This window comes from Oryx dammah, unplaced genomic scaffold (genome assembly GCF_014754425.2).
Source record: "Oryx dammah isolate SB20612 unplaced genomic scaffold, SCBI_Odam_1.1 HiC_scaffold_27, whole genome shotgun sequence".
NCBI lineage: Eukaryota > Metazoa > Chordata > Mammalia > Artiodactyla > Bovidae > Oryx > Oryx dammah.
In genome coordinates, this window is record NW_024070211.1 from 30866663 (window position 1) to 30938751 (window position 72089).

At 45.4% G+C, this 72089-nt stretch overlaps 2 long non-coding RNA genes and 1 other non-coding gene across 3 annotated transcripts; 1 reads left to right on the forward strand and 2 right to left on the reverse strand.

Moving 5' to 3' along the window:
• Positions 1–16539: 16539 nt before the first annotated feature.
• Positions 16540–29437, reverse strand: LOC120853948. The gene is made up of 2 exons (XR_005718888.1): positions 29243–29437; positions 16540–16691 (listed from the first exon to the last, which is right to left on the reverse strand). It is a non-coding gene; the product is annotated as an uncharacterized LOC120853948 (long non-coding RNA).
• Positions 29438–34176: 4739 nt separating this feature from the next.
• On the reverse strand, positions 34177–50136 carry LOC120854939. Its single transcript, XR_005719107.1, has 2 exons — positions 49704–50136; positions 34177–34474 (listed from the first exon to the last, which is right to left on the reverse strand). It is a non-coding gene; the product is annotated as an uncharacterized LOC120854939 (long non-coding RNA).
• Positions 50137–50924: 788 nt separating this feature from the next.
• On the forward strand, positions 50925–50996 carry TRNAC-ACA. The gene has a single exon. It is a non-coding gene; the product is annotated as a tRNA-Cys (tRNA).
• Positions 50997–72089: the final 21093 nt, after the last annotated feature.

A 72089-nucleotide genomic window follows, 5' to 3' on the forward strand; every position in this document is an offset into this window, starting at 1 on the left:
AACTACTTCTCCAGGATCCCTGTAATGGGCAAGTCCTCCACAGGTGAGAACATGCATTTAGAACTTCAGCCAGGAGTTCAGATCAGCTTGATGCCAACACCTACCCAAGGTCCTGCCGTGGCTAATGTGGCTTTTTCTCCTAGATAGGGCTGCTCATTCTTCGGCTTGTAGAAGCAGAAGCCATAGTCTGTGTTTCCCCTCTAACCTTCTGATGAGCTGGAAATGTCCTCCATTCCATCTGAGCCCTCCTTCTTCACACTGGACAGGAGGAGGAAGCAACAGTCATCTCTAAACCCAACTTCAAGCCAAAGGAAAGTAACTTTCCAATCTCTTCTTAAAAAAGAAAAGACACTCATCTCTTTCAATAGGTATTTCCAGCTGCTGACAAGGGTGTTTCAGAAAATTTGAATACAGTGCCATGTATCCTGGCATCTACAGCTACTTTAGCAACTTATAACTTTTATAGATTGCCTGGGATACCAAGGGAATTGGTGGCAGACATCTTAGGCAACCAAACTCCCCAGAACTGATTCCTCCAGTGACCTAAACCTCTTGGAGAACAGAAGCTTCCTAAACTTCAATTGAAAGGGAAAACTTGAAATCTCTATCTACAAAAAGGACAGAAACCCTACGAAGTGTTGTCTTACGGACCTGCCATGGTATAGACATGGATGATTTAGAATTGAAATTCTATTGTGAAAAAAATCATGCCTCAATTGAGAGTCGAGAATGAGAGATGCAAATCAAGTGGACCAGCAAATGGAAAGAGCTCATTTGGAAAGTGTTAGTTGCTCACTCATGTCCGACTCTTTGCAACTCCATGGACTGTAGCCTGCCAGGCTCCTCTGACTGTGGAATTTCCCAGGCAAGAATATTTCAGTGGCTTGCCTTCTCCAGGGGATCTTCTGCATTGCAGGTAGACTCTTTACCATCTGAGCCACCAGGGAAGCCCATATTTGGAATGGTGGTTCACAAACCTGGACCACTCACCTGGGGAAACATGTTCAAATACAGAGTCCCATGCCCTGTCCCCAGAGAGTCTGATATCTGTAGATCTGGGATGAAACTTGGGTCATTTTTTTGAAGCTCTCTCAGTGATTCTGATAAGCATTCAAGTTTGGAAACCAGCCATGTGAAGAATATTTCTTTCCTTCTCCCCATCATCATGTTCCAGGGTCTCCTGGATCTTAGTTCCCTCAGTTTCTGCCAGCCTCAAATTCTAAATCTCAAGTGACAAAAACTCATTTTCTTTAAAATAAAAGGAGGAAGCCGCAGCCACTAAGTGCTGTGCTCGGCGCTATGCCCAAAAAACCTGGGAATTTGACGCTGCATCTGGCCCCGGGCTGCTGGAAGGCTGTGTGGTTTCTTTTGAGCTTGCTGCCTGGTTTATTTTAGGTGTTCGGTCTGCAGGCTAGTAGGCTGACCTCCCTTGGCTATTCCCCAGGGAGCAGGCTACCAGTCTCCTGCTGTCTCTGCAAGCTACAAGGTACAATTTCCAAGCATGGAGGTAATAGGAGCTGACAGTCAGCAATGGCTGAGATCAGAATTAAACCTGGGGAGACAGCGTTCTGGGGAGAAAGAATTCCTGGCACTGAGGCTTTACAAGTGGTCCTAACATTGCTATTCACAAGCTATGTGATTTGGTCACTTTCCGTCTCTGGGTCTCAGTTTCCCTAGCTATGAAACAAGGAGTTGAACTAGGTAAAGGCAGCATGGAATGGTGGAAGGAGTGAATCCTGTGCCCAGGCTTCATCACTAACTTGCTTTGTGACTTTGAGCAAGTGAGTGAACCACTGCACATCAGTCTTCTCATCTACAAACTGAGTCTAACAGTATTTCCTTCATAAGGTTTATGTGCCAGTTTAAAGAGACAATATATGCCAAGTGCTTGACTTAAATTCCATTTGAGGTCCTAGGCACACACATACACATTCACACTTTCTCACCCTTAAACCATCAATCTGATCAAGAGGGTGCCAGATTCAGGTAGAGATGGTGAGTTTGAAGGGAGTTTAGGAAAGGGAAAGCTCACTACTCGAAGGACAGATAAGAAGGAAGGGACATACAACCTACTTTTGAGCTTGAGTTGGGATTTTAACCAATGCCCAGAATTTTAATAAGCAACTGAAGGAAGAAACCCAGGAGTATAGAGAGAGAATTAGTAAGTCTGGGTAGGGAAATTGGGGTTTTAATGTCTGTCCTCTCACTGCCTGGCTCTGTGATCCTGCAGATTCTCTGCTTTTTTCTCTGTAAAATGGAGTTGTGGTGAGATTGGATATGATGATGTAGGAGAAAACACTTTGTATGGTGCCTGGAACATGGTGGGTATTCTGTGAATAGAAGGATGGATTTCAGATTAGAAAAGTGGCAATGGAAAGAATGCCCAAGCACCTTTATAGGTCACTGAGTGTATTAGTAGAGCTCAGCAATTTCCAGAGTATTCCTAGAACTCTAGAACTCTAAGATGCCCCAGGGAGAAAAAACTACTTCTTGGTCAATTAACTTTAGGAAAGGCACATGATACATGTCTCTCTTGAAGATTTGCAATCAATTTCAACACATTAGTGATTCTTCAAAGTTCTAACTTTACTTTCAGCCAGTAGTTCCCAAACTTAATTCACTTCTCAACCAATTTTCCACATTAAACCTATTAACCTCTCACTGAACTTGGCAGGGGTCTTTCTGGTGTGAAGTAAGGGGAGGGTAGTGAGAAATTTGGAAAAAATTACTTGGGTTTTGCCTTGTGTTTCCACTGCATTCAGCTGAGGAACAATCTGTGCAGTGGTGGAAGGAGTGGAGCCAGAGGAGTGAGCCCGCGTTCTTGGAAACAGAGAGAGACCTGTGTTTAAATGCAGTCCCTCCGCTATGAGTCACACGGCCATGGGCAAATCCCTTCACCTTTCTTTACCTCCAGCTCCTGATCTATGAATTTGCAGCACTCACCTCAGCCACCCACTGCAGTATCCTTGCCTAGAGAATTTCATGACAGAGGAACCTAGTGGGCTACAGTCCATGAAGTCGAAAAGAGTCGGACACAACTGAGCAACTAACACTTTACTTACCTCCAAAGATCATTGTGACAATCAAATGAGTTGATGTACCTGAAGAGGTTAGCATTATGCCTAATACAGAAAAGCGCTCAGTAAGCAGAGAACTGGAGAAGGGAATGGCTGGTATCATTTTCGTTATGCCACCATTCAAATATCCTCTATCCATCATTTTGCAATGTCCAGTATGACTCAAACAGTCATCTCTGCCTTCCCCTCTCACATGGGGATCAGCCGAGGGCCCCATCAAGAGGTGAGTAAGCCCATTTCAAAGAAGGCAGTGGTGGGGGCATCTGATGTGTGCTTTTTCTGAATACAGAGCAAAGGAAGAGGGCTCTTTTGGAAGGAGGACTTGTCCTCCCAAACCTGTCTGGGCTGATAGTGTCAACTCTTGCAGTCTGGCAGCTGGCCACTAGGAGATGGAGAATCTGCTTAGTCATTTCTCAACAGCAAGAGCAAGTAGCTTGAAAAAGAAGCCAAATATACCCACTGAGAGGTCCCCCAAGCACCTCTTAAAAAAGAGAAAAGAGGAGCAGTACAGAACTCTGAGCACCAGGATCTGATCAGGGTCACAGGGCAAAGACACCTGGCCGCCAGGGTCAGAGACTCACACCTTGTTCAAGTGCCACCACCCTGGGCTGGGGGAGATTGACCAAGTTCATCCCTGACCATCAAACTCAAGTCCCCAGCTCTCTTCCCTTTGTTGAAGCATGTTGGCCACTGGCAGCTACAGTCTCTGCAGGGATCTTATGATCAGTTTCTCTCCACTAATTTATTAATTACATTCAACATTCATTGAATACTTATTATATATGCTATGGGAAACACAGTTATATAAAAAAACAAAAAATGTCCCTGCACTTACGGAGTTAACATTCTAGTGGAGAGAGACAGAAAGCACACAAGTAAGCAAGTAAGAAAATAATTCCAGGGAGTGTAAAGTGCTTTAGGGAAAAACTAGAAGGCTGAGAGATCAAAGAATTAGAAGCTAGAAAAGAATGAAGGTGGGTACTCGGCCCCTCAAAGAAGAGACATTTGAGCCAAGACCTGAGTGGAGCAAGGGACGGAGCCAGAGAAGATATGGAAAGAGAGTGCCTGGGGCAGAAGGGCTGGAGAGCACCACAGGGCTGCAACAGAAATGAGCCCAGTGTGCAGGAGAGCAGCCAGAATGGCTATAGAAGAGTTGGGAAGAGGACAGGAGGGCAGGAGCGGGTTAGAAATGAGTCAGAAATCCCCCCAGGCCAAGGCAAGGAGTTTAATTCCAAGAAGTTGTTGGAAGATTTTTAATGGTGGAAAGGATAAAGAGCTCAACCTGACTGTAATGTGAAAACCAGATGATAAGAGGGCAAGAGTGGGATCTGGGAGAACAGTTGGCACATCCAGAGCAGAAGTGATGGTGGCTCGAGCTAAGAGGTTGGCAGGGAGGGGTGAGATTTGGGGTGTATTGTGATGATAGAGCAACTGGGCTTGCTCGTCAGTGGGCTACAGGCAATGCATAGAAGTGAGGTTGATGGAAGGAGACCCTCAGAAGAGTGGCCTTCTTCCTGAGATGTAGAAGGCTGCAGGAGAAAAGGTTTGGGGAAAGCAGATACCATGATGTTTTGACAATGGCGTGAGAGGTTCAAGATGTTTATTGGACTCCCAAGTTGAAGGGCTCACCTGGAACTTTGGTGTGTTTGGAGCCCAACTGTCAGCACTGTGGTCATCAGCAAAGGTGCTTAAAGCCCTTCAAATCCCCACACTTTGACAAGACTGAACGTAGTCAGAAGAATGCCATTCGGGAATGAGACTTTAGCAAAACATATAATCCAGTCCCTTTGTTTTACAGGATGAATATGGAGGCCCAGAGAAGGGAAGCGACTCACTCACTCAAGATCACACACCAATTTGCTTACCAGGATCCACACCCATGTCCTCCCTACCCTCCAGGAAACACCCTCCAAGTTTGAGTTCTCTCTCCACTACTCACAAAATTGTGATTTCTTAAAGTTATTTCCACACTCCCTAAAAACTTCCCTTGTTCTTCTATGGGGGAAGTTTTCTTCTTTTGTCTAACTTTCTTATCTAACTGAATTTTCTCTACCTCCAGTTTAAGTTCATTTTCTGTTGTAATCACTCTTGTATTATTTTTTCAAACTGTACATGATGTTGTTATACCTGACTTCTCAGAAAATCGTGTCAAGTAATTAGGGTAAAGTGAAAAGTGAAAGTGAAGTTGCTCAGTCGTGTCCGACCCTCAGCGACCTCATGGACTGCAGCCTTCCAGGCTCCTCCACCCATAGGATTTTCCAGGCAAGAGTACTGGAGTGGGTTGCCATTGCCTTATATTTTGGTTGCATTTACGGGTGGGGAAACTGAAGCACATAATCAAGTCAATTATATTCAGTCCCTTAACTAGGTGAAGACACAATAAAAACTAAAACCTTGAGTGTCTTAAGTCTCAGCTCAGGGCTCTTCCCTGTGGCCCAGGAGATCTTTTAAACCCATATCCTGACTCTTCTTCGGTTGATGACTCTTCCAAGCTCTTTATAAACAGAAAGATAATTAACATCACTGTCATCTTTTTTCCCACTCCATACAATCCTTTGTCTTTTTAGCTCTCCTCTCTGTGGACTAGATGGGTCTTCATTGCCCAAATCCTTCTCCTCTTTGTCCTAGGCACACAGCTAAACTACATTTCCCAGTCTCCCTGTTGTTAAGCATTTCTTTGTGACTGATTTCTAGTCAACAGAATTTGAGCAAAATTAATGCACACCCTTCACCGTCTGGCCAGTAAAAATATGCTAGCTTAACTGTCCATGCTTAGTCCCACATCAGCTTGATATGCATGAGTCTGGCCACCTTGGAGCCATGTGTTAAAGATGGTAGAACCTCAAGATGGAAAGATCCTAGATCCTTCTATCAATACTTGGAGAAAAAGAGACTACCAATCAAGAAAACACATTGACACCTTTTGTAAATAACAAATAAGCTTCTACCTTGTAAGAACCATTATACATTTGTGGTCTGTTTGCTACAGTAGCTTATACTGGCCTGGGTTAGAGACAACCTCTTCTGGCCCAAGAAAACACTCCGCAACACCTAGTGACCACTTTCCAACACTCAAACTCTTAGCTAAAAGTCAAAATAGAAGAAAGAAGCTCAGAGACCGTAGACTACGTCCTTCTTTATCCAAGAGAGGTTCAGAGAAAGAGAGATCTGGCATTGTCTAAGGTCAAGGACACCCAAAGGTCTTTGCAAGACTAGAGCACTCATTTTCTGGCTTCTCCTCCAGTGCTCTTTTTTTGAACAAAACATTGCCAGTCTATAGACCAACAGTGAATACAGTGTCCAAGACAGGCTTTAGAACAGGACTTAGACAAAGCTCACTGTCAGAAGTGTCTCCTGTAAAACAAACTTGTGGTTACCAAAGAGGATACCAGGGTCGGGTGAAGAAGGATAAATTAGGAATTGGGTATTAATATAAATACAATACTATATATAAAATAGGTAAGCAACAAGGATCTACTGGACAGCACAGGAAACTATATTCAGTATCCTGCAATAATGGAAAAGAATCTGTAAGAGAATATATATATGCTTTATATATATATATAATAAAATGGGGGTGGGAGGCTTCCCAGGTGGCACTAGTGGTAAAGAACCTCCTGCCAGTGCAGGAGACATAAGACTTGGGAGTTCAGTCCCTGGGTCAGGAAGATCCCCTGGAGGAGGGCATGGCACCCCACTCCAGTATTCTGGCCTGGAGAATCCCGTGGACAGAGGAGCCTGGTGGGCTACAGCCCATGGGGTCACAAAGAGTCAGATACAACTGAAACAACTTAGCATGTGTGCACATGTGTGTGTGTATGTGTGTAACACTCAACCAATTTGCTGTACACCTGAAACTAACACTCATAAATTAACTTGAATTCAATGTTTTTAACATGGTTTAAAAAAGAAAGAAAGAAAGGAATGTCTTCTGTAGTTGTAACCCAACTCTCCCCATCAGTAGTTTACATTCACCTATCTGTACTATGTCCTCAAAGAAGCTGACAAGTGTCTCGTCATCTGCCTTCCCATAATAACCTTCCCGACATTAAAGGGTGAGTACCACATGGGCCTCCCTGTGGCTCAGATGGCAAAGCATCTGCCTGCAATGCAGGAGACCCAGGTTCAATCCCCGGGTTGGGAAGGTCCCCTGAAGAAGGAAATGGCAATCCACTTCAGAATTCTTGCCTGGGAAATTCCACAGACAGAGGAGCCTGGTGGGCTACAGTCCATGGGGTTGCAAAGAGTCAGACACGACTGAGGAACACACACACACATCGTACGGCCCCTCCATTCTCATTTCTCCAGCACAGCGATAGTCTCACAGCATGTCTCACTTTCTAAGAAGTAAAACCAGTCATGACCATAAGAGCCCCAAAACCGTGGTGGCAGCGGGTGAAATGCTGGTCCACCCTGAACTGGCCACATCATCTGATTGTTTCCTCCACCACCCAGCAGGGCCTGCAGTCTTCACACACAGGACAGCCACTCAGGCAGGAAGAGAAGGATGGCTTTTGTTGAGGGATGGTTGTGCTGATGGTTTGTGTTGGTTTGTGATGGTTTGCAATCAATCTTGCTATAAATATTCTTCCCACTCCCACATTCCCTGAAGCCTTCTGGACACTAAAATGTAGTCTACAGTGCTAGCACTATTTCAGGCAGACAGTAAACAAATATGCTTTGCCAAGACTGTCCCCAGGGGTCTTGAACCTTTCTTGATCCACATCCCTATCAATAAAGTACTTTAATCATGTGCCTATAATATATCTAGTGAAATATTATAATGTATATAATATACATTGGGCTTCCCTGGTGACTCAGATGGTAAAGAATCTGCCTGCAATGCAGGAGACTCAGGTTCAATCCCCAGGTTGGGAAGATCCCCCAGAGAATGGAATGGATACCCACTCCAGTATTCTTGCCTGGAGAATTCCATGGATAGAGGAGCCTGGCAAGCTGTAGTCCGTGGGATCGCAAAGAGTCAGACACAACTGAGGGACTAACACTATCCACTACATTATATTATATATTGAAATGTTTAATAGATGCATATTTAGGTATAGTTGAGTACCTATTTCATATTTCAATAGATATTTAAGTAATATCTATTGCTGTTTAAATAGAAATTATATCTATTGGGGCTTCCCTGGTGACAATGGTAAAGAATCCACCCGCCAGGATAGGAGACATGGGTTCAATCTCTGGTCTGGGAAGATCCCACATGCCATGGAGCCACTAAGCCAGTGCACCACAGCTACTGAGCCTGTGCTCTAGAGCCCAGGAACCACAACCGATGAGCCCATGAGCTGTAGCTGCTGAAGCTTGAACTCTCTAGAGCCTGGACCTAGAGAGAGAAGAACAAGAGAAGCCTCTGAAATGAGAGGCCTGTGAACCACAGCTAGAGAGTAGCTTCCACGCTCCCAGCTAGAGAAAGACCCAAGCAGCAATGGAGACCCAGCACAGCCAAATAAATACATTAAATTATTTCTTTTTGAAAAAGAAATAAAATCTATTGAAATATTTATAAGGACACATGTGCTATACACAAATTAGTTATGTAAATGATACAGTTTTCACAAAAATGAGAATGGTTAAAGGACAAAATAAAAAGACCAGCCTGAATAAAAGTGCTATTTCCTCCCTGGCCACAGTGGGCCTTTCTGCACAGCCCGCTCTTTGGAGAACACTTGGTTCATCAAAGTTTTTGAACTGAAGTCACAAACTGGCAACCAAGAGGCCAAATGTAGCCCACAAATGTGTTTGCTTTGGCCTGAATAATGTTTTCTAAATTTTCTATTAGTCCCCAACATGTAAAAAATTGGACCAATTCGTGTACAAATCTTAGAGATTTTTGAAATTCATTTTATTCACTGCTTTATCCCTGGTGCCTGGAGCATAATAGGCACTCAATAAACACTTGTTTCATTGAATTTCCAGCTTCTCAAAAAAATCATGCTGGTACATATTCCTGGCAATAACCACCTGGAGCTGAGTAGTGAATGGCCCCTGTACCAGGATGTGGGCTCACCAGTCCTAAGCCATAGACCCCACCACCCACTAACGAAGCCCTGTAACCAACCAGCTTCACTCACACCACCTATTATATACCTGGTAACTGAACAATTGCTTCTGTCTTAGGACTTCTTGGTTACCTGATGGCCTTGGTCACCCTCCATGAGATCAGACCAAACCAATATTCCATCTGGAGTCCAAGATACAGGTTGGAGTATGATTCTGTCAATTACCATTCTTGGGGGATTTGCTTTCTGAGCCAAATCTCCTACCCGGAAAATGGGAATTGCAATACCTTTTTTCAAAGGTTGTTTGAAAATCAAAATAAATGAAATCATATTTGTGGGCTGTTTCGTAAATTGTAAAGTATTACAGAAATTAGAATACAGGCTCAGACAGTAAAGAATCTGCTTGCAATGCAGGAGACCCAGGTTCGATTCCTGAGTTGGGAAGATCTCTGGAGAAGGGAATGGCTACCCACTCCAGTATTCTTGCCTGGAGAATTCCATGGAGAGAGGAGTCTGGCAGGCTACAGTCCATGGGGTTGCAAAAGTCGGACATGCCTTAGCAACTAACACTTTCACTTTCATCACTGTAACAGCTGTGTTCATCTACCAGGAGGACTAGCTGAGATTTAGGGATGAAACAGACCACATTTCCCTATATTAACTATATATCTTTCTATGCCTCTACCCTCCATCCCACCACTCTGATTTTCAGATGTACTGGGAAGACAAATGATGGGATAGGCCAAAAGTAAGGAATAAGCCACCACCCAAAAAGTTGGGTTCAATTTCTCCTAACGAGAGTGACTCTTTTGTTTTCTCTCTTTCTCATATATAAGTCACTAACAGCTTGTGACTTGTCAGACCCAGGTCTCCGTGCCTTGCTCCCAAAGACCAAAGGTATTCCCAGTGTCTTTCTGCACCTAATCCTAAGAGCTAATACCTACAACCTCCACCTTTATCTCCTTGAGTCTAAACCTGTTATGAGCTCCTAATCTTGTTGTTCACCCATTGGAAATAAGCCCGAGAGCTTTTCTCTTCCACCTTTTTATCAGCAGAGAAACTATTTCTATTACATATAAGACTAGCTTCTCAGCAATGTTCCCGTGACACACACACAGACATACACACACAAACCACACACTCTCTTCTCCCTCTGGCTCTCCCATAAATATTTGCCAGCTATCAGCTGATCCATATAAAATAACCAATATTCAACCGTTTCTGACCTAGAAAAGGGGGCAATTTTATCAGTGCCGTATCAATGTATTTAACCCAGAGACTCAGGCTTGGGGGTTTCTGTAACCTCTGAATCTTCCTGTTTTTAAGCCAAAGCCATTTGTTCTTATCCATTTCCCACGGTGATTGCACTGAGTCTCTGAGAAAAATGCTTCAGCATCTCAAGTATGCTGGGGAGTTTCCTTCCTCATGGACCTATAGTTGCCAGACAATTCCGTGAACTAAAAATTCTGGTCAAAATATAGATTCTAGATGCAACAGATTCTTGCCTGTTCAGCCTCTTCCTGTTCCCTGGGGAGAAAGGGTGTGGATAATTTATAAAGTGTGCACTGCTGTCTTGGGACTAAGAAGTGAAAGCCTCTTTAAGGAAGGAGAGCATCAACTCAGGATCCCCCAGGTCCCACCATTTTGGAAGCCCCCTCCCATTTCTCCTCCTTCTGTTCTTTTAGCCCTTTGTGAAGAGGTCCCCAAATTCCCTATCTCAGGCTTCTTTGGTTCTGTCCATCAGCAGGAGCTCTCTTTGCTAACTGCTCCATCGCCTAAAGCCCTCCCTAGATTTTGCCCACTCTTCAACCCAATGGAGAAAATGGGGAGTCTCAGGAAAGCTGGTGGAATCCCCCCAACTTCCCACGGGTATTGGGAAATGCTATGTATAATATTAGCAGAAATCTCATGGTGTTAAACATAGTTCTCTCTGTTGTGGGGTCCCTATTTAACAGGCAAATTCCCCACATATTAAGCATTTCTGAAACTGTTCCTTAGAATGCTAGTGTTCTAAGAGATATTCTTGAGTGTTCCTAAAACAGGAGGGCCTTGATCAAAAAAGTTTGGCAATCCCTATATGCCATTACTGGCCCCTTGTAGGAATTTCATAACACACAGCTTCACATTCAAGATTTTGAGAGATCTTGCAGAGGAAACCCTATGTAACTTCATTTGATCTAGTGTTTCCTAAACTTATTCAGCAAAGGAACCCTCTTCTTCCATGAAAATTATTTTTATCATTTCCTGGGCCTTTATGTTTCATAAAATACACTTTGTGAAATCCTGCTCTATCTTGTGAGAGAAGATACATACTTCACCTTCCCTTTAGAAAATAGAGCCGGTGAGGATGCAGGGCCCCTTATCCAAGCCCACCACCCCTAGAGTGAGCACCACTCATGAGTCTTGCAAATGGCTTTCCTCCCCCATCCTGCACACATGCAGTGTCTTCAAAGAGCAAAGGTTTTCCAAATGCCTGTTCTAGCCCATGACCCCTCCTTCATCTGGGCCTTGAGAAACCCAACATGAGCCTTCGACAGACATGGTTAAGACAACGAGATCCAAGAGGCGTCCACCCAAAAGAGAAGAATCTGAACGTCCAAGTGTGAGACATTCTCTTTAGTCCCATTGCCCAATTTTGATTAGACACACCCTGCTCTCCAAATTCATGCATAAGGGCTTTAACTCGTCCCACCCAGGTGGGAAGCCCTTAAGGACCATGCCGAAACCACAGACTTGGATGTGGTGTGCCTTAGTCAAATTCCTTGTGATTCATCTGGATCCCACACTTTAGCATTTCAATCCACTTTCCTGTTTATTATTCTGTTCCGTCTATGGAATTTATCTCCCCACCTAGAACGTAAATTCCAGGACGCTTGAATCCATATCTTATCCTTCCTCTCTTTGTCCCTAAAGTATCTATCTCTCAATAGTAGGTACAGTGCTGCTGCTGCTGCTGCTGCTAAGTTGCTTCAGTCGTGTCTGACTCTGTGCGACCCCATAGATGGCAGCCCACCAGGCTCCCCATTCCTGGGATTCCCCAGGCAAGAACACTGGAGTGGGTTGCCATTTCCTTCTCCAATGCATGAAAGTGAAAAGTGAAAGTCGCTCAGCCGTACCCGACTCTTAGCGACCCTATGGACTGCAGCCTACCTGGCTCCTCCATCCATGGGATTTTCCAGGCAAGAGTACTGGAGTGGGGTGCCAGTAGGTACAGTGGAAATACTTAATAAACAATATTAAATTGAACTTAACAGAATCCCCTCTGCTTTTTATCTACTCCAAGAAAGAAGGGTGGTAAAATAGGAAATTTCTCTTAACCTATCTCCTCTAATAGACTCTTATGTGTGTTAGTTGCTCAGTCATATCTGACTCTTTGCAACCCCATGGACTATAGCCTGCCAGTCTCCTCTGTCCGTGGAATTTCCCAGGCTAAAATACTGGAGTGAATTGCCTTTTCTTTCTCCAGGGGATCTTCCCCTGGCAAGAATATTGGAGTGGATTGCCATTTCGTTCTCCCGGGTATCTTTGTGACCCAGGGCTCAAACCTGGGTCTCCTGCATTGCAGGTAGACGCTTGACAGTCTGAGCCACCGGGGAAGCCCAACAAACTCATAGACTCAACCAATACCCTCTATTCCCACTGAGACGTAAACTAGACAAACCCACAGTATACTGACTGCTCACAGCCACAAGGCCAAGCTCTCATGCCCTAATGCACTTCTGTTCTCACTGATTGCTTGCTTATTGACAGTCAGGTGTGTTCCCAAACTTGTCCATGCCGGTTGTATGTGTTACTATAGTTGTAAGTTTTAAATAAAGTTACTGGGATGGACGTTTGTTTTCCACTGGATGGTCTCTATTTGCCTCTCCAGCTGCATTCCCTACTCTGCTTGGTGCCCAGGGAGGCTGACCTTTACAGACTGGACCAATCAAGCCTCCTTGGCCTCTGGCCTCTAGTTGGTTCCTACCAATGGAAGTTATCTGTAGGAAGTGGAAGGTGGAAGGAAAGGAAGTTTGGGCTATTTACCCCCCCACCCCCAACTCTCTCCTTGCAGGTCTGGAGATTGATAGTGACTGAATTCTTCTCGCAGAAACTATTGCACCTGCCAGGCAGCTATCTCTTGTAGCTACGCGACATCATTACACGCAGGGGTGGGAGCAGCCTCCCAAGTGCCAGTCACTGTGTGCCTCACACCACTGCTTGCTCTCCCTCAACACTGTCCACACTGTGCACTCCCTTTGCTAAACTCTTTTTAACCATCCCTTTTGGTACCAGCTTTTTTCTGCCTCCCCCTGCAAACCCTGGCTAGTCCACCTACCAACAACCATTCCTTTCCCTCTTCTTTTCTGACAGAGCCCGTTTGCTCTAATTCCAGGATTCCAAGTGGTTCAGGGAGCATCTCCTTCATGCCAGAGGAGAACTTTAAATATATATAATACATAGTCATTTATTTCTTCATTTCTTCCTGGTGCAGGTACTTATTCAGGTTACGGGGTATCTATCTCAAGAGTTTGGTTTGATAAATTTGGCCCAGACCTCCTTTCTCAGGGGCTTCCCTGGTGGCTCAGCTGGTAAAGAATCTATTTACAATGCAGGAAACCCAGGTTCAATCCCTGGGTCAGGAAGATCCCCTGGAGAAGGAAATGGCTACCCATTTCAGTATTCTTGCCTGGAGAATTCTATTGACAGAGGAGACTGGCGGCCTAGAGTCCATGGAGTTTTAAAGAGTCAGACTCGACTGAGTGACTTTTTTTTTTTTTTTTTTTTTCCTTTCTCAGGAGGCCTGCTTTTATGGTCCATGGGACCATGAGTCCCCTGGAGCAGAGATGGGTCATATTAGTCACTCTTCAGACTTAGGCTTTCTGTCATTAAAATTAAAAGATGCTTGCTCCTTGGAACAAAAGCTGTGACAAACCTAGACAGTGTATTAAAAAGCAGAGACATTACTTTGCCAACAAAGGTCTGTATATTCAAAGCTATGGTTTTTCCAGTAGTCATGTATGGATATGAGAGTTGGACCATAAAGAAGGCTGAGTGCTGAAGAACTGATGCTTTCAAACTGTGGTGTTGGAGAATATTCTTGAGAGTCCCTTGGAGTATAAAGAGATCAAACCAGTCAATCCTAAAGGAAATCAACTCTGAATATTTATTGGAAGGACTGATGCTGAAGCTGAAGCTTCAATACTTTGGCCACCTGATGCAAAGAGATGACTCAATGGAAAAGATCCTGATGCTGAGAAAGATTGAGGGCAGGAAAAGGGACAACAGAGGATGAGATGGTTGCATGGCATCACCAGCTCAATGGACATGAGTTTGAGCAAGCTCCAGGAGTTGGTGATGGACAGGAAGCCTGGCATGCTGCAGTCCATGGGGTAGAAAAGAGTCAGACATGACTGGGCAACTGAACAACTACAGACCTAGGCAGTCCCTGGCAAAAAATTAGTGGAATTGAGCTAAAATATTAAAGTTGGGTTGATTCATAAAGGCTCTCACCGATTCCTAGAGAGCACTGGTTGCCCAAATTCTCAGCCTCTGGTACAGAAATGCAGGAGCTAAGGTTTCCACTAAGATTTGTCACTGAGTCCCTCTTCCTACAGGCTGCCTTGCTTGGGATGTCTTTAACCATATAGAGTTCCCTTCACATCATCTGTGCAAATCAGAGCCCAGAGGAGCAGCAACAGGTGGAAGGATCCTATAAACAGAAGCTTGCCACCAAAACATATGGAAACATTTTGTCCCTTCTTACAGCAGACCTTTAGCCACTTGCCTCCCCATAGCATTCCATTTTCACATTTTCCACACACCTGCTATGTGCTAAGCACTGTGCTTTTATGTAGATTCATTCACTTCACGAAGAACAGAAATTCCAGATTATCTCTGGGCTGGTGAGGATGGGGAATGATCTTGGGTAAGTCCCTGGCCTGTTTCCAGATCTCTAAAATGAGTGGGTGTGCTATATGATCTCTCAGGATTCTTCCAGTCCAAATTTGCTAAAATGCTATACAGTTCTGAGATCGAGTTTCTCCTTCCAGAATAAGCACCAGTAAACCTTTCTTAACCTGAGCTTCCCCATCTGAGAGGGGAGCCTGAGCCCAGGGCTTGAGTGCAAGAGACTTAGTTTTTTGTTTTGTTTTGTTTCGTTTCTGAATCAGCTAACGTTGCTAGATTCTTTTTTGTTTGTTTCTATGGGAGTATAGCTGCTTCACAATGTTGTGCTAGTTTCTGCTGTGCAGCAAAGTGAATCAGCTAAACGTATACACATGTCCCCTCTTTGTCACCACAGAGCATTGAGGAGAGTTCCCTGTGCTATACAGGAGGTTATCATTAGTTGTCTATCACATAGTAGTGTAGAAGTGAAGTGAAGTGAAGTCGCTCAGTTGTGTCCGACTCTTTGTGACCCCGTGGACTGTAGCCTACCAGGCTCCTCAATCCATGGAATTCTCCAAGCAAGAATACCGGGAGTGGGTTGCCATTTCCTTCTCCAGGGGATCTTCCCAGTGTCAAATCCCTATCTCCTAATTCACGCCCTCTTCCCCTACCCTTGCCTTGGGGTCCATACATTTGTTCGCTACGTCTGTCTCTATTTCTGCTTTGCAAATAGGTTCATTGGTACCATTTTTCTAGATTCCACATATATGCATTAATATATAATATTTGTCTTCAGGAAGCTTAGTTTTTGAAGTGATCCCAAGAAATAGGAGTGGGGCAGTGGGAGGAAGGGAGGGAGGGAGTCTAACACAAGGGTGCGTTATTGAGCTAGTCACCACTCTAGGAAACTGAGGCTCAGTCTCACTGGTATCCTCTGAAGAGCCAGAAAGAACGCATTCACAATTCCATGCCCCTGGAGGGATGGAAAGAGAGGAATATTTTACATCAGCTCCCATCCCACTGGTCATGGGTTGTCCCATGGGATTTAACTTCCTCCCTCTTCCCAGGGTGCTTTGACAGTGACCAGCAGTTCTGTACAGTAACAACAGAAAAGTCCCAGCAAGAAGCAAGCTTGCAGCTTAGCGGAAGACTGCCAGAGGCTAAATGATAGGCCAAGAGGATGTACAATTAGGGTTTGCCAGATTCAACAAAAATAGAGTATGCTCACTTAAATTTGAATTTTCAAATCAACAATGAATGCAATATTTGGGACATGCTTATGCTAAATAAATTACTTACTATTGATCTGAAATTCAAATTTGACTGAATGTCCCACATTTTTTATGGCAACCTTGTGTGCAATGCACAGTTGGGAACAGAAGGCAGACCATGCTAAGCCCAAGCCCTACCTCTCCAGTCTCCTTTAAGGAATTTACCTATCTGCCTTGAAGATCTTTAAATTTCCCATTTCTCCAAACTTCTGATATAGAAGTAGCTGAATTATGAGTGATGACCTGCTCTGTACAAGGCCAGAGAGGTAACAGGGGAAAACGCAACCAGGTAAGATGAAATGGGACAAAAATTTCTAATTCTTCGGGGACTCAAAGCCCAGAAAAGGGATCCTGTGCTTGTACTGATAAGACTTCAGGTTGAGCAAATCCAGGCTGGTGCTGGGCTCCCCACCACACCCCTCCATGGCTGTGAATATCTTCAAGAATGCCAAGACCTACAGGGAATGAAAAAACAGAAACACGAATTTTCATTAATAATGAAGATGAGAATGACAAAAGCCAATATTTTTTCCTGCAAATCCTTTTGTTGTTTTCAAGCAGACCTCTCCAAAGTACCAAATGTGATCATCTTAAAAGCACTAGAGTTAGATGTTTCTTATTTTGAGTCCAGGAATTTAAATGCTTAAAAAACAATGCTTTAGTGATGTCCTAGAAGGATGGGATGCGGGGGCAGGGGTAGGAAGGAAGCTCAAGAGGGAAGGGATACATGTCTAAATATAGTTGATTCACTATGTTGCACAGCAGAAACAAACACATTGTAGAGCAATTATACTCCAGTAAAAAGTTTTTGATAACAAATTTTTTAAAATCATAAACAGAAAAAATAATGCTATCTATATCTTTTTTCTTGTAGCTTCAATATTTCCAGAACTTTCACATTGTTCTTTAGTGAGGCCTCATCAGCCCTATGCTTTCAGAAGCCTGCTGCCCTGCTGCCCAGGTTCTTAATCCAACCAGAGTGACAGTTCCACTTGAGTCCCAGGACTTTGCCCTCACCCCTGGTGAGAATGAAGCTGAATTGTATGGGAGTTGGAACCTTGAATCTATCTCACACCCAGGACCTCTGGTCAAGAGGCTGCAGCTATACACTCACCTCATACAGGATCAACCCCATCAGCAAATGTCTGGGCTGTGAGAATTTCAGAGCATGGCTCCTGTTGAGTCTGAGTTTCCAAAAGTGGGGTGGAAAGGGCCATGGGATATCTTGGCAAGCCTCCCTATTCCATCAATAAAGATGCTCCATTCCACAGGTGGAAGGCAACTGGTCTAAGATTCACAACTGCATTTCACCGTTTGACAGAATCAAAAGAAGAACTCAATGCTCCTTCCATTAACCCAACAATAGCCTCATCCCACAGCCCCATCCTTCCCTCTGATTGTATTGTCTCCTTGATAATTGTGTTACTCCATTGTGGCAGGAGCTTGGGTGTTATAACAAACACAGCTCCCCTACATAATCCACAGGGACCAGTTTTCAAAAACTACTGTGGTGAGCATTCATTCTTAACCACACATCAGAGCCTCATGCTGCCCAGGGCAATACCATGAACATCTCACTATAGAGGAAATCTGCATTCATTTCATTCCCTGTCCATTACCGACTTCTAGAGTTTACTCAAACTCATGTCCATTGAGTCGGTAATGCCATGCAACCATCTCATCCTCCGTTGTCCCCTTCTCCTCCCACCTTGAATCTTTCCCAGCATCAGGGTCTAGAACCTTAGCTTGTCTAAAAATGGACGAGTGATCTCTGCTCAACCTATTGTGAGGAGCAAATGACTTCTCTTGTTTCATGCAGTAGCCACTAGGCACATGTGGTTCTTTAAGCTGAAACATAAATATGATAAAGTAAAAATGCAATTCCTTATCCTCACAAGCCACATTGCACGTGCTCAGTGGCCACATGTGACTGCTGCTGCTAAGTCACTTCAGTCGTGTCCGACTCTGTGCAACCCCAGAGACGGCAGCCCACCAGGCTCCCCCATCCCTGAGATTCTCCAGGCAAGAACACTGGAGTGGGTTGCCATTTCCTTCTCTAGTAGCTACCATATTTGACAGGACAGATACAGAACATTGATCCCTCACAGAAAATGCTATTCCTCAAGGCTGTCAGAGGATACTCAAAACACATCAGCCATAGGGTCCTTCATAATTTAGTCCCAACCTTCCTGTCCAGCTTCTTCTCCTGTCGCACCCAACCATCTGCTCCTTTATATTCTCCACCAAATCATGTGTTCTTCCTGGCTGTTACTTCCACCGTGACTTGCTTCCTGTGGTTTTCTTGTTGAGAATGCCCTCCCTACCCTGGATCCCATGCTTTTCAAAAACCAGTTTTCAAAAACTACTCTGGTGAACATTTATTCTTAACCACACTTCAGAGCCTCATGCTGCCCAGGGCAATAACCATGAACATCTCACTATAGAGGAAATCTGCATTCAAATCCTGGTTCTGATATTTAATAGTCATGTAACTTTGGGCTGCTCCTGTCTGCCTAGAAAACCCTGCTCACTCCCAGGCCCAGTGCAAAAAATTCCTCCTTGGGGGCAGTGTCCGCCATGCTCCCGGAAGGAATCAATCAATCCTCTTTCTCCAGATCCTCTATTGATGACTCCACTACAACATCTCCACCCTGAGACCAACATGAGCTGATCTCTGAAGGCCTTGAGGGCAAAGAATGGGTCTCATTCATCTTTGTGCCCCAGAGCGGGGAAGAGTAGAGATCTTGGTCAATATCGGCACCACAGATCTCACTACCACCACGCTCCCTCAGCTCATCAGTTCCCAGTGCTGGCTCAGTCTTAGCTATACATTTTTCAGGGAAAGGTTTCCCCACAGGCTGCTGGTTCCCTCCAAGCCAGCAAAGCTGTGGAGGGAAGCTGGAGGTAGAAGCCGGGGCTCAGGCCGGGCCAGTGGCCACGGGGAAGAGGTCAGTTGAAGAAAGGCGGCCTCAAGGGGAAGCACTGGAGGGAATGGTAAGTGCAGTCCCAGAACACATACACTGACCTTTCTCTCCCGGTGGAATACGCTCTGCCTGACCTCTCTGACGACCAGCACCTCTGGCTCTCCCCTCCTCCCGCTTGGGCATTCTCCTAAGGCACTGCCCCCACGTGCCTCCCCACAGGCCCTGTGGCCAGCAGGGCCTCCTGCAGCCCAGTGTCCCCTGTGCCTGCTTCAGGATCCCTTTCAAACAAGTACATCTCTACACCACCTCCCCCACCCATGTCTTCTCCCATGTTCTTTTGTTTTCTTTCCTACAAATGTCACATTAGGATGCTTTAATCTTTTTAGGTCTTTACTGAATTTGTTTCAATAGTGCTTCTGTTTTATGTTTTGGTTTTTTGGCCACAAGGCATGTGGGCTCTTGGCTCCCTGACCAGAGATCAAACCCGTACCTCTTGCAGTGGAAGGTGAAGTCCTAACCACTGGACCACCCGGGAAGTCCCCTCTTGTGATCTATTTTTTTTTTTAATAGGCTATGCAAATCAGCTAAATAAGAGAAACATATATACGTTAAGTAGTGTACCTTGTCTAAGTTCTTAGTCTTCTTTTTTTCTCGTACAATTATTTTATTACAATTCTATAAGATACTATAAACCAAATGCTTTCCAACATTTTGATTTGGGGAAGAATTTTAAAGATACACATTTTTCTTTAAGAAAGAAAGTTGAAATCACAATACATTTTAGACCTCCTACTTCATTAGCTCTTTTTCCATTCATTTCTTGGGAAGAAAGTCTTTTCTTTTTTGTTGTTGTTCAGTCGCTAAAGAGCCTCTTGATGAAAGTGAAAGAAGAGAGTGAAAAAGTTGGCTTAAAACTCAGCATTTAGAAAACTAAGATCATGGCATCCAGTCCAATCACTTCGTGGCAAATAGATGGGGAAATAATGGAAACAGTGACAGACTTTATTTTCTTGGGCTCCAAAATCACTGCAGATGGTGACTGCAGCCATGGAATTAAAAGACGCTTGCTCCTTGGAAGAAAAGCTGTGAACAACCTAGACAGCATATTAAAAAGCAGAGACAAAGGTTCGTCTAGTCAAAGCTATGATTTTTCCAGTAGTCATGTATGGATGTGAAAGTTGGACTATAAAGAAAGCTGAGTACCGAAGAATTGATAGCTTTTGAACTGTGGTGTTGGAGAAGACTCTTGAGAGTCCCTTGGACTGCAAGGAGATCCAACCAGTCAATCCTAAAGGAAATCAACCCTGAATATTCGTTGGACAAACTGAAGCTGAAACTCCAATACTTTGGCCACCTGATGCAAAGAACTGACTCATTTGAAAAGACCCTGATGCTAGGAAAGACTGAAGGCAGGAGGAGAAGTGGACGACAGAGGATGAGATGGTTGGCATCACGGATGTGATGGACATGAGTTTGAGTAGGCTCCGGGAGTTGGTGATGAACAGGGAAGCCTAGCATGCTGCAATCCATGGGTTCACAAAGAGTTGGACAGGACTGAGTGACTGAACTGAACTGAGTCATAAAGTTATGTGGGACTCTTTGCGACCCCATGGACTGCAGCATGCCAGGCTTTCCTGACCTTTACCATCTCCCAGACCTTGCTCAGATTCATGTCCATTGAGTCAGTGATGCCATCCAACCATCTCATCCTCTGTTGCCCCTTTCTCCGCCTGCCCTCAATCTTTCCCAGCATCAGGATCTTTTCTAATGAGTCGGCTCTTCACATCAGGTGGCCAAAGTCTTGGAATTTCAGCAACAGTCCTTCCAATGAATATTCAAGCTTTATTTTCTTTAGAATTAGCTGGCTTGATCTCCTTGCTGCCCAAGGGACTCTCAAGAGTCTTCTCCAATACCACAATTCAAAAGCATCTTTCTTTTTTTAAGTTACTAACTTTTTAAATCAATTAGTATATACTTTAAAATTTCTCACCTAGGTAACATTAATTTATTGTTTCACATGTACAACATTCTATTTCTAGTCCTGTATTACTCTACAATGTCCTCACCACCAAAAAATCCTTCATTTTTCACCGAGCAGCTGATTTCCTCTACTCCTTTGCTGTTAGTTCAGTGACCACCCCACCATCCTTCCAGCTTCCTGGCTAGAAACCTCCCATCAAACTTTTCTTCTTCCTTCCTTCTCCTCCAAGATCACTTCCTGCCATCAGTCAGAAAGTCCTGCCCATCCAACCCCTGCAGTGGCCTGAACTCTGCCTCTGGACTTAGTGGGCCCCCATGTCTTCTCGGGTGGACCATATCACTGTAACAGCATCCTAACCAGGCTTTCCTTCTCTAACCTGTGGTCCTTTCCATCCACTTTGTCAGAACCATCCTCCTAAAATACAAATTGTTCTCCTGGCCTCTGCCCTCCACCATTGCCCACAAGGCCAAACACAAGCCAATCTCCTTAAACAAATATTCAGGTTCCTCCCAGATCTGACTCTCACTTACCTTGGCTGCCTTCCCTTCTCTGGAACAAGCCATCTACTTCCCCACCTGCGTGCCTTTTCACTGCCTCCCTCATCCCCAACACCCAGCCTACACTTGCACAAGGGCTTCCAAATTCAGCTCAGACATCAGCCCCTGCGTGTAATCCTGGAGGCTGCCAGTGGGTTCCCACCCGACTTGCACACATACAAGCTGAGGGACCTCAGGAAAGTTACCAAATCCCACCATGGCTCATTTTCCTCATTTGTAAAATGGGACCATAGCATTGCCTACCAGTTGTTAGAAGACTGAATGACCTACTTCATTAAAAGTGTGTAGCATCACACCTGGCACACCTGGGTTGTTTTTCTTTCTACCTTTGGTGATGGTGCCTCCCAGGAAGATGTCTCAGACTCTTCAACCACAGATTGCTTGAATCTCAGGGCTTGATTATTTGGCTCTGTAATGAAATTGTTTTTGCCTGAAGACTTTTTCCAGAAGACTCAGGAATCCAGCCTGGTTGGCCGGTCAAGCCCGGCCGGCACACAGTAGACCCCATAAAGCCTTCTGCTCAGATCCTGCCACCTCCCCCAACCCCCACTGACTTCCAATAAAATTCTTTTTATTTATTTCTTCCCCTCTCTGAATTGTTTACTTTTTTTTTAATGGGAGTATAGTTGTTTTACCATGTTGTATTAGTTTCTGCTGTACAACAACGTGAATCAGCTATATGTATACATATATCCCCTCCCTTCTAAGCCTCCCTCCCACGCCCCCATCCCACCCCTCTAAGTCACCACAGAGTACCGAGCTGAGCTCTTGTGCTCTGCAGCAGTTTCCCACTAGTTACCTAGTCCGTCTAGCCAAGGCTATGGTTTTTCCATTGGTCATGTATGGATGTGAGAGTTGGACTGTGAAGAAGGCTGAGCACCGAAGAATTGATGCTTTTGAACTATGGTGTTGGAGAAGCCTCTTGAGAGTCCCTTGGACTGCAAGGAGATCCAACCAGTCCATTCTGAAGGAGATCAACCCTGGGATTTCTTTGGAAGGAATGATGCTAAAGCTGAAACTCCAGTACTTTGGCCTCCTCATGCAAAGAGTTGACTCATTGGAAAAGACTCTGATGCTGGGAGGGATTGGGGGCAGGAAGAGAAGGGGACGACCGAGGATGAGATGGCTGGATGGCATCACGGACTTGATGGACATGAGTCTGAGTGAACTCCAGAAGATGGTGATGGACAGGGAGGCCTGGCGTGCTGCGATTCATGGGGTCGCAAAGAGTCGGACACGACTGAGTGACTGAACTGAACTGAACTGTATGCACACAGGCTATTCTAATTTGTCCCACCCTCCCTTTCCGCTGCTGTGTCCCGGTCCATTCTCTTCGTCTGCATCTCCATTCTGGCCCTGTAAGTATGTTCATCAATACCATTTTTCTAGATTCCATGTATATGTGCTAATATACAATATTCAAAGGTCTTTTTAATTATGACTCCACAGGGATCACTCGTGAGACTGTGGGGAATGGAGAAAGTGTTTCTGAGACAATGTGTGAGAGTGGGTGACCAAGCCTGTGTGAGTCTGCTTGAAATCATGTGTGAGTGAGAGTATGTATGGAAGGCAGTGTACGTGAGTCTGTGTTTGAATGAGTGAATGAGAATGTATGTGTGAGTGTGCGTCAGACCAGGCTGCTTTCCAGTACAAATCCTGTCATTTTCCTGTCCCTTCTGCTATCCCTAGGGTCAAAATTTCCATATGTCTGTCAGCAGTCAAAGCATAACCATGCAGAGCTACAGAAGACTCAGCAACTTATTTCTACTGCTCATATCCTACACAGCAGAGAATGTACAGGAACCAGGGCTCCTGAGGGATGTACCCCCATGCATGGAGGGTGCAAATAACATCCCTTCATCTCCAGGCGGCTTGTCTGGCTGGCAGTCAGAGAAGTTTGTTCTGCTTGTACAACAAGTTTAGCAAATATCTATTGAGCATGCTTTATGTATTGGGCATCTTACCGATCAGCAACAGATCAACTCTCAGAAGTAGTTATTCTCATGATTTCCAGTTTAAAAAACAAAAAACTAAGACACACAGAGTTTAAATGTCAATAGCCTGCCCAGAGCCACACAGCTAGTAAATGAGGGAGCCTTGATTCAACCCAAGAAGTGCAACAATCATGCTCGCGTGTGTAACTACCACACTTACTGCCAGAAGTGGCAGTTTCAGGGCTCTGTCCCACGCCCCATGCTGCTGAGATCTGAGATAAAGAATGTGTGCAGCAGGGGAGAAGGGGGCCTCGGTAACCAGAACATGAAAACTGGGCAACTTGGGCAGATGCTGGAAAGAACAGAGGAATGGGAGCCAAGGAGAAGTCTCGTGATTCCCAAGCATTCAAACATGGAGGTCTCTGAAAAGCGCCCTGGCTGAATCAGAGCCGTGTGTAGGTGACCCTGTCTGAAGGATCAGCCTGACACCAGGGGATTGCCAGTTGGACCGTAGGCAGCAGCAATTTGTTCCTGGTGGAAGGCAAGCCACTTGGAGTTGTGGGATCAGCAGATGTCAAGATAGGGTGGGGCTGAAGAAGCCCAAGCTAGCAACCAACATGTTGCGGGTGTAACTGGCGCTGTCCTGGGGCCACAGCCGTGGCTCTCAAAACGAGGCTCCAGGGCCACGATGCAGGAACGCCCCAGAGAGTTCACCAAATTGCAGATTTGAGCACCTCCCCCGCCCCCTCCCCCGACCCGGTTCAACTACATTCTCTGGGACCTGACCTTGAAATCTGCATTTTTCACAAGCTCCTCTAGTAATTCCAATTTTCTTTCAACTCCAAGAACCACCAACATGCAGAAATGCACAGCCAGCTGTCTTAGGTTCAGTTCCCCAGAAGCAGATCTGAGAGGAGGGATCTTACACACTTTATTATGAAAGTGCTCCCCAAAAGGGCTGATAAGAAAATGTGGAAGCAGAACAAGAAGGGAGGAACCCAGGAAGGATGTGAAGTCCAGCAAAGGATAGCTTCCAACCAATCTCCCAGGGCCTCAGGTAGGTAAGTGCTGTCTCCAGGGTCAGCCACCCCAAGTCCTTCAAGTATGGAAGCTCAAAGTATGGAAACTCAAAGCTATGGTTTTTTGAGTAGTCATATGAGCTGGACCATAAAGAATGATAAGCAGCGAAGAACTGATGCTTTTGAACTGTGGTGTTGGAGAAGACTCTTGAGAGTCCCTTGGACCACAAGGAGATCAAACCAGTCAGTCCTAAAGGAAATCAACCCTGAATATTCATTGGAAGGACTGATGCTGAAGCTGAAGATCCAATACTTTGGCCAACTAATACGAAGAGCTGACTCATTGGGAAAAAACCCTGATGCTGGGAAAGACTGAAGACAGGAGAAGGGGACGACAGAGGATGAGATGGTTGGATGGCATCACTGACTCAATGAACATGAGTTTGACCAAACTCTGGGAGAAAGTGAAAGATAAGAAGTCTGGAGTGCTGTAGTCCATGGGGTCACAAAGAGTTGGACATTACTGAGTAACTAAACAACAACAACCCTGTTAATTTTCTAGTCAAAACCGTTTTTTTTACTGGTGCCTTGTTTATCAGCATGAAGAGTAATGGAAATGGGTTATTTCTTCGAAATTAGAAAAACAATATGTAGATTGGCTAAAATATGTTAGAAATGCTCACACTTCATGAAAAGACAGTGTAAGAACCAGCCTCTGGTGCCTGGTAAAGGGCATGGACTTTGACAAATACACGAAGACAGTAAAAGTGGTAACGCCTCTGTCAAAAACAGGGGAATGGCCAAAACTTAGATTGTGTCATCTCTTCTGATGACAAAGGCCTCCAGTAAAGGCTGAGAGCACTTTGAAAACAACACTGTTTTCTTGGAACCTGGGAGAGAGTTGAAAAAACTGCAGCTGATGGCAGAAAAACTCAGATCTGTAACTTTACAAATAAACACCAGGAACTGAAGGAGAAAGGAAAGCATAATGACAAGAAAAGCGAGAGATGGAAAATTAGTGGGTGCAGTATATGAGGAAAAATGTCACCTGTGTTCAGATCTATGAAAAAGCAGAATAAAAATGTCATCATGTTTGGTGACAATTAACTTTGAGATGATAAGCAAGTTCTGTCTATATCTCCATATGCTTTTTTTCCTTTTCCTCACTGCATTCAATTATTTTTATCACAAACATTTTACATGCAACTATTTCAAAGTATTCCTTTAATTAGGATCAACCCTTTGGTTAGTAAATAAATGTGGTTTTTCTTTCTTTTTTTTCTTTAACCATGTGGCATGTATAATCTTTAGTTCCCCGACCAGAGACTGAACCAATGCCCCCTGCTTTGGAAGCACAGAGTCTTAACCCCTGGACTGCCAGGGAAGTCTCATAAATGTGGTTTTACTTTAAAATAAAAAGAATTCAAGCAGGAGGCTAACTCCCAACAGAGCTTCTAGCTATTATCCCACCAGAGAAGATGTGAAGTTGTAAGCTTGGAAGACTGTGCAAAGTTCTAAAATCTATAACTTCTCCCACATCCAGTAAAACAAAGATACACAAAGTAGGGTAGGAGGTGATGGGCTTACCTTTGATGACAGGGAGGAAATTGGCTAATGCCAGTCTTTGTTGGGGGAGAGGGAGGAGCAGAGGAAGGAATGGAAGGGAAGGGGACAGTTCCTTCATAGAGGGGAAGGGGGAAGCTACTCTGATGAACCCAAGCAGGAGAGGCCATCACCTGTGCTACAGCCCGAAGCCAGGCCTTGGGCTAGGTCTTTCCGTTACATTATCCCATTTAGCTTTCCTAACAAAGGCTGTATCCAATTTTTCTCTTTACAGATAAGGAAACTGAAACCCAGAGGGGTTCAGTGATCTACCCAGGTTGGTTGGAAAGTGGCAGAGTCCTGGAAGTAATTGGCATCAGAAATGTTCCAGGCCCAAGGGGGATGTGGCATAAGACACGTTTCAGACTCCAGAGGGAGTAGAAGCCTAGGACGTGAGGGGGGCAGTGAAAGTGGGGAGCGGAGTGCGGCGGGGAGCAGGGAGAGGTGAGCCTGGCTGCTTCAGGAAACCCTCTCTCTGGAGAAGTCCTCTAGACACACACCAACAGTTATTAATCAACCCCTCTGTTCTGGCTGTTAGATAAATGCACTCTCAGTTCACTTAGACTCTGATCAGGGGAAGGAAAAAGAAAAAAAAAAAAAAAAAAAGCTTTGTCAGTGAGTATCCAATTACAAAGTTAAGACACAGAAAATCTTGGAGCCAGAACCTGCAAGCTCAGCAGTCTCTAAGTTCAGTTTGCTTCAGATTCTGATGCTTGAAAAAGCAGGGGGTCCCTGCAAGCTTCATTCTCTTTCTTTCCTCTCCCCTTTTCTCCTTCCCTCCTTCCTCACCCTTCTCTTCTCCTGCCTTGTATTCATGCAGGCAGCAAAGATTGCTGAGACCCACTGTCAGACACACTAAAGAAAAACAATTTCCCAAGCATCTTCCTTTTCATTGTCTCCTCTGACCCTGAAGTGTGAGGTGTCATCATCCTCATTTTAAGTGATGAGGACACCGAGGTTCCACAACTGGTCACTGGTCATGTGTGGACTTGAACTCAGGATTCTCTTAGTTAAAACTCCTTGGTTTTCATTGTTTTTCCCATACGCTAGAGCCTTGCCCTCACCTTTTCCATTCTGAGGCAGCTGTTGAACAAATCAGCCAACTCCATGAGCTCCACCTCCACCCCTGCCCAGGTCACCAGCAGGTAAGGGACAGGCAGGGACAGTAAAAAAAAAAAAAAAAAAAAAGGCCACTTGTCAGGCAGTAAGATGAGCCCAAGTGGCAGGGGAACAAGAAACCAAAGGAAAGAACATGTGAGCCATCTTCAAATCTCATACTGGAGAGGTGTGAACACTGGGAAACAGAACACAATGTCTACCTGCTCCAGAGGGGTGCCCAGGACCAAAGGGCCGGAGATGGTCAGAGGAAGCAGATGGAGGGGAAAGAACGGGAAAGGGAAAGGGCAGACTGGAAGGTGGAGTTGGAGGGAGCCTGCCCCCATAGGATGGGGATATGGAACGGAAGCACTGCTCACTGAAGGACCGGTAGGATGAGCCTGGTTTGGAGACTTCCAGCAGGGAGGGTTCACTACCTCCGCCTTATTTCGGGGAGTCCTGAATGGGCAGAGAGGTCCCTCCCCTTGCCTGGAGGGCTAAGAGGATGGAGATGGGAGGGAAGACAAGGCCTCAGAGGGGAGCCCTGGGATGGGTGCAAGGCAAGAAATGCCCTGACCTGAAATGCATTTGGCAGCAGAATCTAGAAATTTCACCTGACCCAGAGCTTTACCACATGTTCTTTTCTGTTTCTGTGATGACAAAGATAAAGAGAGAAGAAAACAAACCCAAGAAACAGGCAGAACTCCTTCCTCATCTCTTGACTGGGTAAAAAGCAACCCTGTGAGGAGACAGGGGGTTTGGACAGAGTCTAGGAGGAAGTCCCATATGGAGCTCGAAGATTCACCCTGGATTCAAGAAGGTCACCCCGGGCAGGAGCTGGCAGCCAGCCCCACCTCTCCCCACTCCCACCCCCTGGCAAGGTATATGATCAGGATAAGCTGCCCCCAAGGTAGACGCCAGCACAGGTCACCCAGCCTTTGGAAGCAACCGCCCGTCCCCTTATCTCCGCAGCTGTTGGGCAGCCTAGCAGGCACAGGCTCTGGTTACAGGGTATAAACAGCCACAGAATCAGCTGGCTTTAGTCTGACCTCTGCCCTGGGCTTCTGCCTTAGAGGAGAGGGGTCGGGGAAGGGCAGCAGAGGGGGAATACTCAAGGTGGACCACCTCCCTCTCAGTTCTCCACCTTCTCTTCTCCCCCTGCACTCCTCTGAATTCTCTCCAGAAGCTGCAGTTCCTCCTTTCCCAAGATAGTCACGTGTGCAGGTTCCAGTGACCTCAATGTGGGCTGTGATGCACGTGAGCAGCCCATCTCACAAGTCTGTCAGATCACAATTGTTTTGCTTTTGGACAAAGGCCATCCCATCCATTGCCTTGTGCAGACACACACAGCCCCTCTCCTTTGAGCAACAGATACGCTTCTTCCTTCAGACCTTCATCCTGGGGGATCAGAAGTTTGTATCTTTCTGGCTCTGTGGCCCCCTGCTGCACCCAAGATGGGTCCTGTATCTTTGGAGTGTTTCCCCGAGAACTGCAGATGGTCAGAGTGTGTGCACAGAGGGGGCATTCAAGCTTAACTGCAAACCCAATCCAGGGGGCCTCACTGTCTCTGGAAGAGAATCCAGAAATTCAAGGCTGGTTTTCTTACCAAGGGCCTTCCCATAACCTTCAGAACCAAGACTGCTGGGCTGGGCTCTTCTGCCTGGCAGCTGAGTTGTTCGGAGAACAGATGACATCGGGGGAGCCCTGCCAGGTGTGTGGATTACTCCAAAGAGAGCAGAAGAAACAAACCACTGACAGCCTAACCAAATACACCCTAGTGTTAATCCAAGCAGGGCGACCAGCTAGCAAAGGGCAGAGGCCTGACTCAGCCCCAGTTCCACCTCCAGGTTTCTATCTGGCAGGCTTGTGGAATTTCTCTCCAGCTCTTACTTACCAATTATTGTAGATTCATTCCCCATCGCTCTCAGAGGGCTAGGGTGCTGCTCGTCCATGGCTGTGGGATCCTGAGAATCTTCACTTCTCCCCAAGATTGTTTCTTCCCATAAAGTGCAGGGGTCTGATCAAACTGAAGGGAAGTGCTAGTCACTCAATCGTGTCTCTTTGCAACCCCGTGGACTATAGCCCGCCAGGCTCCTCTGTCTATGGGATTCTCCAGGCAAGAATACTGAAGTGGGTAGCCACTCCTTCTCCAGGGGGGTCTTCCTGACGCAGGGATCAGACCCAGGTCTCCCGCACAGCAGGCAGATTCTTTGCCATCTGAACCACCAAGGAAGTCTGTCTGATCAATCTAGAAGTATCTAATCAATCTATATGTGCCAATCAATCTGTATGTGCTAATCAATCCACACTTATCAATCACAGCAGCCTTTCTTATTTTGATCATGTGAAAAAACAGGTGACTAAAAGAGCAGGGGGCCTTTAGAAACTGGGGGAAGATGAAAAAAAAAGAAAATACTCCCAGAGGGAGAGATTAGAAAAAAGAGGAGGCAGGGGACAGAGGGTGGACTTCAAAAGACTGAGCTGCAAAATCTGAAGCAGGCTTCTTGTTTTTCCAACACGACCCGGCCAGGCCAAAACCGTGTAGTTTTATGCAGCTACCGTGGTCCTCTGCTTTCTATCATTTATGAAGGCAGCTTGTGTAGATCTGGGAGGAGGTGTGTGTATGTGTTTTAAGTTGACTGACTTGAAACTTCCTTCATGGAAGAAGAAATTTCCTTCTCTTTAACAGTATTTATTGGTCATGCCACTGCTAAGTTGCTTCAGTCACGTGACCCTATAGACTGTAGTCCACCAGCCTCCTGTATCCATGGGATTCTTCAGGCATGAATATTGGAGTGGGCTGCCATCCTCTCCTCCAAGGGATCTTCCCCTATTGATCATATACACAATTTTTAAAAAAAACACCTATGTGCCACAAATAAACCCTATGTACAGCAATAAATAACCCAGGCTGAGGGGTCCCACCCTAGTGCCGCCCCTCCTGGACAATAGCTTAGCAATAAGTCCTGCACACAGCAGAGAGAGGCACCGAAGATAATGTCCTGCCCAGAGGTCAGAGCCCTTGCCCACCCTACACAAGATGCTGGACTTCACCATGCATCACACTCCAACCCCTCCTCACTTAGATCTTTAACAACCCCGTTGGCAGACACACATCCGAACACACACATACACACACACAATGGCTTACTAAATATATGTTGAAAGAAGACACTTAGTTACAGATTTCAGAAACTGTTCATCTCTTTAGCGATGATTACATTCCTGATATGCAAGGATCTAGGTTAAAATTAGGCCAGTTACACAAATTCGTCTGCTAGAGCAGAGAAAACTTGATCCAGGGCTGTTTAGCCATTTAATCAAAGAGTGAAACTATTTTTAAAATAGCTCTGAATGACGCTTTTTCTTTTCTACACTTGGACAGTCAGGCACACGGCCTTGGCATCGAAACGTTCTTGAGATCCAAGCCGGGGTGAGGCCTGGAGCTAAAAAGACCTTCAAGTACTTCCAGTCCTTTCCCTGCTCCTGGAAGGTTTTTAAGGGAAAAAGAAGAAAGAGAAAAAGAAACATCCACGGGTTTTGATAAGCACTCTCTGTGCTTGCATTTGTCTCTTTCTCCTTGGTTGGCCAAAGAGTCTGCTAAAAATATAATGTAGGAAGGGGGGCAGGCCGTGGCTGGGGTGGGGGGGGGGGCTGCGGAGAGAAATAGAAACTAACCCTGTTCAAGTCTGACTGCTCCCCCCACACACCTACCACAACGCTGAAGCTTATCTTCACGGCCCACTTTTGGCACTTGACTGGAGTAAGTTATTTTTTAATTAAAGAGGAAAGTACTCTCATTTCTATTCTTTTGGTGCAGTTCAAAAGTCTCCATGACTGAGAACAGCTCTCCAGTTCTACTTGTGTCTGTGTTGAGATCGTGCCTCCTGGGGATCATGCCTCCTGGCCCACTGTGTGGATACCAGAACCCACCGGATCCCAGAGGTAGACCAACATCCATCTCAGAGACTTCCCGAGGGCTGGCCAGCCAGGAATAGCCAAGGGGCCTGTTCCTCAGCTTCCAGGGTCTGATCAGCCCTGTCCAGGCTGGAGTTTGCCCAGAAGGAGGAGGAGGTGGCGGGGAGAGGACCCAGCAGGGGCAGCCGGTAGCTGGGTGGTTAGCTCACTGGCTTCCTTGGAGTGCTCTCTCTTTTTAGCGCCTTCCTTTCAGCCAAACCCAAAGGTTACTGGAGCAGGCTGGGCCTGCTCAGGCTAGGAGAGCTGAGTCATCCTCGGGACAGGACGGCAGCAGCTATAAATTATCCTGTGTTTAAGGATGGCTTTCTCAAACCCTGGCTTTGGGCTTGGAGTCTTTATTTATATCTCTCGCAGGAATATTTTTCAAACTCATGACTGCACTCTGTATTGCTCTGGGGACACTCCAAGCACCTGGTCTCCTCTATAATGAGCCCTGCAGGCGACAGGCCCCCAGAGGCCCTGGGCCTGGACTCCGTGTCGGCTCACACTCAACGCCCACGCGTACATCCCCTCGCTGCTAGGCCAGGGCCTCATCTCGTGCGTGGAAGTGTGTCCATCTCTGCTAGCCCAGCATCACATGCAGGCACACAGATACATTCAGTGGCATACACACACACGTGCAAGCACACACACTCCAAACACAAACTACTATGAACCCTCTGGTTCTCCCTACATGTTAGAGACAGTCTCTGCTCACAATGAAACATGCACCATGCAAGAATTATTCTGCAGGCTGTAGGACTCTGCAGGTGTGGGACACCCACCCCTCTGACTCAGAGAAGGGCATTTGGCAAGTGACTGACAGATGTGTATTTCCTTAAGCAACTGGGCTCTTTGTTGTGGTGGTGGTTGTAGCTTATGCCTTACTTGGTGCATAAGGAAGTGTCCCACACCAGAGTCTGCCACGCAGTTCGAAGGCTTGAAAACAATTCCTTAGACCAAAGGCTCACACGTCAGAATCCAGGAGCCTGTAGACAGATGTTCCCTCTTGGAGCATCTGCAGGAGCGAGGCAAGCTTTGTTAAGAAGAATTAGGAGAGGGAGCCAGGTTGTCTCTCCTGCTAATAAATCTGAATTCCTTTAATCCCTCTGTAGCTATCACCCCGCCCCCCTCACCTCGAGATGCTTTCACCCTCCCATCCCTAGCCTTTTGTTTTTCTTTCCAGTTCTGTAATTAGAGAATTTTGTGTAGTTTGGTAAATCACTGGTTGTTATTTATTTATTTCCCTTGGTTTATTTACCATTATTTGTTCTTTTCAAAGTCTCTTCAAGATAGAGAGAACCTCATTCTTCCCGTTGGTCTGAGGCACAGAAAAGGCAAAAGATTCGGCCTGGGGCCACAGAGCATGGTGGCTGTGATGGACCCCACCCTATCCCCAGACCCTGCCTGGCAACTTTCGGCTAAGAAGATGAGCCCAGGACACGCATGTCTGTCCTCTGAGCCCTGGGCCCCCCTCGTCTAAATGACAGACCCTCTGCCACCTTTCTGTAAGCAGAACTCCTGGGGCTTTGAGCCTAAATCTTATGAGGTTGTCCTCATCTGTCAGTAGAAGAAATGACTAAGAGACTGAAAGGGGCAATAGTGACCCTATTGTTGATTGAACCACAATGCCAGAAATGTATAAAAATGTCACAATCCTCCATTAGGTGACATAGTAGTTCCCCTAGTCCCTCCCTCTCCCCATTCTGTTTCCCCACCCCTCTTAAGCACCTGCTGTTTGCACATCTTTCATCCTCTTATCTCGCTATCATCTCTAGCTATCTTAAAGCATGGACAGATGCAAGGAATCACTTCTTCACCCCCAGGGCCTCCAGCCGTCTTTGTCCCATCACTTAAACATCACTAGAATTTCCACTTCTTCTGGCCACTTTTGCCAGATGAATGTTGTCGTTCTCTCACTTCACAAAGCACAAACTCTTGCCACATTCAGCTCATATACGTGTTTGGACCTTATCCTTCCAGGTCTGTTCAAAGGTTACCGTTCAGTGGTGTTTTGCCCACAGTTGTGTGTGTTCTGGGTGCCTTCCAGCTGCCCTTCCAGAGCCTCTCTCCCTCCTGCTCCACCCTGCTCTGCGTCTCTGGAGGCTGACCCCAGTGGACCATATCAAGGGGTCTCCATTGTGCTTTTCCTCTGGAGTGGGCCAGAGGGAGGCACTATCTGGAGGTCAAAGAGAATGAAGATAGTGAGAGACCAGCCCCTCCGCTCCCTCCTTGCCGCACTCTCTCTGGTTGACCCAGCTTCTCTGCAGAAGAAGCAACGCAGTCCTCCCTGTAGAGGAGAGGACTGTATTCATTCCCTGGGGCTGCTATAACAAATCACTACAAACTTGGTGGCTTAAAGCAGCAAAAACTTGCCCTCGCACAGTGCTGGAGGTCAGAAGTCTGGAACCACAGTGTCGGCAGGGCACGCTCCCTGGGGACCCTCCGAGGGGGATCTGTGCTCTGCCTCTCAGGCTCCAGCGCTGTCAGGACCCATGTGGCCCCATCACTCATCTCTGCCTCCATGGTCATGTGGCCTCCCCCTTTCCCCTGTCTCCTCCTTTGCTGTCTCTCTTGAACTCTCTCGGCTCTTCCTTTATAAGGACACATCATTGGATTTAGGGCCCACATGGATAATCCAGGATTATCATCTCAAAATCTTTAAATAGATTTGTAAAGACTCTTTTCCCAAATAAAGTAACATCTACAGATTCCAGGGATTAGGGTGTGGATTTATCTTTTGGGGGCCACCACTCACCCCATGACAACTATCCTCTCTGGGTTCTAGCTGTAGTTCTCTCCAGAACTACCTGGAGGGCCCCTTAAAACCCACAGGCCTGGGCCACATCCCCAGAATTCAGTGGGTCTGGGTGAGACTCAAGAATTTATATTTTTGACAAGTTCCCAAGGGAGGCTGAAACTCCTAGTCTGGAGATCATAGTTTGAAAACCACTGGCTTAAACAATAAAGAAAATGTCCTCTTATAAGCAAAATGTCCTTGGAGAGGGTGGTCCAAGGTCAGTTGACACGCTGGCTGGATCAGGTCCTTTAGATCCTGGCTGTACCCTGCTCTGTCTTCCTCAGCATCTCAGCCTCAGTCTTGACTTGGTCCTCACAGCTGCAACCTCATCCAGCAGCTCCAGGCATCCTCTGAAGACCAGTGGGTGGCCTGTAAAAGAGATCACCCTTCTTTAGGATGAGAACTTTTCTCCGAAGTCTTTCAGTTAGTGTCTCTTTATACCACTTTGGCCAGAATTACATCCCACACTGTGTCTAAACCAACCACTGCCAATGGGGACAGAACAACAGTAATTAGGTTATACTAATTTGTTTCTCAAAAGAAGAGTAAACAGCAAAGACATTAATGGGTTCTGCTGACTATGGAGAAGGAGTATATATCTCCTAAAGTTTTGTACCTGTGGGAGCACTTATTGGCTGTGATCTGTTTAGCAAAACTTTTCATCTTCCTTCTTCTGGTGCCAGAACCTAAAGTCCTATATAGAGGGAGGAGGACAAGTCCAAAGGCCCAAAGCCTAGCACCCATGTTCAGACAACACTGGCTTATAACCCAAGTAGGAAAACTCGTAACCCTTCCTTAGGACTGAACTACAATACCCTCTTTCTGCAAAGCTGCTAAGTAGAGACTGCTAGCGATCACATACCTACCAGAGGAAAGCCTCTCGGAAGGGGTCACAACCAGCTAGCAGTTGAAGAAAAGCACAAAGAAGTGGAGATGGGCAAACAATGATGAAGAGGGGTCCTGATTTTGATGCCAAAAACTCCACCTCTGTGCACGAATCAAATCTTAGAGACAGAGTTTTGGATGAAGTGGAAAAGAAGAGCTTTATTCCTTTGCCAGGCAAAGGGGGACACAGCAGACTCCTGCCTTGAAAACTGTGTGTCCCAAGTTGGAAGGATTTGGAGAGGAGTTTTACAGCAATGGTTCAAGCATGGGTTGTTGAAAACATTAGAGTATGTGCAGGGCCTACACTCCTTTAATCTGGTCTCAGTTAATCTCTCAATGAGCTTCTCTAGTTCCTTTAATCTGTATGTGCAGAGCTAAGTCACTTCAGTGTCCAACTCTGTGTGACCCTGCAGACTGTAGCCTGCCAGGTTCCTCTGTCCATGGATTCTCCAGGCAAGAATACTGGAGTGGGTTGCCATGCCTTGCTCCAGGGGATCTTCTCAACCCAAGCATAGAACCTGCATCTCGTTAAGTCCCTTGTATTAGCAGGAGAGTTCTTCACCACTGGCGCCACCTGGGCCTCAGGTGATCTCTCTGGAATGAAGTATGCTGACATCTTCCATTAGTTGGGAGCTTTAATTCTATAAAGAGCTCAAAGATATTGTTATGTATAGTCCTTGAGGTGTAATCAGGACCCTGCCCCAAGGCTGCGCTATTGTTTCTTGGCTGTTCCACCCTTGTCTCTTGCATCCCTTTGAAACTCAGGGAAGGTCAAGGAGGCTGGGTCTATTCCCTACAAACAAGAAACACTGGTTTCAAGAGACAGAAAGGCTTCCATGACAGGATGGTTTCCATACCCATGCCCACAGGGTTCTGCTTGGTTTCAATTTCTGTAGCTCTTCCTTTATTTCTATGTGCACCTCAGGGTCCAGCCCAATTATGGAATAAATGTTTCATTTGTCTAAGCTCATTGGAGCTGCATTTCTGCTCCTTATAACCAAACCTTTCCGCTTTAGACACAGTTGGTGTCACAAATAACAGAGAAGCAGGAGATCTGACATCCATGTGTGAGTGGAGGTAGCCAGGGCTGCCTTGGCTCCCTCTCACATCCTACTCTCAGCCACACCTTCCAGGCTGGAAGCAAACTGAACAGGAGGCCCACCAAAGGCTCCAACTGCCTCCATTATCAGGACCCAAGAAAACACAAGGCCCTGGAAACTTCAAAGGCAAAGCAGAGGCAGAGAAAGGACATATCACGATTAGAGGGCCTCATCCTTCTCTTTGCAGAAGTATTCTTGGCCATGGCAATTGGAGAACCTAAGAAATGAGCCTGTGCCCTCAGAATCCCTGCCTTTTCTACCTGGCGCTAGGGGAGGAGGAGCATGGTGGGGGGCGGGGGGAGGGTAATGGTCCTGCAGCAGTAAGTGAGGCCTGAGGATTTTTCCAAGGGTGGACTTCACCAGAGGATGACCAACCTCAGACAGATTCCTTCTGGGGTTTGTTTGTTTGTTTGTTTGTTCTCAGGAGAAAGGAGCTACCCAAGCATTTGCTGAAACAGAAAGTTGTTTGTTCTTAATGATCATACTTGTCAAGCATGCCAGCAATTCTGCTAAGGCAGTAGAGGTCTGTTCAGACAATGCTTCTGTTCCAAAGACTCATTAGGTGTAATAGTTACAGCAACTGATACTGCTCCTGCCACCCACACTCCATTTATCAACCCACCTACTCTGCCCTGCCCCCCTCCACTCTCCCTCCAACACCTGCCCCCCATGGCTCAGTAATAAAAAATCCACCTGCAATGCAGGAGGCACAGGTTCCATCCCTGGGTTGGGAAGATGTCCTGAAACAGGAAATGGCAATCCACTCTAGTATTCTTGCCTGAAAATTTTCATGGACAGAAGAACCTGGCAGGCTAGACTCCAAAGGGCCACAAAGAGTCAAATTGAGTGACTGAGTGCACACATATACTCTGTCCGCAGCTCTGGGTGAAGCTCTTTACATGCTGCGTGATTCCACCACAAAACAAGAGAAACAAATTTGTTTTCCACTGACAACGGAATGAAAGCAATTTTTATTTATCTTTTTCCTTGCTGACTTCCAGTGACCAATCCCATCAGAAATCACAGTGGGAGAAAGATAGAGAAATAGGGGCAGAGCTCAAGAAGAGACGAGAGATAGGCAAGAAATGCCAGTTTGGCAAAAACACAAGTCAAGGAATCTCCCTTTTTCTAATTACAGGAAGGGCTTGCTGGAGCCTTTCTTGTCTCCAGATGTAAGGGGCAGAGATGATGCTCCCCCCTCACTGGGTTGCTGAGAATCCCTGCAATCAGACCAGTGGTGGTAGCTGGTGAGTCCAGGGATGGATTTTGGCAAGAGGTACAGAACAGAAAAGGAAGCAAAACGGGTGTGTGCTTCTGCTCTTGTTGAAATGCTATTTGCCCTTCAAGGCTTCCTTCTCTGTGAACTCTTCCCCAAACTCCTTCCCACCCCACCCACCGCTATCAGAATGTACTCCTCCTCCTTCTCTGTCCTGCCTAGCAGTTTGTGATAAGAGCTATAATACAGCGTTATCAGTCTTCTGTCCATAATAAGGGTTCATGGATCTAGAGCAGAGGACAAAAATGTCTCTGTCCCTTCCCCCAACCAGAGGTGGAGCCCTTTCCCCCACCCCTTCAATCCAGGCTGGCCTTGTAACTTGCTTTGGTCAGTAGAATGTGGCCAGAAGCAACTTCAAATGTGTCCCAAGCCTGGACCTCCAAAGGCTTTGCCTGCTGCCCCTTGGAAGCCTTCCCCTGCATGTGACCAAGCCCAAGTTAGCCTGGGAGTGGATGAGAAGGCGTATAGAGAAAGGCTGTAGTTGTCCAGGCCATCACTGATCAGCCAGCTGAGCCACCCACCACAGAGCCCAATCCAATTCAGCAGAGCTGCCCAGCAGCTCATTAGACTCAGAAGCAGCACTAAGGAATGGTGTCAGAAACCACTCATGTTGGGCATGCCTTAGCACACAGCACCAGCTAACTGATGTGTACCCCTGGGCCTCACTGGAAAAGGGGGTGCCTCGAGGCTGCACATCTTAGATGTTTCAATATCATCTCTTCACTGGTATATCCCCTGGAGAAGCAAATGGCAAACTGCCCCGGTATTCTTGCCTGGAGAATCCCATGGACAAAGAAGCCTGGTGGGTTACACCATGGGATTGCACAGAGGCAGACACGACTGACTTGACGTAGTATGCACACACCGGTATATTCCTGGGACATTCATTTCTCAACCAGAACTTTCAGGATGGAGCAGCATAGAGTGGAATAAAATAGAGCTAAAATGTTGGTAAAGGGCGGGCAGCCACCCAGCACCCATGTGGGCACTATTACGACTATCTGGCTACCTTCCACTTCCCCGAGGCCAGTGCTTGGGAAAAAGGTTACCTGATCACCACAGCCTTTGTCTATCAATTCACTCGGGGCTGGGTTAATCCCTGCTCAGTTTCTCCCCACCTCCCAAGTCTGGCTGCCCAGATGATGTAACCAGTAACCAATCTTGCAGTTGGAGCAGTCTGTTGGCTGGCTCACTTCCGTGTCCATTAAGGGAAGGCAGACTCTTTAGAAAGAACTGGAAAATATTACCAGCCACCCACTCCACTCGACTGCCCCCTCCCTTGCCCCAGTCTTCACTTCCCAGCCACATACACCCTAATCCCAAGAGATCAGGGCTCAGAGACACTGAAGCCAAAGAAAGAAGAAACTGGAAGTGTAGCCCTGCAGGCCTCATGAGCTGAACCACAAGACTCCTTTGGGCATGAGAACTAGTCCTGGAAGAAATCAACTAGGGGCATCTGGGGAGCCCTGCCAGCCACCTCCTCCTTGTCCCTGGCACCTTTCCCTCCAGAGACTTTGCTGTTCGATGCCGGTGAAATGGGCATGGAGGGGTCAGGGTGTCCACATCTGCACTGCAGAGGGGGCCATGCAGTAGATTCCCATAATTTAACTGAATTGTCAGATTCATTTCCAGGAGAGGCAGTGGGACTCAAGACTGATGACTTGAATGGATTTGGGCAAAAAACCTGGTCTGTTTGCCGAATTCGGGGTTTGGAAAACATTTCAAGACCTATGCTACTTCTCTCTGCATCAAATATAGGTGTAGAGAATTCTACCATTGAAGAGTCACCCCTTCCTGCCTTGGAATCTTCTGCTTTGAATGTTTTCAACAAAAATGACAGTAACATCCCAAACTGACCCCTCAAAAACCATGAGGTCTTCGTCAAGCCTCTTTACCCTTATAGACCTTTTTCTTATCTGAAAAGCGAGATGAGAATGCATCCCTACTTCACAGAGTTGTTGAGTAGAACAAATGAGATGACATCAACAGAAGAAATCACGCTATAGCTCATGAAAAGCTAAGTGGCAACTCTGTACTTCCTGCTTGATTTTGCTTCAAACATGAAACTGCTCTTAAAAAGTAGTGCTGGACAGGACTTCCCTGGTGGCTCAGTGGTAAAGAATCCTCAATGCAGGAGATACAGGTTTAATCCCTGGTCCAGGAAGATCCCACATGGTGCAGGGCAGTTAAGCCCATGTGCCACAACTATTGAGTCTGTGCTCTAGAGCCCCAAAACCACAGCTACTGAGCCCACAGGCCACATCTACTGAAGCCCCCTCCCCCTAGAGCCTGTGCTCCGCAACAAGAGAATCCACCACAATGAGAAGCCTGCACGCAAGTAGAGAGTAGCCCCCACTCACCGCAACTAGAGAAAAGCCTGCACAGCAAAGAAGCCTCGGCATACCCAAAAATAAATAAAAATTTTAAGTAGACATTTTATTTAAAAAAAAAATAGTCCTGGACAAATGTGTGTTGAAGGGAGGATGAATGGTTGGGACTCATTTATTTAACACTCAAGGACTAGCAAAGAAGAGCAGAGTCAATGGCAGCATTTCTACCCTATCACATCTATGGAAAAGGTGGGTTCTTAATCTATTCCTGGGAAGGGAAGGACTGCATTTTCTCAGAAAGTTTTGGCAGCCGCAGCCCAGAGATCAATTGAACAAGAGATGAGCAGTCACAGTTTGGGAAGAAAATGGCTGATATTGGTCACTTGAGTTTCTGCCCAATTCAGGACCAAGCACTGAGCAAGGGCAGACACTGACGTGGGTCTCTCATTCTGTCTGCCTGGCACACCTTCTCCCTGCTTCTAAGAAAGGCACCCTCCTTTCGTCAGGGTGTCTTCCTCCCACCCCATGCCACTGGTATTTTACCAGGAGCTACCAGTGATGAAAATCTGCCTCTCTGATCATAGGTTGGATAGATAACCAAGGTAGGCCAATGTTTTCCTAAGACTTTCTGGACCAGACTTTTGGAAACAAAAAAGGCAGTTCCTGCTTGGGGTAAAGATAGTGGGTGTGAAACCTGAGCAAAAACCAAGATAAGGGCCTGTCCCTCCCTTTTCCCCATTCCCAGTTGTCTCTGAGGCCAGCTGCACTTGGCCTCCCCTTGTTATGTTTACAGGAACCAACAAATCCCCCTTGTAGCCTGGGCTAACTATAGAAATTCTGCCATTTGTGACTATACTACTTACAGCATACTACTCACAATATAACACTGGGTTGGCCAAAAAGTTCATTTGGGTTTTTATGTAACGTCTTAAGGAAAAACCTGAATGAACTTCATGGCCAGCCCAGTACAATTGTAGGTGGTATACTTCAACTTTGTCCCCTCCTTCAAAACCAGGATAACCTCCTGAGAAAGAAGACATTGTAAACAAAATAACTGGAAAGCCATGCAAGATGGCACTAGATTGAGTAGCTTTGAGTTAACTCCTTACGCACCTATGTATTTCTCCCCTTGATAGGCATTTTTCCCCAACTAACCACTGAGAATGTAAAATAGAACCTACACACGAAAATTTCACAGTCAAGAAATGAGGAAGGCAAAACCATAATTTGCACTATTATGGAATTTATACCCAGACCAGGGAAGCATAGAGGAGGGCTAATTCACTCTGAATGTCATAAGCCTGGGACAGGTATCATGAGGCAGGGTTATTACAAAGAGCTTTTGAGAGAGCAGAGATTTGGAAGTTACCAATAATGTGGATGGGACAAAAGAGACAGAAATCCTAGGAGACTGCAAAGGTAGCCAAAAAGAGCAGAAACCATAGTAGAAGTAGGTCACGTGGACCCTGAAAGTGTGAGGTTGTTCAGGGTCCTAGACAGCTCAAGGAACCGGATGTCTTCCCTCTATAGCCTACCCTGACTTCAGCATCTATACTCAGAAGTTTCGCCAATAAGTGAACCTAGCTCCTCCCCTTCTGCTGCTATTCTTCCTTCCACTGTTGACCACTATCTCACTCAGACTCTGAGCATCTCACCCTTTTTCTCCTGGATTCTGCTTACTCAAATTTCAGCTCTCCCATATGGCAGAGCTACTCCTGCCATATACTGACACACTCTCTGTGCTCTAGCATCTGTTCAGTTCAGTTCAGTCGCTCAGTAATGTCCAACTCTTTGCAACCCCATGGACTGTAGCATGCCAGGCCTCCCTGTCCATCATCAACTCCCAGAACTTGCTCAAAATCATGTCCATTAAGTCGGTGATGCCATCCAACCATCTCATCCTGTCATCCCCTTCTCTTCCTGCCCTCAATCTTTCCCAGCATCAGGGTCTTTTCAGTGAGTTAGTTCTTCCCATTAGGTGGCCAAAGTATTGGAGCTTCAACTTCAGCATCAGTTCCTCCAATGAATATTCATGACTGATTTCCTTTAGGATGGACTGGTTGGATCTCCTTGTAGTCCAAGGGACTCTCAAGAGTCTTCTTCAACATTTCAAAAGCATCAGTTCTTTAGTGCTCAGTCTTCTTAATGGTCCAGCTCTCACATCCCTACATAACTACTGGAAAAACCATAGCTTTGACTAGATGGACCTTTGTCAGCAAAGTAATGTCTCTGCTTTTAATATGCTGTCTAGGTTGGTCATAGCTTTTCTTCCAAGGAGCAAGCATCTTTTAATTTCATGGCTGAAATCAACATCTGCAGTAATTTTGGAGCCCAAGAAAATAGTCTGTCACTATTTCCACTGTTTCCCCATCTATTTGCAATGAAGTGATGGGACTGGATGCCATGATCTTCATTTTTTGAATGTTGAGTTTTAAGCCAACTTTTTCACTCTCATCTTTCACTTTCATTAAGAGGCTCTTTAGTTCCTCTTTGCTTTCTGCCATAAGGGTGATGTCATCTGCATATCTGAGGTTATTGATATTTTTCCTGGCAATCTTGATTCCAGCTTGTGCTTCCTCCAGCCGAACATTTTGCATGATGTACTCTGCATATAAGTTAAATAAGGAGGGTGATAATATACAGCCTTGATGTAGGACTCCAATAAATAGTCCCTAGTATCTGCTAGGGAAGAACAAAGAAAGCTAATATAGAAGAGAATAAAACTCTCTACCAGGGATCAGCAAACGATAGCCCATAGCCAAATCTGGCTGGCCATTTGCTTTTGTAAATAAAGTTTTATTAACACACAGTCAGAATCATTTATTTACATATGATTTGTGCCTGCTTTTATACAACAGTGGAGTTGAATAGCTGCAGCAGAGACCACATGACCTGCAAACCTCTACTGTTTACCATCTAGATCTTTCTAAAAAAACTTTACTGACAGCTGCCCTACATCAGACTGCTTTCTCTGAACTTTAGCTGCAGACACCCCAATATCAAATTTTACACTAATGTTTAAACATAATATCTCAAAAAATATATCAGCATTTGAGACATGGAAACTTCCTAGGCTCCTTTTTTTTTTTTAACTTTTTATTTTGTATTGGAGTATAGCTGATTAACAAGCTTCCCAGACGGCTCTAATGATAAAGAACTTGCCTGCCAAAGCAGAAGACATAAGAGATGTGAATTTGATCCCTGCACCTGGAAGATCTCCTGGAGGAGGGCAGGACAACCCACTCCAGTATTCTTGCCTGGACAGAGGATCCTGGTTGGCTACAGTCCAGGGGGGTCACAAAGAGTCAGACACGACTGAAGCGACTTAGCACGCACGCAAGCATAGCTGATTAATAATGTTGTGATAGTTTCAGGTGGACAGCAAAGGGACTCAGCTATACACAAAGCTGTAACCATTCTGGAACCCTCTGGAACCCCCTTGTCAGATAGGACTAGGTAGACAGTGTGGTCTCTCAACTGGCTTGTGCCATAGAGATTAATTATATATGGAACATGGAAGCAACCTAGATGTCTATCAGCAGATGAATGGATAAGAAAGCTGTGGTACATATACACAATGGATTATTACTCAGCCATTAAAAAGAATACATTTGAATCAGTTCTAATGAGGTGGATGAAACTGGAGCCTATTATACAGAGTGAAGTAAGCCAGAAAGAAAAACACCAATACAGTATACTAACACATATATATGGAATTTAGAAAGATGGTAACAATAACCCTGTATGCGAGACAGCAAAAGAGACACAGATGTATAGAACAGACTTTTGGACTCTGTGGGAGAGGGAGAGGGTGGGATGATTTTGGAGAATGGCATTGAAACATGTATAATATCATGTAAGAAATGAATCGCCAGTCTATGTTCGATACAGGATACAGGATGCTTGGGGCTGGTGCACTGGGATGACCCAGAGAGATGGTATGGGGAGGGAGGTGGGAGGGGGGTTCAGGATTGGGAACTCATGTACACCTGTGGTGGATTCATGTTGATGTATGGCAAAATCAATACAGTATTGTAAAGTAAAATAAAATAAAATTTAAAAAAAAAGAAAAACAAAAAATATATATATAAAGAAAAATAGATTTTCTCTTAGAATCTTTTTTTCCCTTACTACTTTTTAAGAAAATTCTTTAAGAACTCTCAATTTTGCAGTCCCTATCAAGCTACCAGCAGTATTTTTCACAGAGCTAGAACAAATAATTTCACAATTTGTATGGAAATACAAAAAACCTCGAATAGCCAAAGCAATCTTGAGAAAGAAGAATGGAACTGGAGGAATCAACTTGCCTGACTTCAGGCTCTACTACAAAGCCACAGTCATCAAGACAGTATGGTACTGGCACTAAGACAGAAATATAGATCAATGGAACAAAATAGAAAGCCCAGAGATAAATCCACACACATATGGACACCTTATCTTCGACAAAGGAGGCAAGAATATACAATGGATTAAAGACAATCTCTTTAACAAGTGGTGCTGGGAAAACTGGTCAACCACTTGTAAAAGAATGAAATAGATCACTTTCTAACACCATACACAAAAATAAACTAAAAATGGATTAAAGATCTAAACATAAGACCAGAAACTATAAAACTCCTAGAGGAGAACATAGGCAAAACACTCTCCGACATAAATCACAGCAGGATCCTCTATGATCCACCTCCCAGAATACTGGAAATAAAAGCAAAAATAAACAAATGGGATCTAATTAAAATTAAAACCTTCTGCACAACAAAGGAAATTATAAGCAAGGTGAAAAGACAGCCTTCTGAATGGGAAAAAATAATAGCAAATGAAGCAACTGACAACTAATCTCAAAAATATACAGGCAACTTATGCAGCTCAAGTCCAGAAAAATAAGTGACCCAATCAAAAAATGGGCCAAAGAACTAAATAGACATTTCTCCAAAGAAGACATACGGATAGCTAACAAACAAATGAAAAGATGCTCAACATCACTCACTATCAGAGAAATGCAAATCAAAACCACAATGAGGTACCATTTCACACCAGTCAGAATGGCTGCAATCCAAAAGTCTACAAGCAATAAATGCTGGAGAGGGTGTGGAGAAAAGGGAACCCTCTTACACTGTTGGTGGGAATGCAAACTAGTACAGCCACTATGGAAAACAGTGTGGAGATTCCTTTAAAAATTGCAAACAGAACTGCCTTATGACCCAGCAATCCCACTGCTGGGCATACACACCGAGGAAACCAGAATTGAAAGAGACACATGTACCCCAATGTTCATCGCAGCACTGTTTATAATAGCCAGGACATGGAAACAACCTAGATGTCCATCAGCAGATGAATGGATAAGAAAGCAGTGGTACATATACACAATGGAGTATTACTCAGCCATTAAAAAGAATATATTTGAATCAGTTCTAATGAGGTGGATGAAACTGAAGCCTATTATACAGAGTGAAGTAAGCCAGAAAGAAAAACACTAATACAGTATACTAACACATATATATGGAATTTAGAAAGATGGTAATGATAATCCTCTATGCGAGACAGCAAAAGAGACACAGATGTATAGAACAGACTTTTGGACTCCGTGGGAGAGGGAGAGGGTGGGATGATTTTGGAGAATGGCATTGAAACATGTATAATATCAGGTAAGAAATGAATCACCAGTCTATGTTCGATACAGGATACAGGATGCTTGGGGCTGGTGCATTGGGATGACCCAGAGAGATGATATGGGGTGGGAGGTGGGAGGGGGATTCAGGATTGGGAACTCATGTACACGTGTGGCTGATTCATGTCAATGTATGGCAAAACCAATACAGTATTGTAAAGCAAAATAAAGTAAAAATTTAAAAAAAGAACTCTCAATTTAGGACAGAAAACAGTTATATCTGTCATGCACTATTCTTCAGAACTTAGAAGGGTTCTAGTGCCATCTGCCACCCCTGAGTCCTGTGAGGATTGTGTCCCAGACCATTCCAAACTAGCGAAGCTGATCCTATTTTTAAAGCTCTCCCCCAAAGAGCATTCCACAGCCTCCCTCCTCTTGCCCCATTCCGGCCTTTAAACCCATCCTCCCCCTCAGCCACCCCCATCGCCTTCCTGAGCACCTGTTGCTACAACAAAGAGAAGCTCAGAGTGGAACCTTCTGTGCTTGTCCAGGTGATAAACTGAGGCCATCAGAGATGATCATACCATTTGTTGGATTAGCTCCTTTCGATCACCAGGCAAAGCTCTGGGGTGGGAGAGGCATTTAGAGAGCTACATGTATATAACAAGGTGATTATGTTTAAAACCAGATCTTGCAGTAGGTGAAGTCCACCAACAGCTGACATGAGGCAACTTCAATGACTGAGGTGCAGCAGGCAGGATCGGATTTGCGTGGCTCTGCAACTCTCCTGTGGGGCAGATCTGGGGACCACCCTACCCCAGGGCTTCCCCTGGGAGCTTTGTCAAGTCAGCTCAGGCCATGAGCAGCTCAGGCTGCTCCTCTCAGACTCCAAGAAGTCAGATTTAGAGTGACGACACAAAGACCCAAAGATTTAAGGGCTGTGCACACAGCCAGTGTGAATGTTCAAAGGCTGGGTCTTGGCTCAGAGTTTCTATTTGCTTCGTTTGATTATTCTAGAGCAGGGGCAGCAAACTTTTTCTGTAAAGACTAAACTGTAAATATGCTGGGCTTTGCAGGCCATACACTGTTGCGGAGGCTCACCTCTGCTCTAGTAACGCGAAAGCAGCCACAGACATCAACCAACAGGTGTGGTCATACCCTGATATGACTTCATTTATTGACATGGAAATTTGAATTTCATATCATTTTCACGTCAGGAAATATTATTCTTTTAATTTCCCCCCCCAACCATTTAAAGATATAAAAGTCTTTCTCAGCCTATGGGCTATACAAACACAGGAGACAGGATAGTTTTGGCCTATGGGCCATGGTCTGTAGACTCCTTCTTTAGAGGATCCTGCTCAAAAGAGAAAGAATTAAAGAGGAGACGATCTCATTTAGCTCTACCAAGAGTCCAAGTAACTTGTCTATACACAGCACTCTAGGGGCTTCCCCAGGGGCTCAGTGGTAAAGAATTCACCTGTGATGCAGAAAACACAGGAGATTCAGGTGTGATCCTTGGGTTGGGAAGATCCTCTGGAGGAGGGCATAACAACCCACTCCTGTATTCTTGCCTGGAGAATCCCATGGACAGAGGAGCCTGGCAGGCTACAGTCCATAGGATCACAAAGAGTCGGACACGACTGAAGTGACTGAGCACGCAGGAAGGCACATAAGCACTCTAATGTTAACAGAATGTATATTGATCTCATCCAACACCCAGTTCAACACTGAATTAGGTATTATTATGTTGATGTCATGGGGGATTCTCTGATGGCTCAGACAGGAAAGAATCTGCCTGCAGTGTGAGAGACCTGGATTCGATCCCTGAGTCAGTAAGATCCTCTGGAGAAGGAACTGGCAACCCACTGCTATATTCTTGCCTGGTGAATCCCACGGACAGAGGAGCCTGGCGGGCTACAGTCTAGGAGGTCGCAAAAGTGTCGGACATGACTTAGTGACTAAACAACAATGGATTGAATTGTATCCCTGCTCCAAAAAGAAACAAGTTTTGTCCTAACCCCCAGTACTCAGAATGGGACCTTATTTGAAAATATGACCTTCACAGAGGTAATCAAGTCAAAACGAGTCGTTAGGGTGGGCCCTGATCTAGAATGACTGGTGTTCTCTATCAGAAGGGGAAATCTGGACACAGAGACAGACATGTATGGAGGGAAGATGGTGTGAGGTCAAGGGAGAAGGCAGCCATGTGTTTAGACTGAGTTATTCATTCCAATCCCAAAGAAAGATAATACCAAAAAATGCTCAACCTACCACACAGTTGCACTCATCTCACATCCTAGTAAAGTAATGCTCAAAATTCTCCAAGCCAGGCTTCAGCAATACGGGAACCATGAACTTCCAGATGTTCAAGCTGGTTTTAGAAAAGGCAGAAGAACCAGAGATCAAATTGCCAACATCCTCTGGATCATTGAAAAAGCAAAAGAATTCCAGGAAAACATCTATTTCTACTTTATTAACTATGCCAAAGCCTTTGACTGTGTGGATCACAATAAACTGTAGAAAATTCTGAAAGAGATAGGAATACCAGACCACCTGACCTGCCTCTTGAGAAACCTATATGCAAGTCAGGAAGCAACAGTTAGAACTGGATGTGGAACAAAGACTGGTTCCAAATAGGAAAAGGAGTACGTCAAGGCTGTATATTGTCACCCTGCTTATTTAACTTATATGCAGAGTACATCATGAGAAACGCTGGACTGGAAGAAGCACAAGCTGGAATCAAGATTGCCAGGAGAAATATCAATAACCTCAGATATGCAGATGACACCACCCTTACGGCAGAAAGCGAAGAGCTAAAGAGCCTCTTGATGAAAGTGAAAGAGGAGAGTGAAAAAGTTGGCTTAAAGCTCAATATTCAGAACACTAAGCTCATGGCATCCGGTCCCATCACTTCATGGGAAATAGACGGGGAAACAGTGGAAATAGTGTCAGACTTTATTTTTCTGGGCTCCAAAATCACTGCAGATGGTGATTGCAGCCGTGAAATTAAAAGATGCTTGCTCCTTGGAAGGAAAGTTATGACCAACCTAGATAGCATGTTAAAAAGCAGAGACACTACTTTGTCAACAAAGGTCCATCTAATCAAAGCTATGGTTTTTCCAGTGGTCATGCATGGATGTGAGAGTTGGACTGTGAAGAAAGCTGAGCGCTGAACAATTGATGCTTTTGAACTGTGGTGTTGGAGAATATTCTTGAGAGTCCCTTGGACTGCAAGGAGATCCAACAAGTCCATCCCAAAGGAGATCAGTTTTGGGTGTTCATTGGAGGGCCTGATGTTGAAGCTGAAACTCCAATACTTTGGCCACCTGATGCAAAGAGCTGACTCATTTGAAAAGACCCTGATGCTAGGAAGGATTGAGGGCAGGAGGAGAAGGGGACGACAGAGGATGAGATGGTTGGATGGCATCACCGACTCAATGGACATGGGTTTGGGTGGACTCTGGGAGTTGGTGATGGACAGGGAGGCCTGGTGTGCTGTGGTTCATGGGGTCGCAAAGAGTTGGACACGACTGAGCGACTGAACTGAACTGAACTGATCCATCTACAAGTCAAGGGACACCAAGATTGCTGGCAAACACCAAAATCTAGAAGAGACAAGGACTGATTCTCTTCTAGAGCCATCAGAGAGGGCATGAGCCTGCCAGTACCTTGATTTCAGACCTCTGGCCTCCAGGTGGTGAGACAAACTTCCCTATTGTCCCACCCAGTTTCTGGTTCTTGGCCCTAAGAAATGAATAGAGGCAACCTCTGTACCTCATGTGACACTCTCCCTGCGGCGCTGAACTTTCATTTACATGCATGTCTCCTCTTCTAGGTTGTTAGCTTATCTCTGAATCCCAGGTCTAGGCTTTGCTGGCTGATGATTGAGAGTTGCTCCTTGAACTGAATTAAGGTTCGTATGTCCTGGATGCTTAGTCTGTGCCACGGTGACTATGTGTGTAACTGCCTTCTCCGTCTGGTGATACTATGTCAACAGGAGGCCACAGACGAGCCTTTTACATTTTTTTCTGGTTCTATATCTTGTGAATTAAAACCTCAAATGGGAAAGGCTCAGCGGTCAACCCATTGGGTCTGGCCCCTCCCGAGTCTATCTGCTCCCATCTCCTTGTCCTCTCAAACTGGGCTGGCTGCTCCCCAGCCACATGGAGCTTTCAACCTCCCCAACTGGTCTCACCACCAACAATTCCCTTTCCCCTTAGATCAGCCAAGGAAAAGTTAGAAAAGACAAAAGTAACTTTCACCAAGAGAAAAAGAAGTTAAAGGAAAAGAAAATAACATACCAAAGCATAGACGCAGGCAGATCACATGGCCCAGAATTCTATCATCACATGACATAAGACAACACACAGAGCACTCAGCTCCTAGTTCCCAGGCTCACCTGTGACCCAGGTAAGACATTAAACCAAGTTGCTCATCCTTCTAGATCACGAGAAAGTCAAGCTCTCTACTGCCAAGCTTGGTGCGATTCTTGGACTCTTTCAGAACGAGCCATCCCCTCTGGCTTCACCTCTCCTTGCAGAGCACTCTGCACTGCCTTGGTGACCTCTCGGAGCCTTGCCTGGTCTCTGCTTTGCTGAGCATGAAGGGCACCCTTGCCTCAGTCTGGCTGCAGATAGTCTCTGCCTTTCATGGCTCAGCAATGCCAGCCTCCCTCCTCATCACCCTCCTGCCCTACCAGGCCTTCAACAGATGCTTGTCACATATTCACCAAGGAATGCCAACATCAGTGCTACCTTCACATGGTCCATCTTCTTCCTAAATAAAAGAAGTGACCTCATTTAATTATTCAATAAATATTTATTATGGGTTGAATTGTAACACCCCCCCCCCCCGCAAAGATGTTAAAGTCCTAACTTCCAGTACCTATGAATGTGACCTTATTTGGAGAAGGGTCTTTGTTGATGATCAAGTTAAAATGAGGTCATTAAGATGGGCCCTAATCCTAACCCAGTATAACTGGTGTCCTTATAAAAAGGGGAAATTTGGACACAGACACATATAAAGAAACGGTAATGTCAAAACAAGAAGGATGCCATCTACAAGCCAAGCAACTCCTGAGGCTACCGGAAGCTAGGAGAGAGGCTTGAACAGATTCTCTGTCACAGCTCACAGAAGGAACCCAACCTGCAAATACCTTGATTTCAAAATTCTAGCCTCTAGTTCTGGGGGATAATACAGTTTTGCTGTGTAAGCCATCCAATTTGTGGTCTTTTTTTGTTATACCAACTATAAGCCGCATGCCTTCATTCATGCCTTCATGGGGCTCACATTCTAGAAGAGAAGAACAGACAATAAAACAAATGAGCAATGTGTATAAAATATTGAATAATAATAAGTGCGATGGAGAAAAATAAAGCTGAGAAGGAACTTGGGGGTGGCAGGAAGGCCACTCCAAAGTGTTTTGAATAAAGAGGTGAAGGATGATGTGAAAGAGATGTCCACGAACATTGTGTTCCAAGCTGAGGAAACAGGGCATGTATTGTCTTTTGTATGCCATAGTGCCCAGCAGCAGGCCAGGCAGGATTAGGGGTAACTGGGGAAGCTATCGTGGCAAGAGGGTCATTTGGCCTTTGCCTCCCAGGCCTTTACTTCACAGGATTCCCTGGTGGCTCAGAGGATAAAGCATCTGCCTACAATGCAGGAGACCCAGGTTCGATCCCTGGGTTGGGAAGATCCCCTGGAGAAGGAAATGGCAACCCACTCCAGTATTCTTGCCTGGAGAATCCCATGGACAGAGGATCCTGGTGGGCTACAGTCCACGGGGTCACAAAGAGTCGGACACGACTGAGTGACCTCACTTTCTTTCACTTTTCTTTCGCAGGCTTAAGAGCCTCAAATATAGATGTTAACCTCACCTCTCAATAAGATTATGCAAAGTCATGGAGACTGGCTAAAAGAACTGAACGAAGATTATTCACTAAGAATAATTTTTTTAATAAATCTGCAATTATCTTGTGAATATCATGAGTGAGTCTAAAATAAATAAGACACAACCCCTGGCCTGGAGAGATGGGTGCTAGTTAGAGGAGGGGAGTATGTAAACATTTGAGGTAAAACATTTCAAAATAGTATTGTAAATGCCATGATGAGAGTATAGGAGACATCTTTGGAGGGATTTTTAACATTAATTTTTTTTAATTATTAGGGAAACTTAAGGCAAAACCTTATATGGATGAGAGGTTTTCAGCTATAATTTGACATTAGTTACTTGGCAGGAATGGATTTAAAACATTCATTCACCTGAAAATAATATAACATTGTAAATCAACTATATTTCAATAAAATTAAAAATTAAAAGGAGACACTGGGAGTGGACAGGAAGGAAGAGTTTGGAGTGGGTGGGTACAGTCCCTCTATTTATTCAGACCAGAGCAGAAAATAAGAAGCTAAGATTCCATGGTCTTAAAAATAAAATAAAAAACTAATTAATCTCTACTAGGTTTATGCCTCTCTAGCTGACAAGGTCTTCTCTAACCATGACCCTGTGGGGTTGCCATCTTAAAATATAAGTAGAGAATCCTTAGACAAAGAGTGATAGCTAAAGTCCCAAAGGCATTGCCTTCCACCACATTCTAGCTCCTTCTCCAGCATTTTCCAGCTCCTTCCTCTTGTTCTCTCATGAAAGTAGGTCTCCTTGAACTTATCCAGCCTTCTTGACCTGACTGTCTGTGCTTTCTCCCCAAAGCGTGGTCCCCCCTTTTACTGATGAAGTTTTCAACCACTCCCATCATCTGCTTTCTGTTCCTCACCACCCTCTCTACTCTTACTTACCCTACTACTTCCTTCTGTCTCCAGTCCCTGGGAAAACTCTACACCAAACCATTTAGCTTGGTACAAAAAGTGAGAGTGTTAGTCCTTTAGTCATGTCTGACTCTTTTCAATCCCATGGACTATAGACCACCAGGCTCCTCTGTTCATAGAATTCTCCAGGTAAGAATACTGGAGTGGGTATTCCCATTCCCTTCTCCTAGGGATCTTCCCAACCTAGGAACTGGGAAGCCCATCTGTCAGGAGGATTCTTTACCCTATGGGCTTTCGTCCAGTGCTGGATCTTCTTGCCCTGGCTGCTGTATGTGGCATCATGGACCACCCCTTCCTCCTGAGATGTTTTTCCCTTTTGACTTTCCAGATGACTCCCTACCCCTGTTCTGTCTCAGACCATTCTCATTGTCTACTTCTTTGGCTTCCTTCCTCCTCTTTCTTTGAAAATTTAACCCATGCTTATGGTTTCATCTCTCAGTTTTTTATCAATAGCTTCAAAATCTATAGCTCCATTCCTTACCTGTTCAGACAAATCAACTACCTATCCATATCTCTGTTATTTCATATTACTACTGCCTCAGATTCAACATCTCTCAACCTGAACACAATTTCTTACCCTCTAAATTATTCCTCAGATATGCAGATGACACCACCCTTATGGCAGAAAATGAAGAGGAACTAAAAAGCCTCTTGATGAAAGTGAAAGAGGAGAGTGAAAAAGTTGGCTTAAAGCTCAACATTCAGAAAATGAAGATCATGGCATCTGATCCCATCACTTCATGGCAAATAGATGGGGAAACAGTGGAAACAGTGTCAGACTTTCTTTTTGGGGGCTCCAAAATCACTGCAGATGGTGATTGCAGCCATGAAATTAAAATACGCTTGCTCCTTGGAAGGAAAGTTATGACCAACCTACACAGCATATTAAAAAGTAGAGACATTACTTTGCCAACAGAGGTCCGTCTAGTCAAGGCTTTGGTTTTTCCAGTAGCCATGTACGGATGTGAGAGTTGGACTGTGAAGAAAGCTGAGCACCAAAGAATTGATGCTTTTGAACTGTGGTGTTGGAGAAGACTCTTGAGAGTCCCTTGGACTGCAAGGAGATCCAACCAGTCCATTCTAAAGGAGATCAGTCCTGGGTGTTCTTTGGAAGGACTGATGCTAAAGCTGAAACTCCAGTACTTTGGCCACCTTATGTGAAGAGTTGACTCATTGGAAAAGACTCTGATGCTGGGAGGGATTGTGGGCAGGAAGAGAAGGGGATGACAGAGGATGAGATGGCTGGATGGCATCACTGACTCAATGGACGTGAGTCTGAGTGAACTCCGGGGGTTGGTGATGGACAGGGAGGCCTGGCGTGCTGTGATTCATGGGGTCACAAAGAGTCAGACACGACTGAGCGACTGAACTGAACTGAACTGAAATTATTCCCTGTTCTGACTTCTTAATGCTCATTCGTGGTAGCATCATCCTTGTTCTCATCCTGACCTGAAACTATATAGAAACATTTGACCCTTCACTTCTCCTAAATTCCCCATGTACAGCTGCCTGATTCTTTCTTTAAAAATTTCTCTCTTGGACTTCCCTGGTGGTCCAGTGGTTAAGAATCTGCCTGCCAATACAGGGACATGGGTTCCGTCCCTGCTCTGGGCAGATTCCACTTGCCATGGAGCAACTCAATCCTTGCACCGCAACTTCTGACACCCGTACTCAAGAGCCATACTCCACAACAAGAGAAGCCACTGAGAAGAGAAGCCCATGGGCCACAACTCAAGGGTAGCACCCACTCACCGCAACTGGAGAAAGCCCGCCCACAGCCCCGAAGACCCAGGGCAACCAAAAGTAAGAATAAGGAAACACATAAATAAATAAAATTTTAAAAAATGAAATAAAATTTCTCTCTCAGTAGAACAGATGGCTATTTATTCTCTTTGCCACTGTCCTCTCTCATCAGGGCTATACGAATAGTCATCACATACACCTTCTCCCATCTGTCATGGGACCTTCACACAGAGAACCCACTTCCTTACGACTCTGCTTGCTCTTCTTCTATAATCCTTCACTTGTGAGCCCTAACATCGCTTCCTTAAGGGAAACTTTCTTGCCCTCTCTGACTGTATAAAATCCACACTCTGTTATATGAGCTCATAGCCCCCTGTTTCCCTCCAGGATTACACTGTCAAATTTTTAAATTTTTGGTATGATGGTTTGATTAATGTCTGTCTGCACCACAAGACTGTCAGCTCTAGGAGGTTGGAATGATGTCAATTTTTACTTGTCATTCTATCCCTAGTCTCTAGTATGATACCTAAGACATAACAGACACTCTACAAATATTTGTTCTGAATGAATGGCTTTTCCCATGTCACTCTTTAGAGTAGATTTGTATTTTGAAAAAATGAGCCCAACAAGATGTTTGGTCCCATATACTGCTCCTCCATCAAGATATAGACCCTACTTTCCCTCCCCTAGTAATTTGTCAAGAGTTTGCCACTGTCTTGATGAACAGAATCTGTAGAGAGACCCTGCCTAACTTTTGAAGCTGCATTAGAAAAGGCATTACAGCTTCCTGCCTCTCTTGGGATGGTAATCCTTGGAACCCATGTTAAAAGAGAGCCCAGCCTCCAGGAGCAGCCATGAGTACATGTCCTGGCAGACAGACGTGGCCAAGAACACAGCCGATAGTCAGCATCAATCGCAGACATACCAGTAAACAAGCCTTCAGATGATTCCAGCCCCAGTCATCAAGTCACCACCAATTTTCAGTCTAGTAAAGCCTCAGTCATCAGGAAGCAAAGACAGATGATTCCTGCTATGCCCAGTCCAAATCTTTGACACATCTGACTCTGAGAACATAACAAATGGTTGTTTTATCCACTGTTTGGACATAATTAATTCTACTGTGATAGACAGCTAAACCACTCCTTATCCCAATTGCAGTGCCTCCCATTGCCTCTAGGATACACTGTGAAACCCTAGGTTTGGCCTTCAACACCCTCAACAAGCTGCTTCCAACCTCTTAGCCTCCATTTATTGCCCTCTGGAAGAAACTTCTGCTCCTAACAAATTGGTTTACTCACCACTTCACCAACATCCTCTATTCTTTCTTTGGTCCCTTGGACCTCACTGTTGCCTGACTAGAATGGCCTCACCAAGCAGCCCAACCAAATTGTCTTCACTCCTCAAGGTTCAGCTGTTGACAATTCCTCCCCACAGCCTCTAAGAACATGCCAGGTAAACAAGGCACTTACTTCCTTTTGAATTGAGAGTTTTCTTTATCCAGCTCCATCATTTTCTAAAGAGAAAATCAAGATCCATGGTCTTAACGATTTTTTTAATGATCTGTGCATTTACTTACATGGAAAACTATATAAAGAATTTAAAACTTAAATCCATTTATTCATATATTTAACAAATATCCTTCCCTGAAAACTGTAAGATTGAAAACCTCATGTTTAGTCACTAAGTTGTGCCAGGTCTTTGTGACCCCATAAACTGCAGCATGCCAGGCTTCCCTGTCCTTTGCCATCTCCCAGAGTTTGCTCAAATTCATGTTCATTGAGTCGGTGATGCCATCCAACCATCTCATCCTCTGTCATCCCCTTCTCCTCCTGCCCTCAATCTTTTCCAGTATAAGGGTCTTTTCCAGCAAGTGGGCTCTTCACATCAGGTGGCTAAAGTATTGGAGCTTCACCTTCAGCATCAGTCCTTCCAGTGAATATTTAGAGTTGATTTCCTTTAGGACTGACTGGTTTGATCTCCTCGCTGTCCAAGGGACTCTCAAGACTCTTTTCCAGCACCACAATTTGAAAGCATCAATTCTTTGGGTTCAGCCTTCTTTATTATCCCCATTTTATAGATGAGGGAATTGAGAACTGGAAAAGTTGAATAAATTACCTATAGTCATACACCTAATATCTGGTGTGACTGGGATTCAAACCTGGATCTTCTAAGCCAGATCTTAATCACTACTTCAGTTGGTAATAAAATATGTATTGTCTTACATTATGTTTTCATATTTCATGTTTTCCTTTTATAAATCAATTCTTCATTGAAAAAGTAATACATGCAGTTGTTGTTTCAGTTCAGTTCACTTCAGTAGCTCAGTCGTGTCCGACTCTTTGCAATCCCATGAATCACAGCACGCCAGGCCTCCCTGTCCATCACCAACACCCGGAGTTCACTCATACTCATGTCCATCGAGTCGGTGAGGCCATCCAACCATCTCATCCTCTGTCGTCCCCTTCTCCTCCTGTCCTCAATCCCTCCCAGCATCAGGGTCTTTTCAAATGAGTCAACTCTTCGCATAAGGTAGCCAAAGTACTGGCGTTGCAGCTTTAGCATCAGTCCTTCCAAAGAACACCCAGGACTGATCTCCTTTAGAATGGACTGGTTCGATCTCCTTGCAGTCCAAGGGACTCTCAAGAGTCTTTTCCAACACCACAGTTCAAAAGCATCAATTCTTCGGTGCTCAGCTTTCTTCACAGTCCAACTCTCACATCCATACATGACCACAGGAAAAACCATAGCCTTGACCAGACGGACATTTGTTGACAAAGTAATGTCTCTGCTTTTGAATATGCTGTGTAGGTTGGTCATAACTTTCCTTCCAAGGAGTAAGCGTATTTTAATTTCATGGCTGCAATCACCATCTGCAGTGATTTTGGAGCCCAAAAAAATAAAGTCTGACGCTGATTCCACTGTTTCCCCATCTATTTGCCATGAAGTGATGGGATCAGATGCCATGATCTTCGTTTTCTGAATGTTGAGCTTTAAGCCAACTTTTTCACTCTCCTCTTTCACTTTCATCAAGAGGCTTTTTAGTTCCTCTTCACTTTCTGCCATAAGGGTGGTGTCATCTGCATATCTGAGGTTATTGAGATTTCTCCTGGCAATCTTGATTCCAGCCTGTGTTTCTTCCAGTCCAGCGTTTCTCATGATGTACTCTGCATAGAAGTTAAATAAGCAGGGTGACAATATACAGCCTTGACGTACTCCTTTTCCTATTTGGAACCAGTCTGTTGTTCCATGTCCAGTTCTAACTGTTGCTTCCTGACCTGCATATAGGTTTCTCAAGAGGCAGGTCAGGTAGTCTGGTATTCCCATCTCTTTCAGAATTTTCCACAATTTATTGTGATCCACACAGTCAAAGCCTTTGACTGTATTGTTGTTTAGAACTAAATTGAGTCCGACTCTTTGCAACCCCATGGACTGCAGCTCATCAGGCTCCTTTGTCCATGGGATTTCTAAGGCAAGAAGACTGGAGTAAGTTGCCATTTCCTTCTCCAGGGGATCTTCCCAACTCAGGGATTGAACCCATGTCTCCTGCTTCGGCAGGTGGATTCTTTACCACTAAGATACCTGGGAAGCCCAATACATGCAGATGATAATGAAAGTGAAAGCTGAAAGTGTTAGTCTCTCAGTCATGTCAGACTCTTTGCAACCCCATGGACTGTAGCCCACCAGGCTCCTCTGTCCATGGAATTCTCCAGGCAAGAATACTAGAGTGGATTGCCATTCCCTTCTCCAGAAAATCTTCCCAACCGATGGTAGAACCTAGGTCTCTTGCATTGCAGGCAGATTCTTTACTGTCTGAGCCAGCAGGGAAGCAGATGATAAAAATATATATATATATATCAAATAGCTCAGAAAGATATGCAATATAAGAGTATATCTCTCTTCAAATTCAGGCTGTATCCCCTTTTCCTAAAAGCAACCACTGCTGCCTGTTCTTTTGTATATTTCCAGAAATGTATGTGTGCATACAAGCAGCCCTTTATTATACAAAGAGAGTTAACTATTTGCATTTTTCCTTTGCAATGTCCCTTGGCAAGTGTTCCAAGTCAACATATATAGAGTTCTTTATTTTCTTTTTCCTGGCTTCATAACATCCCATGGCAAGACCATACCATGACTTATTCAACAAGTTCCCTATTAATGATTTCATAGTAGACAGAAGCTATTGAGAGAGGAAGAGAGAGAGAAAGAGAGTTTGGATGGAAAACTACAGTAAAATGAGAAGGGGCAGGGAAGAAAAGCAGTACTAAAGGAGGAAATGCCTGATTCCCAGGTATATTGCAAAGAGAAAGAAAGCCTGGCTGGAGAATAGAAGTGAAAACAGAGGAGGTTCTGAATACATTGTGTGCAAGTGGGTTCAAGAAGAAGCAGAGGGGGAGTCACCCCTGCAGGCTTAGTGGGATGAGAATTTGCCCTCTAACATCTTTCCTGATGATTTCATCACAGTTTCTTATGGTCTCCCATTTTCTGCCAACCCCATCATTTAAAAAAAAAAAAAAATACCCCACCCAAAAGAAAACAAACATGTTACTATTTATTCCTGCAGGAAGGCCCATTGGACACAATAGACAGCAGCACCAGCCCTAATTAAATGAAATGGGGCAGGTGTAATTCAAACCACCTCGGGGAAAATATAATCTGCCACTAAAAAATATTCCCACCGTTCAGACCACAGGGAAATCAGACCAGCCTCCTGCCCAGGTTCCCAAGCAGAGAGGCTGGACTCAGGGCAGCAAGACAAGAGGAGGTCAATTTCTCGCCAGCAGTCTCCTCCCTCCTCTCCAAGCTCGGTGCACCCCCACCCCCACCCCTCGGAGCTTGTTAACTGACAGAGCGGAGCTGCTCCCTTTGTGGGCTGGATTGTTTAGCTAATTCACCCATGGAAAATGGTTTGGTTCAGATTCCAGGCTGAGGCAACAAGATACCCACTGTAAATCCAAGCTTGGGAATTGTATCTCTTTCACAGCTTCCAGACATAAACTGCAATCCTCCTCCTCCCCAGGCAGCTTCCATCTCAGCCTAGAAGGGGCTTCAGAGAGTCTCCAAGTTGGACCCTCTAGTTAGAGCAGATCCAGACCTAAAAGATGGGGAGGGATGCTGAAGAAACTTTCAACTAGCCTCTTAATTTAGACATGGACCCTGAGAGTCAGAAGTGAGCTTGACCTAAGGATGCTCCCTGGGTACCAATGAAGATCATGCTGCCAAATGGAAATCTGACTGCATTCTCCACATTCCCCTTACCAGCTGCAGATGGGCTCTAGAATTAGATCTGTCCTGATACAAACTCCAACTGTACAACATTGCAGGCAGATTCTTTACCATCTGAGCCACCAGGGAAGCCCAAGAATACTGGAGTGGATAGCCTATCCCTTCTCCAGCAAATCTTCCTGACCCAGGAATCGAACTTGGGTCTCCTGCTTTACAGGCAGATTCTTTACCAGCTGAGCTATCAGAGAAGCCCCATTAACTATGCAGGTTTGGATACATTGTTTGATCTCTTCCTGCCTTCATCTTCTAATCTGTAAAATGGGAGAGTAATCCTTCCCCTCTCTTCCTCATACAATTACTGAAAAATTAAGTGGGAAACCCATTTCATAAAGTTCTTGACAATAGTAGGAATTCCATAAGTGTGAACTTGTTCCCCTCCCCCAGAAGAAGAGTCCTTACCCACCCACTTTGACCTCACTGCAGTTCTTCCTTCCAGGGTCCAGTGTAGAAGTGGGTGATCTCATGCAGAGGGTGACTGATGGGCACTAGACAAGGTCCCCACCTGTTCAAGACTCTCTCCACCACCCCCATGTCAGCTGCCTGAAACACACCACTCACGAGTCATTCTCAAAGGCCGGGAGGGCTTCAGGATCTGTTAGTTGCAATGGCTGAGAGTCTTGGCCACTCTCATTTACAGAAGGGAGTAATTGTGAAGATAACCTGAAAATGCATCTCTGCCTTGCCTCGGGGTTTCAAATGCACTTGGAACTCACAGTCCACCTCCAAGAGCAAAGTCACATCTGACTCTGATTCCATCCTGGCCTGGCCAGAGCAGAGCCAAGACCTGACCCCTCAATGGCTAGAAATGGTTCTTTCTCCAGTCCTCACACTCACCCTGTCCCTGTCCAGTTGGAGCCAGTCCCATTCCCTTGACCTTGCCACTGAGCTCCAGTTTCCAGCCATTTCATCACCTCTGAACCCTCTCCAGGTTCCTCGTGTCCCTCTCAGGCTGCCCATCAGTCAACACTCATTACTGAGCCCCAGCTCTGTTCAGATGACTGTACTCGGAACTGGACAAGGGGCAGGAGCCAGAGTCTGGCCAGGGTGGACAGAGTATCCTGGGGAGATGACCTCATGGGCCCTTCCTCCACCAAGTATTTTTAGACACCGCTTTCCTCCCTCTCCCACTCAGCTTCTCTGGCCTTCCAGAGCAACCCAGATCTCCCCCAAATTCTCCAGAGTGCTACACCTCTTCTCATCATTCTCAAAAGCTTATGGGGGATATTTACAATAAATATCCTTCCACAGACTCAACTCCTACTTTGCGGGGACTGACTCCTTTTCATTCCTATGCCACTTCTTTTCAAAAAATAAGTACTGACTCTTGTTCTCAAATTTCATGGAGCTCGGAGCATCTTTTCTCAAGGCAGGCAATCCCACCCACCTCCACAGCCTGGCCCCTCTTTATGCGGCTGTGTTGTGGTTTCCTTTGTTGTTAACCTAGTTTCGAGTCACACAGCCTAAGATCCTGGGAGCCGCTTTCCTCTCTGGTGTATGGAGAGACCCAGATCTTTTCGGAAAATTCCATGCAAGCAGCATCAAGAAATCCCAGGCTCTGATTAGCAGCAGCTCATATGGATGAGAACTTGAGTCTGGGACCCAGGGTGTCAGGGTCTCCGTCTAGTCCCACCTTCACATTGCCTGCCTTTTTGGAGAAATTAACGACTCTGAACTGTCTGAAAATATTCTCTCTTCTTTGCTTTTTTTTTTAACCCCCAAAGGCAACCTGTGGTCAAAGAACTTGACCAGTAACTTACAAATGTGTCTGCAGGAGACTACATCTCAGGACCTTGAGATGGAGGCAATTCCAATGCTGCTGGACTCAGCCACCCATCTCCTCCTCCCCTTCATGCTCTATCTCATCAGTTGTGTTGTGTGCTTAGGTCGCTCGGTTGTGTCCATCTCTTTGCGACCCCTTGGACTGTAGCCTACCAGGTTTCTCTGTCCATGGGGATTCTCCGGGCAAGAACACTGGAGTGGGTTGCCATGCCCTCCTCCAGGGGATCTCCTCAACCCAGGGATCTAACCCAGGTCTCCCCCATTGCAGGTGGGTTCTTTACCATCTGATCCACCAGGGAAGCCCATCTCATCAACTCTAAGCACCTAATCTAAACTGAGCTCTAGGAAACCCAACTCTAGGCCATGCTCTGGCCATGGCTGCCAACCACTCAGTGAGTGCCAAATAGTGAGAAAACCTTCACAATCTGCGATGAGCAGAGGGGCAGAGGTGATGTAGGAGGAGAGAAGGGTCCTATCTCACCCCAACCCAACTCCAGTGAAGATATTCACCAAATGGAAGCAGTGCTGCTAGACAAACAGCTGGCTGTCAATAAATATGTGTCCATTTCTTCTGGGTAATAAATGCTGCCAAAGTCCAAGGTGGGCTGGAGTGGGAGAAGGCAGAACTTTCCCCGGGCCTGTGTAGTCAAGTAAGATCTGAATCACTGCGAAACTAGGGGCAGCTCCAGCTGAGTTCAGGGCTCAGCACAGAGCACCCCTCACATCGTCCCAGATGACAGATTTGTGTGTCTCGTCTGTGATGTCCTCCTTGCCCAGAATAGCATCTGCCCACATCCACTAACACAGTCTCCAGATCAAAGGCACCCCCTGGCGAGTACTCCCCAAGCCCTAGATCCAAAGGCTCTCCCCAGCCTCGGGGCCTCCTCTCCAAGCACTTTGTTCAGAGCTCTTGGAGGACACTTATCTCCTCTCACTGCAGGGCAGGCAGGCACCAGCGGGGCAGCCCCTTTGCCAGCCATCTGGGACATAACTGCCTCTTGCAGCCTTTGCACAATCAGAGGCACCCTGGCCAGGAGCCAGGACAGGCAGCTTCCAGGGGAGATGGTCAAGGGGACTGATTTGTGCAGCACTCATGAGACATTCTTTAGGTTTCCAAAACCTCTCTGGGAGAAATTAGAGGGAGTGTTGCATAGATTTCCCGAAGACACGTCAACCAGAGCAGAGAAATCATCTTTGGGAACTTGCTACGGCCCAATTTTTCTCCAATCAGGTAATCCCTGCTGCTGCTGCTGCTGCCAAGTCGCTTCAGTCGTGTCCAACTCTGTGCGACCCCAGAGACGGCCCCCTGGAAGGTGAGAATACATGTAAATGTTTGCGTGCCACCCAGGAGTGTGTGTTACTTCACAACTCCCAGTTTTATCATCCCAGATCCTGTTTGAATTTGATCACTCCTAGTAGGGATGAGGAGAAGGCAATGGCACCCCACTCCAGTACCCTTGCCTGGAAAATCCCATGGGTGAAGGAGCCTGGTGGGCTGCAGTCCATGGGGTTGCAAAGAGTCAGACATGACTGAGCGACTTCACTTTCACTTTTCCGTTTCATGCATTGGAGAAGGAAATGGCAACCCACTCCAGTGTTCTTGTCTGGAGAATCGCAGGGACGGGGAAGCCTGGTGGGCTGCCGTCTCTGGGGTCGCACAGAGTCGGACAAGACTGACGCGACTTAGCAGCAGCAGCAGCAGCAGGGATGAAAGGCAGTTCCCAGCCCAGAAGAAGGAGCCTCTCATCTGAGAATGTAGTAAATATTGAAATCAATAAAGCAAGCAAAGAAAAAATAAATAAAATATAAGGATTTAAATATAATGCTTTTTAAATGTTTTTTTATTGAAGTATAGTTAATTACACTGTCATATAGCTTCAGGCATACAGCAAAGTGATTCTCATATATATATATATTCTTTTCCAGATCCTTTCCCATTATATGTTATTACAAGACTTTGAGTATAGTTCCTGTGCTATGCAATAGGTCCTTGTTGGTTATCTATTTTATGTACAGCAGTATATATCCATTAATCTCAACCTCCTAATTTATCCCTCCCCAATGAACACAATGTTTTTTTGCAAGAAAGATTTGTAGAAATATACCTTAAAAATTGGGAAGAGAAAGTAGGGACATAGGACAAGCAGGAAAAGAGAGTTTGCTTGTCACTATCACTCCTTCTATAATATACAAAAATTTGCCAAGGTGTATAGTACACTTTTTATTTAAAATAAGTAGGCAAGTCGATGGATGGATGATAAACAAGGACCAATCTAAGGCAGTTGTTTAAACCCACGGTTGTGGTTAGGTTTGGTGTGCCAGCCATCATATCACAAGAGGTTGACTAAACCTCATTCTCAATGCCAGAAATAGTCAGGTATCCTTTACCTCTTAATGAATAAAAAGAATAGGAGAAATCAAAAGCTGATATTTGGATCTGTTAGAAATTATTTACTGGATCAGATCAACCCCCTCCTCACTCTCCCATATCAGATCACTTACAAAGAGAAAGGACAGGGTCATCTGGTCGTCTGTAGAGACCCAAGAAGTACCCCCTGGGGGTGTTACAGGGATAGAACACATCTGTGTGAGCTCTCTCGGGGATGAACCTAGTTCATTTCATCATTGCAACAGGTGCTGAAGGTATGAGAAGTGGCTCCATGAAGCATCTCACATGAGGATTTGGATACAAAGTCAGCATCTAAGGCAACTCTATCATGAGGTCAGCACAAGCTTTCAATTCTGTCCGCTACAGAGACTACATTAGCTCTCAGTAGGTCAAGCAAACTCCATTTTAATTCCAGGGTAGAAAGAGATCAGGGCTTCCCAGATGGCACTAGTGGTAAAGAACCCGCCTGCCCATGCAGAAGACAGAGGAAACACGAGATCTGTCCTTGGGTCAGGAAGAGCCTCTGGAGGAGGGCAGGACCACCCACTCCAGTATTCTTGTCTGGAGAAATCCATGGACAGAGGAGCCTGGCAGGCTACAGTAAATGGAGTCACAAAGAGTCAAGACATGAGTAAAGGGACTTAGCCCACACACAGAAAGAGATCCGGGTCTCTGTGCAGGAAGTGAAGTCTCCGAGCAGTGTTCAGGGGCCGTGGTGTAGACCTAGAGCCACCTTCACCTAGCAAGCCCCTCATGCTGGGTGATGCTTTGGGACCAAGGCTAGAAGGTAATGGCAGATCAACACACCCATCTCAAGCTCACTTCGCTACATGCACTCAGCCCACTCCTTCTTGCTTGCTGTCTTTCAGTTTCATACATTTGAACTCATATTATTTAATTCAATGACATTTAAATGGCTGCTCATTGCTCAGTGACTAACAGTGAAAATGAAGTCACTCAGTTTTGTCGGACTCTTTGCAATCTCATAGACTGTAGCCTGCCAGGCTCCTCCATCCATGGGATTTTCCAGACAAGGATACTGGAGTGGGTTGCCATCTCCTTCTCCAGAGGATCTTCCTGACCCAGGTATCAAACCCAGGTCTTCTGCATTGCACGCAGACTGTTTACTGTCTGAGCCACCAGGGGAACCCCGAGTGACTAAAGAGGAACATCTAACAGATAAAGGGGTAGATGACCCAGAATCACCCCCACCTCTACTGTCGTAGAAAATGTAGTTATAGAAAAAAAGGAGGAGTTAATATTTGTGATCTACCTGAGAGTCCACTGTTGGAGGTGAACTGAAATAAGATCATGATAACCAGGGCAGAAGACAACTGGTGAGATATCATCTCCATGTCACAAATTAGGCAACATCAGATAAGTGGATACTGACCATTTGAGTTTTAAGAACTTTAGAATATTAGCCAGAGTCATCTCAAAGCCATGAATTTTCCTTCTGAAGTCCTCAAGGAGAATTGGAGGGGTCAGCATTGATTGAAAGGACAAATGAATCCTTTACTAAGGCACAAACCATGTGTCAGGACGGTTCCTGGGACGGTTCCTGCAAAACCACTGTGGAAGAAAATGCAAGATCACCAGCTCCCAGGAGTCTACTGTCCAACACAAGCAGGGAGATGAGCAAGCACTAACACCCCACACATTTAAATGTGTAGCGTAACAAATATAAGTGCAGAGAAGAGGGAGGCACTCTTGTCTCCTGAAAGAAGAGTCCAGGGAAGTAACATTTTTCAGCCCAGCTTGGCTCCTTCACAGCACCTGCTGCCAGGATACATCCACTGCAAAGCCATTTGTGGGCTGAGATAAGTATTCCTGATCCTGAACTTTCCCCACCGGTCTCTGCAGCCCTAGTCACAGGTTCCTCACAATGTCTCAAGCCCTGTGTTTGCCTTGTCCTCTGTCTTGGATGTAAGGCAAGGCTTTGGCTTCTCCAGACCACTGCTGAGCTGTCCATCTTGGCAGAACTGCTCAGAATACCATCTCTGATCCCCTGTAGAGCTCTCTGTGCTCTGGGGACCCTCCATCCTGACTCTCACCCCCTGCCAGAGGAACATGAGCCCATTCAAGCTGGCCAACTACAAATTTACTAAGTGGAGAAGAGACATGGCTTTGCAGGTAGAGGAAGGTCTGCAAAGGGGAATCAAGGTGCAAAGCAGCATGAACATTAGGAATTGGGAGCCTCTATGGTTGGCACATTCAGAGGATGGCAGTGGTAAAGAGTCCACCTGCCAATGCAGGAGATGCAAGAGATGCAAGTTCGATCCCTGGATCAGGAAGATCCCTGGAGAAGGATATGGCAACCCACTCCAGTATTCTTGCCTGGGAAATCCCATGGACAGAGGAACCTTGCAGTCCATGGGATTGCAAAGAGCTGGACATGACTTAGCAACTGAGCAGGAGCACTGACCTCTCCCTACTCTAACTCCATCTGTGCATCTCTGCCAAATGAAGTTTTGAAGTTCCCTAAAATACTGCTTTCACCAAATTACTCAAGGAACTTCAGTGTCTCCCTGCTTGTGGAGTTAAGTGCCCTACCTTGGATTTCTGGGACTTTAGGTTGGTCCTATAGTACCTGATCACTATTCTCCTATGGAAGTTCTTCAAGGCATGCTCTTCACTAGCCAGGGAAACCATCTCATCACCCCCTACACATGCCAAGGCGACTCCTGCCTCCAGGCCATTGCTGATTCTGTCCCTCCAAGTCTGGGAAGACCTCAAGCTGCTTCTCCACAGTCAATCCTACTTTTCTTCCTGACTCAGCTGGAATCCCACCTCCTCTGGGCAGCTATGCTTGATTGTTTCAATGCTCTTCCCTCACCAACACTGCAGAGAGTTTAGTACTTAACTCCTTCTTTTTAAAAAAATTTAATTTACATACCACATGGTCATTTATTTAACATGTGCAATTCAGGGACTTCCCTGGTGGTCCAGTGGTTAAGACTTTGCCTTCCAATGCAGGGGGTGAGAGTTCAATCCCTGGTCTGGGAGCTAAGATCCCACATGCCTCTTAGCCAGAAAATCAAAACATGAAGTAGAGGCAATATTGTAATAAATTCAACACAGACTTTAAAAAAAAGGTCCACCTCTTTTAAAAAAATAAAATAAATGTGCAGTTCAGTGGTTTTTAAAAAATAAAATAAATGTGCAGTTCAGTGGTTTTTAGTATATTCAGAGTCACTCATTAGTCACAAAATGTAACCAACATCACATCGATTTTGAAACATTTTCATCACCCCAAAAAGACACCCCAAACCCTTGAGCAATTACCTCCTTCTTCCCCATTCCTTCCCAACTCTCCAGCCCTAGGCAATCACTAATTTACTTTTAAACTTCTTTCTGCCTCTAAAGCGCTGCCTATTCTGGACATTTCATATAAATGGAATCCTGCAGTACAGGGTCTTTTCTGTTTAACTGATTTAACTTCTCATAATGTCTTCAAGTTCAGCCATGCGGCAGTATGTATCAGTACTTCAGCCCTTTTTATTGCCAAATAGTATTCCATGGCATGGACAGACCACATTTGATTTATCCATTCATAAAATGATAGACATTTAAGTTGTCCTCACTTTTTAGCTATTATGAACAATGCTACTATGAATATCCATGTACAAGCCTTTGTGTGACATGTTTTCAGTTACTTGAGTCTATACTAGGAGTGGAATTGCTGGGTCTTATGTTAACTCTATGGAGAAGGCAATGGCACCCCACTCCAGTACTCTTGCCTGGAGAATCCCAGGGACGGGGGAGCCTGGTGGGCTGCAGTCCATGGGATCGTTAAGAATTGGACACAACTGAGCAACTTCACTTTCACTTTTCACTTTCATGCATTGGAGAAGGCAATGGCACCCCACTCCAGTACTCTTGCCTGGAGAATCCCAGGGACGGGGGAGCCTGCTGGGCTGCCGTCTATGGGGTCGCACAGAGTCGGACACGACTGAAGCAACATAACAGCAGCATGTTAACTCTATGTTTAACTTTTTGAGGAACCCTCAGACTATTCTCCATAGAGACTATACTACTTCACACACCTGCCAGCAATGTATGCCATGAGCTCAGTTGTGTTCCCATGGACTGTAGCCCATTAAGCTCCTCAGTCCATGGGATTTTTCAGGCAAGAATACTGGAGTGGGTTGCCATTTCCTCCTCCAAGGGATCTTCCCAACCCAGGGATTGAACCCACATCTCCTGTGTCTCCTGCATTGCAGGCTGATTCTTTACCCACTGAGCCACTGGGGAAACCAATGTATGAGAGGTCTCATTTCCCACATCCACACTAACACTTGTTACTATTATTATCTGACATTTTAATTATAGTCATGAAGGTGGAGAGCTATTTCACTGTGGGTTTGATTTGCATTTCTCTGATGGCTAACAAGGTTGAAAATATTTTCAAATACATATGAGTATAAATACATATAGGGGCTTCCTGGGTGGTCCTTACGGTAAAGAAACTGCCTGGCAATGCAGGAAACATAAGAGACACAGGTTTGATCCCTGGGTCAGGAAGATCCCTGGAGGAGGGCATGGCAACTCACCCCAAGCTATGGTTTTTCCAGTAGTCATGTATGGATGTGAGAGTTGGATCATAGAGAAGGCTGAGTGCCAAAGAATTGATGTTTTCAAATTGTGGAGTTGGAGAAGACTCTTGTGAGTCCCTTGGACTGCAAGGATATCAAACCAGTCAATCCTAAAGGAAGTCAATCATGCATATTCATTGGAAGGACTGATGCTGAAGCTGAAGTTCCAATACTTTGGCCACCTGATGCAAAGAGGTGACATTAGAAAAGACCCTGATGCTGGGAAAATTGAAGGCAAAGGAGAAGGGGATGACAGCAGAAGAGATGGTTGGATGGCATCACTGACTTGATGGACATGAGTTTGAGCAAGCTCTGGGAGATGGTGAAGGACAGGGAAGCCTGGTGTGCTACAGTCCATGGGGTCACAAAGAGTCGGACACGACTGAGCAACCAAACAACAACAGCTATATATATATATATATATGAGAATTGCATATTCGTATACTTTGCCAATTTTTAATTAGATTTTCTTTTTATTATTAAGCTGTGATTTCTTTATACATTCTAAATATAAGTCCCTTATCAGATATATAATTTGGGAAATATTTCCTGCAATTCTATAGGTTATCTCTTTACTTTCTTATTGATATCCTTTGAAGCACAAAAGTTTATAACTTTGATGAAGTCAATTTATCTGTTCTACTTAACTCTTTAATATTTAACTGTATTCTACTCCTGAAATCTTGTCTCTGTGTTTCAGGTTGATCTAGCAGTTCTGAAGGCAGGAGGAGAAGGGGACGACAGTGGATGAGATGGTTGGATGGCATCACTGACTCCATGGACATGAGTTTGAGCAAGCTCTGGGACTTGGTGATGAACAGGGAAGCCTGGCTTGTTACCGTCCATGGGGTTGCAAAGAGTCGGACATGACCGAGCTACTGAACTGAACTGAAGTAGTTCAAACTAGACTTATGATGAGGGTTCACAGGCTGTGTTCTGGATGTTAAAAGGCGAATAGAAACTAATCCTGAAGGAAAGGGACAAGGCAAATGATATGATAGTAATATTCTGTGTTGGAGAAAGTGTGTGTGTGTGTGCACGCACATGCGTGCGTGTTAATTGCTCAGTCATGTTCAACTCTTTGCAAGCCCATGGACTGTAGCCCACCAGGCTTCTCTGTCCATGGAATTCTCCAGGCAAGAATACTGGAGTGGGCAGCCACTCCCTTCTCCCTGGGATCTTCCCTACACAGGGATCAAACCCATGTCTCTTGCATTGCAGGTGGATTCTTTAACATCTGAGTCACCAGGGAAGCCCACTGGAAAGTAGGGAGTATTAATGGTAGAGAAGAGTGAGTCTTAGATTAAAATAGATGTGGGTTCAAATCACAGCTACACCACATTCTACCAGTTGTATAACTTTAGGCAAGTTACATAATTTCTCTAACCTTTCTTATAAAAGGGATAAATAATAAAGTGGGTATAATGGATGAAAAGGTAACATAATATCTGCCTAAAAGGGTTTTGATGAAGATAAAAGAGATCCAGCATATGGAGCTTAGTACAGGACCTCGCACAACTATTTTGTTCTTGTTGTTCTTTGTTGTTTAGTCACTAAGTCATGTCCAACCCTTTGCAACCCCAAGGACTGTAGCTGGCCAGGCTCCTCTGTCCATGGGACTCCCCAGGCAAAAATACTGGAGTGGGTTGCCATTTCCTTCCCCAGGGATCTTCCTGACCCAGGGGTTGAATGCATATCCCCTGCACTGGCAGGCATATTCTTTACCAGGGAGCTACCTGGGAAGCACAACAATACTTAGAATAACTGCAGAGTTGGGGGGTTTTTTTTTGTTCTTTTTTTTTTTTTTCCTAAAACGAAGTGGACTCCATATGGTAAATATCAGTTATGCATTAATTAGCACTTAAGGTTTTGATTTTAAGTACTTGGAACCTGGAATACTAACTTAAAGTTCCTAATCATGAATATTCCATAATGTGGAGCTCAGGTGACAACAAAGGAAATTATGGCATCCTCAGTGATTGAAAAAAGAAGAGAACTTCTCATTTAATCCAACCTCTTAATTTTTCAGTCCAGTCTCCAGAAGACTCTTAAGGCACAGATCCTAACCCCTCACCCGATTCCCTGCATTTGAGTAGGAATTAACTTTCCTGTATCTTCAGGATTTGAGAACCTTCCCTTGGATGGATTAGGAATCTGGTCAAATGTAGAAATTCAGAGAGTTTTCTTTTCTTTTCTTTTTTTTGGTCTTTTGAATGTGATTCGATGTCAAGCGAAACAACCAGGTGAAATACTGCGGGTCTGCCCAAGACCCACCTCCTTCCCTTACTCACCATCATCAAAGTCAACAGGCATTTATTAATAAGCACGTATGCCTGACACCGCGCTGGGCTCTGTGCAGGGGCAATACAAGAGTCCCTGACCTGCGGGAGTGGACAAGCTCAGGCAAAGCCTTGCTGAGCTACTTCCAGGCAGCCCCAGGGAGGACTGGGGGATGGATGAAGAAGGGGAGACAAAGGAGGGGTCAGGAACCCCAACCAGAGTGGAGCCTGAGAATGTGGACAGTACCTGATAAGATCAACCTAGGCTGCAGTCTTGCAGCTGTGTGGGGGTGGGGGTGAGTTAACAAATGCATGACCTAGCGTCCTATTCACACTTTTTTTTCTCCACACTTTTCTTTTAATGCTAATTATTTGTTGGACTCAGTACAACTTTGTGTTCCTCAGAATGTATTTCAAGCTGGAATTCAGGTTGAACCTGACTCCCCAGGGAGAAATTGATGAAATCCAAAAAATACTTCATTTTTTCACCACATTAACAGTGCTCCAATTAGGCTGAACTTTCTGAAAGCAATCATCTTTCAAAATGGTTGCTTACACACATTAAAAAAAAAAAAAAAAAAAACCTCCCTAAATTTACGAATCATGCTTCTTCTCAGCTACAGAGCCCATCACTCATCTCTGGGGTTATACTCGTAGGTCCTCCATATAGTCATTAAGAGAAAGAGAGTTTGAGGAGACCAAATATAAATGAAAGTCCTTTTAAGGTGATGACCTGGAGGCCTTCCTGAAGGCGGTGTCCTTTGTTAGGAACTAATTACAAGCCCCAGGCTTTACCCTGTTTGTGAATATAATTACGGAGCTAAGTACTCAGCAAGCTAGGCCTTCTTCTGGGAAGAGAAGTGACTTTCTGGTGTCTTACAATAATTAAACTGGGGAGATTCTGAGAAGTCTGATTTCTTCACCCCTTGTCATTCTTTCCATCTACAGGCTTTGAGATCAATTTTTAGAATCTCTAACATATGGCATTTATTTTCTCTTCTCCATTCAGGGCAGGGTGTGTTCATAGCTCTTCCCCAAGCTTCTCGGCCCCGTTCCCCAGCCTCTGTATGGCCCAAAGTTCTCTTAGTTTTCCCTTTGACAAAAATGTTAACCCTGGAGCTCAGAAACCAGAAAGCAAGCAAAAGGAAACCCCTAACCTCGGCCCCTGGAGAAGAACAGGCTGCTGTGAGCCCAGAGGTTGCCTGCTTTGCCCCACCCCACCCCCACTCTCCCCCTCCCCCAAAGCCCAGGCTCCTTCCTCCCCATCGAAGGCCATGGGCCCCACCCCACCCCCAACCCCAGCCTCGCTCCTGTCACCGGCCTGGAGGAGTTAAAACAAACAGTCTTTTGGAAACTCAGTGAAAGAAAACGGCTGAGTCAGGCCTTCTGTTTAAATAGTCCCCACCTGTTCTCCCAGCCCTGGCCTCCCCCCGACTCCCACCCTGGGCTCCCCCACTTCCCTTTCTCTTTTCTTTCTTTTCCCCTTTGTTGCTCATTTTCAAAAGGGCAGAGTTGACAGCTCTCGCCTTGAGCAAAGCCAACCCGGGGAGCCAGCCAGGAGCCGCCTGGTGCTGCTGACCCAGCGCTCTCCCCCGTGGCTCCCCCGCCACAGCCTGCACGTGGCTGGGCCCCCGGCAACCCGGGAGGGGAGAGAAAGGGAGGGGGGGCCAAGGTCCCCAAGAAAGAGAGCCCCACCCCTCCACTTGCCCTTGTCTCCCCAGGACCCAGCACCCAAGCACCAGGCCCAGGGGGATTCGTGAAGCCTGTGGAAGGAAAGAAATGAGAGGGAGGGTGTGAGAGAGAACAAAGGCAGACAGACAGACCTTCACCAAGGAATCAGATTTCCTGTCATCTGGAACCCTGCGTGGCCCCATACACTTGGTGCTGTGTGTAAA